This window comes from Chiloscyllium punctatum, chromosome 6 (genome assembly GCF_047496795.1).
Source record: "Chiloscyllium punctatum isolate Juve2018m chromosome 6, sChiPun1.3, whole genome shotgun sequence".
Classification (NCBI taxonomy): Eukaryota; Metazoa; Chordata; class Chondrichthyes; order Orectolobiformes; family Hemiscylliidae; genus Chiloscyllium; species Chiloscyllium punctatum.
In genome coordinates, this window is record NC_092744.1 from 69,797,724 (window position 1) to 69,869,812 (window position 72,089).

At 41.9% G+C, this 72,089-nt stretch overlaps 2 protein-coding genes across 2 annotated transcripts; one reads left to right on the plus strand and one right to left on the minus strand.

The window, feature by feature from the left end:
• Window positions 1-16,306: 16,306 nt before the first annotated feature.
• Window positions 16,307-20,776, plus strand: LOC140478518 (C-C motif chemokine 20-like). Its single transcript, XM_072571776.1, has 4 exons — window positions 16,307-16,420; window positions 18,280-18,397; window positions 18,499-18,576; window positions 18,896-20,776. Exons 1-4 carry the CDS (start codon window positions 16,339-16,341, stop codon window positions 18,960-18,962), a joined length of 345 nt encoding a protein of 114 aa, XP_072427877.1. The 5' UTR covers window positions 16,307-16,338; the 3' UTR covers window positions 18,963-20,776.
• Window positions 20,777-27,143: 6,367 nt separating this feature from the next.
• Window positions 27,144-38,793, minus strand: LOC140478520 (C-C motif chemokine 20-like). Its single transcript, XM_072571778.1, has 5 exons — window positions 38,685-38,793; window positions 28,562-28,757; window positions 28,327-28,444; window positions 27,874-27,954; window positions 27,144-27,425 (listed from the first exon to the last, which is right to left on the minus strand). Exons 2-5 carry the CDS (start codon window positions 28,653-28,655, stop codon window positions 27,392-27,394), a joined length of 327 nt encoding a protein of 108 aa, XP_072427879.1. The 5' UTR covers window positions 28,656-28,757; window positions 38,685-38,793; the 3' UTR covers window positions 27,144-27,391.
• Window positions 38,794-72,089: the final 33,296 nt, after the last annotated feature.

Genomic DNA, 72,089 nt, shown 5'->3' on the forward strand with positions numbered 1-72,089 from the left:
AGTTTGGGTGCAACCAAACACTCTCGTACAGGGCCCTCCTGCCCTGGAAGAGATCCCAATGATCTAGATATCTGAAACTCTCCCTCCTCCTCCTCCTCCTCCAGTTCTTTAACCACCCAGTTAACTGTATTGTCATCCTATTTCTGGTCTTACTCGCATGTGGCCCAGGGATTAATCCCAAGATTACAAGCCTAGATATCCTGCTTTTCAACTTTCTATCTAACTCCCTAAATTTCCTTTGCATGACCTCATATCCCTTTCTACCTCTGGCTGCTCTCACTTCCCTTTCAGAATATCCTGTGCCCATTCAGAGAATAACTGATCCTGTCATAAGGCAGGCAACACACCATTCTGGCGTCTCTTTGGCAGCCCCAGAAAATCCCTATATGTGCTCCTGGGTATTGAGTCCTTTAACACCATTACTCACCTACACGTCAAATCTCCTTGCTGTACAACCTCTGTGAGGTCGCTCCTCAGCCTATGACACACCAAGAAAAACAGCCCCAGCCTATTTAGCCTCTCCCAATAGATCAAACCCTCCAACCCTGGCAACATCCTTGTAATTCATTTCTGAACCCTTTCAAGTTTCACAACATCTTTCCTATAGCAGGGAGACCAGAATTGAGCACAATATTCCAAAAGTGGCCTAACCGATGTCCTGTACAGCTGCAACATGACCTCCTAACTCCTATACTCAGTGCTCTAACCAATAAAGAAAAGCACACCAAAGCCTTCTTCACTCTCCTATCTACCTGCAACGCCACTTGTGAGGATCTGTGAACCTGTACTCCAAGGTACCTTTGTTTGGAAGACAGCCTCTGTTTCCTTTCGCCTAAACAACTCGATTTTTGGATTAAATTATTTGAATATAAGCTGTAGGCCATTTGTGAGGACTGCTTCACATCTCAAACTGAAATAATTATGCAGTAAAGACTAGAAACACTGCCAATCATGATTTAGACAAACCTAACATACTGTTTTAGTATTATATGATTCCGTTTGCTCAGACATGTTTCTCTTAAACTTGGTTTCATATTCACCTACTTGCATTTTCATCTCTACTTATTAACCACACTCTTTAAAACACCTTTTGTTTTCTCTGTGCCTAAGAATAGTCAGGGGTTTTTTTTCTGTGATGACGCATAAAATTAAGTGCATGGCTGTTCCTGGTATTTCTGCGGTTTGCTCTCTATTCCTACCCCATTATAAAAATGCCACTTCTCATTTCATATAATAAATCTTCAAACAGTGTTGAAATCATTAAAAGGTGATTAGAAATACATCCTCCATTAATTCAATGTGACCTTATCTTGTGACAAGTACAAAGTTGACATAAACATTCTTCTATTTATGTTTGCATCAAGAGGAAAGTAAAACAAAATAGGTCACATTGGAGTGGGGGAAGAGAAATTTCATTGGTATTTTGAAAAAGATACATACAGCCTACAGAAAGAGGGTGTAGGTTTCAAACCAATTCTGAAACAACCTATAAAAAAGATATGTTTTGACGATGTCTCCAATGTGGCATTAGGATTGACCAAAACAGCTGCGTTCACCATCTTCTTAAAACAAGTCCCAATGATGGGCACAGACTACAGGAAGCTAGTTGTTCTGATGCCAAATTGATGTTCTGGATATTATATTTGGCCTTCTTTCTCTGTGTAGAAAGCACACTCAATTCTATTTCACCTTTGACTACCATGAGGTAAACTGTGCCTGGGCCTTGAAGGGACTTCAGAAAGAAATCCTCACCTATCCATGACATAGCATTTTAATGCTCTTCTTTGGTGGTCTACCACTACGATTCCATATCCCTGTCTAATCCCTTTCTCATGACATATCTCTACAAATTTTGACAGACTTCACACTGGAACATCATCAGTAAAGAAAGGGCCCAGTTGTTCAGTGGATTCAGGTTATCTGTGATGTGACATTCAGCGATAAAATAAAACATGCCATTGTGCTGTCATTGATGAAACCAGATGCGAGTGCTATATAGATGTCATCAGTGTCTCTGGACTAACAAGGGTAGAACCAGTTGAGATTTGTACTGTAGCCCCTAACTACTTTTGAAAACAGAAGCTAACTAAAGAATAAATACTTGTAGAACACAAGGTCGTGGTATTCCTGGAACCAGTGATCTCTGCGTGCACATGCGCAGAACACAACCAGCAATCTCTGCACACATGCACAGAACACAAGAAACCATCTTTTACGGGCTATTGTTGTACACGTCATCCAGATGATAAAAATTGCTGTTCCTGTTGTTTGGAGTGAGTCAGTATAGTCAAGTCCCGCAGTTAGGGTTTGCCCCTCCCAAAATCTTTTCATTTAATATATTTGATTGACACTCTGAAATTTGTGTATTATTAACTTTACTGCAACACTTTACATTTGCTGCAGGATGAGCAATTGGTAAGGAAGTCTGCTGTCATCCATAGAGTAATATTCAACCATTTTGTCATCAAGCTCAAGAAAAGGGGGAGCATGGCAGGATAAGACTGCAAAACTATGCATAATACATGACAAAATTGACTGGTGCTTGGGTTCAACATTGTGTGCCTAAGATTAAAAAATGTCCTTGGTTATATTTCATGATTTATGTGTTGTCAATTGAGCCATTAAGAATATATGCAACATGTAAGCTAATAATACAGCACTGACCTTGGAGTCAACAGCTACTGTAATAAAATTTTTATCTGTAATGAAACATGTTAAACTTTATAGGACCTGAGGAACAAGAGTGTGTAAGTTTGCCCCTTGCGTCTATTCTGACATTCAGTGGGGTCTTGGCTGATCTCCAATCTAATTCCATGTAGATAGCCATCTTTGTCTCGTGTCCCATGTTAACAGTCAAAGAGGAAACTTTATCAAACAGATATTTTGAACTATTTCATGCGAAACAGCAAATAAATTCAGTACAGAAAGGCTTCAAGAGCAGTTATGTAATTGGTCCACACTGTGGCAGCTAGTGCATGTGCAGCTGAATCATCTGCGATCAGCATTAATTTCCTTGCACAAAATAGCAGGGGAAAGAGAAACATAATCTTCCAGCAACATTTCATTCCAGTGTCTAATCTCTGATGAGATTTTACATAATTGCTGCTTCCTTACACTAGGCCCAGAGGGTTAAGTCTTTGTGCTCAAATTGCTATTTCATACTTGGGTTGTGAAGCAATTCAACTTATGGCTGTTAATTAATAATTGTTCACTCCACTGTGAAATAACTTCACAGGGGCTGGTATCCATCACCAAGTCACCCTTTATTTACACGTGAACAGTCCTTGACTTTAGTACTGCCTCATTCAGAGTCAGCTACCAGAGTGTCAGCTTTTCTGATACTGTCCTTTTTACATGTTAGCGAGGGCTTCCTGATTGGACCAGATTAACAGCCCCAATCAGGGAACTCATATTCTATGAGGCTCACCTCACTGACCTTGTAACAATCCCCATAGACTAATTCTTAGGATGAAAAGGTTATACGATGAGGGAAGGTTGAACAGTTGGCACCTGTATCCGATTGGAATTTAGCATAACGAGGTGTGATTTTATTGAAACGTATAGGATCCCAAGAGGATTTGAGAGATTGGATGCTGTAAGGACGTTTCTTCTGAGGGGAGAGACTAGAGGTAAGGGACATCATTTAAAAATAAAGATTTTCCATTTAAGATAGAGGTGAGGAAAGATATTTTTTCATTAGAGGATTTTAGTTTGTGGAAATCAGATTGTTGAATATTTTTAAGGCCAAGTTGGATACATTCTTGATTCCATGGGAATCGAAGGGTACAGTGAGTAGACAACTTGAGTTGAGGCATAATCAGAAAAGTCTTGAACTGACCATCTGCAAACTTACTGTTATTCCTCTATTCACATCTAAATCATTTACATATGACCTAAAGTAGTGAATTCTGCACCAATCCATGTGGCACACTGCTGGTCACGGGCTTCCAGTGTGAAAAGCAACACTCTACGACCACTCCCTGTCTCCTACCTTGTAGCCAATCTTTTATCCAAATGGCCAGTTTTCTGTGTATTCCATGTGATCTAACCTTGTTAACCAGTCTATCATGAGGAACTTTGTCAAACCCCATATTGAAGCCCATATAGACAACATCCATCACTCTGCCTTCATCAATCCTCTTCATTAATTCTTCAAAAAACTCAATCAAGTTAGTGAGACTGATTTCCCATGCACAAAACCATATTGACTATCCCTACTTGGTCCTTGCCTTTCCAGTCCCTCACAATCCCTTCAATAACGTACACACCACTGATGGTAGCCTCACCAATCTATAGTTCTCTGGCTCTTCCATACCACCTGTCTTGAATAATGGCATCACATTAGCCAATCTGCATTCTTCCAGCACTTCACCTGTCGTGTAGTGGACAATGAAGAAGGTTACTAGGAGAAAGTGAGGACTGCAGATGGTGGAGATCAGAATCGAGGGTATGGTGCTGGAAAAGCACAGCAGGTCAGGCAGGACTCCTGATGAGGGGCTTACACTCGAAATGTTCATTCTCCTGCTCCTGGGATGCTACCTGACTGCTGTGCTTTTCCAGCATCATAACTCTCGACAATGAGAAAAGTTCCCTCAGAATACAACAGGACCTTAATCAGATGGGCCGATGGGCCAAGGAGTGACTAATGGAGTTTAATCTAAATAAATGGTAGGGTCCTGCAGAATGTTGCTGAACAAATGGACCTTGGAGTGCAGTACATAGGTCCCTGAAAGCGTAATCACAGGTCGATAGGATAGTGAAGAAGGTGTTTGGTATGCTTGACTTTACTGTTTAGTGAGAGAAAGTGAGGACTGCAGATGCTAGAGACCAGAGTTGAAAAATGTGGTGCTGGAAAAACACAGCAGGCCTGGCAGCGTCCGAGGAGCAGGAGAATCAACGTTTCGGGCATAAGCTTGTGTGCCAAGCGCGCTGAGATAAAAGGGAGGGGGGAGGGAATTTGGGGGAGGGGCACTGGGAATACGATAGGTGAAAGGAGGTGAGGGTGAGGATGATAGACCGGAGAGGGGGTGGGGGCGAAGTGGTTGGGAAGAAGATTACAGGTCAAGAGGGCGGTGCTGAATCTGGGGGTTGGGACTGAGATAAGGTGGGGGGAGGGGAAATGAGGAAGCTGGAGAAATCTACATTCATCCCGTGTGGTTGGAGGGTTCCTAGGCGGAAGATGAGGCACTCTTCCTCCAGGCGTTGTGGGTCCAAACAGACCCCACCACCAGGAATATATTTCCCTTCCCACCCCTATCAGCGTTCCGGAGAGGCCACTCCCTCCGCAACTCCCTTGTCAGGTCCACATCCCCCACTAACCCAACCTCCACTCCCGGCACCATCCCCTGCAACCGCAAGAAGTGGAAAACTTGCGCCCACACCTCCCCCCTCACCTCCCTCCAAGGCCCCAGAGGATCCTTCCATATCATCACAAATTCACCTGCACCTCTACCCACATCATTTACTGCATCCGCTGCGCCCGATGTGGTCTCCTCTACATTGGGGAGACAGGCCGCCTACTTGCGGAACATTTCAGGGAACACCTCTGGGACACCCGCACCAACCAACCCAACCACCCCTTGGCTGAACACTTTAACCCCCCCTCCCACTCCACCAAGGACATGCAGGTCCTTGGCCTCCTCCATTGCCAGACCATGGCAACACGACGCCTGGAGGAAGAGCGCCTCATCTTCTGCCTAGGAACCCTCCAACCTCAAGGGATAAATGTAGATTTCTCCAGCTTCCTCATTTCCCCTCCCCCCACTTTATTTCAGTCCCAACCCCCGGATTCAGCACCGCCCTCTTGACCTGCAATCTTCTTCCTGACCTCTCCGCCCCACCCCATCTTTGGCCTATCACCCTCATCCTCACCTCCTTCCACCTATCATATTCCCAGCGACCCTCCCCCAAATACCCTCCCCCCTACCTTTTATCTCAGCATGCTTGGCACACCAGCCTCATTCCTGAAGAAGGGCTTATGCCTGAAACGTTGATTCTCCTGCTCCTCGGATGCTGCCTGGCCTGCTGTCTCTTTACTGTTTAGGGCATTGAGCATTGGAGTTGGGAGGTCGTGTTGTGACTCTATAGAACATTGGTGAGGGCACTTTGGACTACTCTGTTCAGTTCTGGTCTCCTTGCTTTAGGAAAGATGTTCTGAAACTTGAAAGGGTTCAGAAATGATTTACAATGATGTTGCCAAGTTGGAGGGTTTGAGCTAGAGGGCAAGATTGTATAGGCTGGGGCTGTTTTTACTGGAGTGTCAGAGGCTGAGGAGTGACCTTGTAGAGGTTTATAAAATCATAAAGGACATTGTCAGAGTGAATAGCCAAAGTCTTTTCCCCAGGGAAGGGGAGTCCAGGACTAGAGGGCATAGGTTTAAGGGCAAGAGGGGAAAGATTTAAAAGGACCTAAGGAGCAACTTTTTCACACAGAGGGTGGTGCTTATATGGAATGAGCTGCCAGACCAAGTGGTGGAGGCTGATACAATTACAACATTTAAAAGACCTCTGGATAGGTATATGAATAGGAAGAGTTTAGAGGGATATGGGCCAAGTACTGGCAAATGGGACTGGATTAGTTTAGCATATCTGGTCAGCATAGATGACTTGGACTTAAGGGTCTGTTTCCATGCTGTACGTCTGTATGACTCTCTGATCAAATGGTAGAGAAGGCTGGAAGGGCTCCTAACTGGAATGTTTCATTGTATACTTCAAACTGGTGCACCAATTTTCAATGTTTTATCCTAATATACAATGTGTTCAAAATTGCAATGCTGTTCAAATTACAATTTCTTTCACTGCAAATTTTCCCAGTCAACAATGCATTCTTATTTTTTCCAGGAGCTGATACAATGTCTCGATATGAAATACATTCAGAGTTAGCATTGCAATATAGAAGAGGAAAACTTACCAATAATGTTTAACGTGGAAGAATGACATCTGCATGGAAGAAATAAGATGGAAACTGAAGCTAAATTATCTCATATATCAAGGAGATTTTCCTGAACAAAGTCACAGGTTACATTTGGGGAAACTTCCGGCATGGTTAACCAATCACCCTGACAAAATTGTCATTGGATGGAAAGGATAAAAGATGTTAGAGTTAAATGTATCTAAACGTTCAGAAAATTGTTCAACTAGGACACTAGGCTTACGTCTAATGTTACTGAAGTCAGTGACCTAGAAATTAGATTGCATTTTGACAGTGCAGATGAACAAATGTGGGCTTCCTGAGCAGATTTGCCTTTGGTACTCATATTATACATGTGTTGTGTTATACACAGGCTGTAAACAGCCTAATGCAGTACTTTGCTGGCATAACAGTCAGAGTCATACTGCCATGTATAGGCTTTAGAAGCAGTATCAAAATGGCATAACTCATGAAAAGATCATTATGGGAAGTGCCAAAAACATATAGATTGGAAAAACAAAATGCATCGCAACTAATAGTCACATTGTCCCAGGCTATGAGTGATCTTCCTTGATTCTCCAATGATCTTTTTATAGGTAGCTCCGGAACCTGTTTTAATTGGTTGAGGCAACTTCCAATCCCTTGGCAGATCTTTCCACTGATGAAATGACTCACAACTTAAAAAGCCATTACACTTTAAATCTGAAAATAGAAATAAGGAATAGAATTTACAAAAAAAGTGGTTAAATTACCATCAGCCACGTGTGATAATATAGCTGATTTTATTTGCTATTGACCTTTCCATGTCACCCTAAATTATTGCTGAAAATTATTGAGCTGGTGTGGATATCATGCAAATACATTTTGTATTAAACATTTTTCTTTATTTTCATTGCCTCAAGTTGTAATAAATGCCATTAGGTTTTTATAATAGCTTACATTTATGCTTGCAATGTTAAAATAATTTTGTTCAATAATTTGTCTTACTAATTATTATTAATAGTTTAATAATAAATATATGGTAAGGATAAATAGCAAAGAAATTCTTTGAAAACGTATGTTGTGAGTTAAGGTTTCGATCATTTGTAGCATTTATCTGTGCATTTATTTTCTGTTATGTATCTAGTGTTCTTCTCCATCAGTCTTTCTAAGGATTTCAAATCTAGAGGTCGGAACTCTCCTGTCTTGATTTCTGTGGGAAAAGCTGAGAAGGGTAGGAAAATAAAGCAAAACTAAAAAGGGCAGAATCTCGATATCAAGTGAAACATTTGTGACTTTTCCCTTAATGTATAAGTAATGAGTTCAAAATCTCATGAACTATGCTGGACTAGGTACCGTGAATTTCACTCAAAAAAACACTGCCAGAAGATGGGAAACTTCAGCCCAGAATGCTGCTTTCAGCATGTGGACTGGGTGCAGTTTCTGGAAAATGCAACCTTGTGAACCTTGACATCACAGGGTACACACATATCGTGGTCAGAAAGTGTGGTGCTGGAATAATGCAGCCGGTCAGACAGCATCCAAAGAGCAGAAGGGTCGATGTTTCGAGCACAGACTATCCCTGTTTCTGAGATGTGGAAGTGAGTGTTACTTTCTCTCTCTTAATGTCGCACTATATCCAATTCCAATACATCCTTCAGAATATAATGCAATGTAGAAAATATACTGCACATGTGGCAGTCTGTAGGTGAATATAATCAATAATAATGCATGATTTATCCACAAGTATTAGCCTTGGACACACACCTTGGCATAATCAGATATATTAAAGCAATATTTAACTTGTCCTAATAGACTTAAATGGTATCTATTTGTTAAACCCGGCATATCAATAGTAACACTTAAATAAGTAATTCAATGTATGAAGTGATGTGCAATCTTTCAAAATGATAAAACATAATGGATGCATTATTTATTTATAATTTTAGTTTGATTGGATGTATAACAACCTTATTCAATTCAAGCAGAATGCATTAATTTTAAATGCCTAGTCAGAAAATTGCCCTGCTATTCAGCACAAATCATTTAACGGTATGTTGCATCAAGAAAGGATTGTCTATCACAAACCTTAACATATTTACATCAAAGAACAATTAGAACTTAAAATGTTTTCACATGACACATTGAAGAATTATTAGAACAAGTAAGGGTGAAAAAGATTAAAATAATAAAATATCAAAAATGCTGCAATTCAGTACTAATACTGATGATTGGTAACACGGAATGAATAAGGCTGTAGGTCTCAGTATTGAGCCTTGTGACATCGCCACACCATGTGCAATAAGTAAAAGGCTCCTGATGTTTGATTTTGCAACAATTGAGAGTGGTCAAAGTGACTAGTTGCTGCTGCAAAGTGGCTTTGAATAATTTCACTTGCATCTAATTGCAACATGGGCCTGACTGAAAAGAATTTAATATTAAGTTATCCTTAGTTAAAATATAAACAGCACTTCACCAGAGGAAAGTCCAGTATATACTTGACACTATAATAAACTGGAAGGTGATTGAACCTTATGACCTTTTAACTTTCAAATTAGCCTTATCAAAGTTCATTTCAAATATGAATACTTGGTGCAAAGATTGCAGATTTGTTGCAAGCACTCAAAGGGAATATGGGCATGTTCTTCACTGCTGTCACCATTTCACGCTGAAGACACGTGGATGGGATATCTGTCCCCAGTCACCTTTCGGGGCTGGAAAGGCATCTTCAAAGGTCGTTCCTTCCCTAAACAGTATTTTGTGCAATTGTATGATGGGGAAGTAGAAGGTTGCAAGTCACAATTTGTAGTCATTATATGATGAGATTACAGAACACGCTTCATAGACCATCTAGTCCCTCCTGTCCCCTTCATATGCCATTGTTTGATCTGCCTCTTCTTTAATCAACCATTCCTTTTTATCAAGCCACTTTGTTTCAAACCACAAAATTATTGTACTGTCATCCAACCATGTTTCTGGAAAGCGGTTTCATGACTGTTTTTCTCCAACAGGTAATCACAAAATTGTTGTTTATTGAAGGAGCGCCTTATATTTCATTGACTCATTTGAAAAGTGTTTAACAACTTTACGAAGGAGGTTGGAAGGTTAACACATCCTCCTTACCAAGTTTTAGAGGTTAACCAGCTCCAACATTTGAAACTGACAGCTGAAAATTATAACAATAGCTGCATTATGAGACATTGAATTGTAATTACAAATACAGTGAACTTTTATTTTGCCAACTAGCAGATCCAAGCATCAATTAGGTACAGGTCCAAAGAAACCTGTCTTTAATGCAACAAACTAGTATTCTGTCACTAAGTTTTATCTCGGCTGTCTTTACCTGTAGTTATTGACTATCTTCTGGAGTACACTTCCATGCTATCACCCAGTGCCAGTCCAACTGAGATCAACTGTCGATGCAGGCCTGTAACCAAACCGAACTAATGGCTAGTGTGTTTCTCAGGTACTCATCTGATTTTCTTACTTGACTATCAGGGTAGCATTCCAAGCATGCTAAACACCATGAACTGGGAAAGGTGTAAGGTGGTCTGTTTGAAATATTCTCTAAATCTTTAGAAGTAATGGAGATAGACTCTCCATTGGCTCAAGCGAAAGTGAGGACTGCAGATGCTGGAGATTAGAGTCGAGAGTGTAGTGCTGGAAAAGCACAGCAGGTCAGGCAGCATCCGAGGAGCAGGAAAATTGAAGTTTTGGGCAAAAGCCCTTCATCAGGAATGAAGGGCTTTGTCTGAAACATCAACTTTCCTGCTCCTCAAATGCTGCCTGACCTGCTGTGCTTTTCCAGCACCACACACTTGTCTCCATTAGCTCAGTCAACTAATCCAATCAGGAGTTGAGTCACACCAATCAAGACAACTCTAACTAAGTTAATTCCTATTTCATGATTTGTTAGTGCCCAGAGTCAGGGTGATACTAATTCAATTTAAAACAAAATTGTCTATGAGATCTTGGTGTCACTGACTGAGCCAGCATTTATTGCCTATCTCTAATTTCCCTTGAGAAGGTAGGGTTGAGCAGCTTTCTTGAATGACTGCAATCCAATTACTACTCAAAATATCAATTCACTTACACTTAGGTTTTATTTATGTTATGGTCCAGTGGATTGATGGCAGAGTAAGCTATCTTCAAAACTAGTTTAATGGCAGGCAGAGAGAGTATATTCAATCTGAACTTTGTATTCATTGGGTGCTAATAACATTCTACAGCAATCATCCTCAAAAGTTTGTTGTTTAAAGTCATGGATAACTTTGAAAATTAAATTTGATCAACGCAAGTGTTTGTGAAAATCCAATGGGCAGGGATTAAGTATTGCTGTATCAAATGAATACTTGTGGATTTAAGAGCTGTTACAGCTTTTATTCTGTTTGTCAATCTTACACTTCATGCTCTCAATCCCTTCTTGCTATCAGAGTCTCTCAGTTTGTCTCTACTTTTAGGAGTATGACGATGGTGCTTGGAGCTTTCATCACTTGTTTGTCCACAATTCAACCTCAACATTGTCCACTGTGCTTCCTCACTTTAATGGCATTATGCCTGAGGAATTATTCTTTTCCAGAACCTCCAAATCATGGATTCTTCCCTCCATTGGACCCTCCCTTGCAAGCTTTTAAAAACTGATCAGTTGTCCTCATTATTACTTCTTAATTTCTTTCATCTTCTCTATGATTCTCTTCTGCTTTGGAAGGATCCTTACTACATCCATTTCCCTTCATTTAGACTTCTCATCCAAAGTTAGGAACTTGGAATTTCTTCCACTTTTCTCATAATCCAGACAAAATGTGCAAATTGAATCAATTTGGGAGACCCATGTGTAAATGTCCTGTTCAAAATTGGATCTTCTAATTTCAAGTCTAATTCACTCATTACATTGTCCCCATTATATTGTCATCCATTAACTAATGTTGATAGGACCTGAAATTATTCTAATCCAGAGAATGAAAGAAGAATTTATAGACTGGGGGAGTCTCATTACTGTTTCCAATGTGTAATGGAAATTTTTATGAGAAAAGAAGATTAAATCGGACGACTAGGTTTGAAGATGGCCTTGCTCATTTCTTAAGTACTGTTTCAGTCACATTCAACATTCTGTATTTTTCAAACCTATAGTAATTGTAATGTGAAACATTTAAACTGATAGGTGAAGCCTGATGACTCAATGTTGGATGTATTCAGTGACCCAAATAAAACATGTTTGCACTGCAAGTGAATGAATGTGTATAATAAACTGCTAATTTATCATGTTATACTTTTGCTTTAGACTTTTCTCCGTGTTTGAAAATACGCAAACGTAGATGCATAAATTCACATCCTATTAATGTACATTAATTACAAACAGCTGCAGACTAGAAAGTGCGTCACACTTATTGCAGCACAATGCACTTTGAGTCTACATCCTGTAAAAATATGCACCAGTCTTCTACTAGCAGAGCTGATGAGTTGAAATGTAAGAGTTTAACAATATGTCTCTCACCATGCTGGCTGCAATGTAGCATGTAAGTGTTGAGCTACCTAGAACACTGATGTCCAAAATGTGAGCTATCACCTTTTAATGTACCCATGCATTCCCGTCCATCGTAAATGAAGACAAGTGTTCTTATGAAATTAACATTTGTTTCATTCTTAATCTTAGCTGGAGTTCTTGATTATTAATGTTTCTGACTGAAACGAACTTCAAGGATGAGAAATTTGACCTGAGGCTAAAACTGATGTGACGTTAGTGGAGCAACTGTCTCCACACTCTGTTCTCATTTCTATAGCAGGGCATGCTGCAGGTGTCAGGTTGATGAATACTTTGAATTCACTGGCCAGTACTTATCTGGGTCACATTACGAACTAAGTAGTTATTAGAGTTGCTGGTGTTGGTTTGAGGGTGGGTGGTGTTGTGGTTATGAGTAATGCTACCTCAATGCTGCACAGAGCATCAGGCAGATGCAGAATCATGTGCCCAAGACCCTGAAGTGGGGCTTAAACCCACAACTTTCTGACTGAGAGGTGATTGTAAGCTGCCATGGAGTCGTACATCATGGAAATGGACCCTTTGGTCCAACCAGTCCGCACCAACCATAATTTCAGACTAAACTAGTCCACCTGCCTGTGCTTGGCCCATGTCTCTGCAAACATGTCTTATTCATGTACTCATCTAAATGTCTTTTAAACATCGTAAGTGTACCCGCATCCACCACTTCCTCTGGAAGTTCATTCCACATACAAATCACTGACTGTGTAAAAACAAATTGCCCCTCATGACTTTTTAAATTTTCTTCCTCTTACCTTAAAAATATGCCCCCTAGTCTTGATATTCCCCACCCAAGGGAAAGGACACCTGGCATTCTATACCGCTCATCATTTTATAAACCTCTGTGACGTCATCCCTTAACCTCCTACCCTCCAATGAAAAAAGTCCCAGCCTATCTAGCCTCTTCCCATGACTCAAACCCTTCATGCCCTGCAACATCCTGGTAAATGTCTTCTGAACCCTCTCCAGCTGAATAACTTAATAACCTGAATAACTCCAGCTTCAGAAATACCTCTCAAAAGAGGGCAACCTAAAGTGGATGCAGTATTCCAGAAGAGGCCTCACCAATGTCCTCTACAACCTCAATATAAGATCTCAATTCCTATACTCAAAGGTGTGAGCAATGAAGGCAAGCGTGCTAAATGCCTTCTTAGCTATCCTGTCTACATGTGATGCAAACTTCAAAGAATTATATTATGATACCAATGAACCACAGTTGACATCTACTGGCTGCAGACAGGCATCTACAGTATTACAGTATACAGAAGTTGGCGGTGAACTGCAGTTTGTGCGACAAGACAGTGTAATATTTGTTCAATTGTTGCAGTGAATGGCAATATCAGATAAATAGTGGCTATTATGTTTTTGAACTGAAGGCCTCACTATACAACCACAAGTCAATCTCTAGTAAATAATTCCACTCCAGAAACCAAAGTAACAATCAAACAAACACAAAGACACAAAATAATACAGCACATTCTCGATTGCTGAACCATAAAGAGTAAACATGAAGAAATATGAGCAGAATCCTTGAATAAAATTTGGATCATATTAACTTACCTCTGTGAGCATATAATTCTCTAACCTCAGCTGAGAGGATGAAAAACAAGCAAAAAAGCAACAAAATAAATACCATGCAACATCAAAAGTGGCATTATTCAACTTGTGAAAATTAAGGGAATTAAAACCTATTTATACTGATGACTATGAAGGATATAAAATGGAGCTGGTATAGAGAAAACCAAATTATATTTTGCTCAAAAAAGTTCAAAGTACTTTTGTCTGAAATTACTCCATCTCCAGCAATCATGGATAGCAAACTGTAATCAAATAAGCCCCTCTAGAATTTTCATGAATTGCTTATTAATCTTATTAAACCTAAATAGCTGAAGACAGTAATTCGTTAGGCAGTGTAATCGCATTGTTAGCATTCTTGCTGTTGTATTTAAGCCGAGCTCTAGGATTTGTGTATATTATCTGGGCTGACAATTCAGTGCAATGTTTAGGGAATGCTGCATTGTCTAAATTGATGTTTGTGTAATAGAGGTATAAGCAGTTCTTGAATATTTAAGATCCAGTGGGACCATGGGAATAGAAGCAGATATGCTCTAGAGTTCTGGTTACCATTATATCTCAACAAAAGCTACCAGAAACACGTTTCTTGGCCATTCATCCCATTGCTCTTATTGGCAGAGACTGGCTACACAACACAGATCTGGGCCCAATTTTAACACTGAACAAGTGGATGGCTTTTGAATGGGTTTAAATTGGATCCTATACTTCATAAACACCTTGAGGTGGCAAGAAGATTTATAAAGATTGGATGCAGATCTTAAGAAATACTATTGATTTACACTTTCTTCAAGTGTACTGAGGGTGAGGATTTGCTGAGGTTATCTTATGGTATATCTCTGACTGGTTTGGGATGTTCAATCACATTGCTGATTCTTATGCCCCTTGCTAAACCTTACATACACTGGTTGAAAGAATCTTGATTTCCTGCAGCGACAGGAGAAAGTTTAATTTATTATGCATTGGATTAGTACCTATTTGCAGTGCGAAGATTCAGAATAACAAACTGATGTAAGGCAAAGCAAATCTTTTACATTTAGCCTTAGCAGACAAAACTGTCAGTGGTTCTGCACAATGCCTGTATCGGCTGCTCACTCATTTCATCCAAATCATCAGAGCACATTCAAATAGTGCCCAATGGATAAAGGCAGGTGCCAAATGTATCTAAGCCATGTTAGCATTTTAACCTTTGACTTATACTGAATTGCCTTATCTTGGAAATAAAGTTTTGGGGAACTGCAATATTCCTCAATGCATCTGGCCAATGAAAAGTACAGAGGAAGTATGAAAGAACCATTTTTAAAAAATATATACTGTTTAGACTGCAGTTTAATTTTACAAGGCTAGTGCTACTTAGTAAATTTAAGACAATTTCAACACTTTAATGATGTGGGTCTTGCATGCAAGTTGGTTCAATCCTCATCCAGCATTGCCAACTCTATCTCCTTGACAATGTGAATTTCATGTATTGATCACACAAGTTTAAAAATAAATGTGGAGTACAGGATTAATAAGAAAATTGTCATTGTTGCCATATTACTCATTCAACATACAGGTGCATATATTTCCCAATGGAGATCATTACATGGCACTCAGGGATAGACACTCTTCACAGTCAACTAGACCATGGTCTATTGTCTCAGGAAAGTACAATTCTGTTGCCAAATCATACTGGACCACCTATATACAGAGGAATGATTTAAGTTAGAGCACATGCATACAAAATAATGCATTCCATCTTACAATGTACCTAAGTGATCCACTGCACCCAGGGAAGTCTCCAGAATGACTGTGCTTTGATATCCTTTAGTCTACTTTCCCAGTAAAATTGCATTAGCCAAGAGGAAAATCCAGCTCTTGTGCTTCTGATTTTGCTGGAGGTACGGATATACAATCAGCACATCAGTGTAGAGACTTAGAATGCAATCTTTACATTTTTATTTTGACACAGACTGCTAGTGTTGCTTTCAGCTTGGCCTGCTTTGGGACTGGTAAATTGCAGAAACTTTCTATTTGCTGCAAATAGCATAAAACTCAAAGGAAGTTTGATTAGATGCAAAGTAATAACTGTAATTTTCTTGCAACATGTTAACTTTGTGGCCTATATTTGTGTATAAAAATGATGAAAATTGAACAGGAAATCAGTGTGTATTTTTTGTTATTAATGAAAGAACATTTCGTCATAGGCGGAGTTGACTATGTTGTGGTAAATGCAATAATGAACAAACATCTATAAAAGTCCCATCAGCAAACAAACAGCATGCAGAAACTAGCAATAGATCTCAGCTTCAGTCTCTTGAGCTGATCAATTAGTAAAAACTAAAAAGTAACAGAGGATAATGGGTCATAAGGTGACTGGTTTGGCTAATTTGAAATTCCTGGTGATCCTGATTATGATCTGGTTTTCTGGATCACATGCAGGTAAGTCCCATTATATTTCTTTTTTGATTCTATACAGGTTGTTATGGATCATCTAGTTGCATAATATTGAGGTAGGAAGTTATAATAATTGCATCAGTGAGTTAAAATATAGCAATTGAAAACAAAACTGTTTTAAACTTAAAATACAATTGCTCAAAAAATATTTGAAATATTTCAAGTGAATGCAGCCTTGATGATTTAAATGCGAAATTATGATAATTTATGACACATTTAGTGTCAGCCACAGTTCAAGTAGTAGTGGTACAGGTTGTTGGTTTAAATCCCACTCTAGAGCACAGAAAACCAGGCAAATACTCCAGTGAAGTGCTGAAAGAAGACAGTGGTATTGGAGATGAGATGCTAAAATGAGACCCTAGTTATATTTTAGGGAACCATTAAAGATCTTATGGTGCTAATACAAAGAACAGTATGATGTTTGTCCCCAGCAGTTTGGCCAATATTTATCCTCCATTCAAGATCATAAACATATAACAAATCTTTAAAGCATTACTGATTGTGTGAATTTGCTGCACAAAAATTGTCCATGTGTTTCCAAAATTACAACTTGGGCAATAGTTCATTGGGTGTAATATGTTTTGGGGCATCTACAGTTTACAAAAACAATATGCCACCCATGTCCAAATCCTTCTTTTTCTCTTTCCTTTTCCTGCTCCAATTTTGTTGCTCCGTCCTTTCCTATCCTGATCATAGCTTTTCACACTTGAGTGTAACTAATTACTCAGGCAGATGAAATCTAGGGATGGAGGGAACCAAATACCCACAGAGAGTCCATATGAATTTTCTTTGCAGTTATGTTAATATATGGCTATTTGCACAGCCTCTAATATAGATGGTCCATCCACTTCAGTGAAGTTTCCTCCACCTTGTCCATCTGGTCAACTCATCTTTCAACTCCCTCAGTCAATAATCAGCATGAATCTGCACATTTATATTTCTAAGCTGATTGCTTTCATTTTGTTGGGCTGAGGGACATTGGACATCTTATCTCCTCCATCCACTACACCAACTGGGATCAATTGGTTTAGCACAGATCACTGAAAAAAACTAAGCCCTTCTTGATTGATATGAATGAATATTATATCACATAATCATTTATCTTTCGTGTTATTGGAGCAGTAACCTTCATCTCATTTCTGAAAGAATAATTTCAACAGGTATTTGTTTATGTGACCTGTTTTCATCATTGGAACAATATTGTGAGCTACAAAGAAATGGCCATTGTTTAAGAATTTTAACTTCTGGAGCTTGTTTAATTTCTGTTAGCCAACTTTCTGCCCTTTAAGTTCCAGATGCTCCCTGCTTTTGACAGATTAGTAATTAATTTGGCTGCCAGTTTCTTTCAGGGTCTCACAATGGGGGAGGGGATTATGGGTCTATGGCAGTGGAGGCCTGAGTACCTATTCATACTTGCTGTTATTGGCATCACAAGGAAATTAAGAAACAAATGTTTAAAGGAATATGCATTTTTGAGGTTCTTCCCTGATTTCTTTTCCCAATAGGTTGATCTGGCAGAAAACTTGTGCCATTTTGCCAATCAGGCCTTCATTTTGCAATTGCATTTGGGACCACCACTGGGACTTGACACACATGTACTTTAAGAAGAACCTACTGACTTTGGGTCTGTGTTTTTGCTGCCTGATCAGTTGATCACACAAAAAAGATGCAATAAAAATGATAGTCCAGAAAATTAAGAAATGTGCTACCATGCAAAGTTGCTGGAGATTGTAGAGTAGTATGGGACTTAACCATAGCAATCCAGTATGTAAACTCGCAGTAATAATGAGGTACTTCTTTTTTACATATCAGTTTGTAACACTTCTGGGAACTCTTTGTTCCAGTACGTATACAAGTGCAAGACTGTTGCCTGAAATATTCAAAGGGATCTCTCCCATTTATGCGCATTGCTGGCTATGTGGAGCAGAAGTCCAATGAAGCTTGCAGAATAGATGCAATTGTGTGAGTAGGACTCGAGATCTAAAAGTCAAATCATTTCTAAATGTCACACTTTTATTTAAAGCCAATCAAAAGTTAATCTTTTCCATCATTTATTTTAACAGACTGTATACCGTGAAAGGTCGGTGGGTTTGTGCAGATCCAAAACATATATGGGTGAAACGTGCACTTCGCTATTTAAGGTAAAAGTGCAATCTTTGCTTTCATCCTCCCAAAGACTCTGTATGTGTTATGGATTAATAAGAATCTTTGCTTGTCTTGGAATTTCATTGGCATACCTCACCTGCCAGGAACTATTCAGACTGGTACACAGTTAGGTATAAAATTACCTTAAGTCCGATTGTTAGAAACATTAGCTTTCAATGAAACTTTTGTTGCTCAGTTTGAAGGTGTTGCCAAAAATGCCAACAAGAAATAAACTTATTACCTGTTCTCTATACAGGGATCAAAGTGGCAATAATATTTCGAAGGATCTATAATTAATTTTTTTTTGGTTTTTAGTGCAAAGCTGGAGAAAATGTCCCAGAAAAACAAAGTTCTTCAACCTACAACAGCAAGTGTTAACTGATATCCTTATTACCATCTTACAAGGTTATTGTATAGGTTTTTGCAACAGCTAAATCTTAAGTGCTTCAAATTTATTAAAGCCATACTGTAGTATTAGCTGCTGAAATGACATGTTCAAATTGTGTATATACTGGTTTAGTTATGAGCATGGTTTCTGAAAAGTTGAGGCTGCATTTAAGATTAATTTTGAATATATTAGCTTCAAATAATGTATTTCCACATTCACTGACAAAATATTGATGTGGGGCTTCAGTGATGCCTTTGAATGTCGGAGGTGATGGGTATTTTGTCTTGCTGGTGATAGACATTACTAAGCATTTGTGTGGTCTGAATGTTGCATGCCACTTATGAGAATGTCATCTAGCTCTTACTGAATGTAAATATAAACTGGTTCATTATCTGAGGAGCTGAGAATAATATGGAATATTCTGTGCAGCTATCAGAGAGCATCCCAATCAACAAGTGGCTATGTTTGATCTGATTGGACTTGATGGAGTCTGAAATTATTTGGCAGCACCTAATAAAGTCAACATGGGTTTCAACCAACAGGCTTATTTCATTGTTTTAGGGACACCCTTCTGAAGTAAGTATCACTTAGGAGTTAGCTGGACAGCAGTGAACCTTCTCTGCAAGGACCATAGGGCTGAAGCCCTACTCACTGATAGTTGGCAGCCTAACATACGCCAGTAGTTCTATTGAATGACAGCACCAGTGGAGAAGTGGTGGCTGCTGCTACTACAACACTCATGTGGTGGCGAGATGGGCATCATGGAGGTGGATGCTGGGGTACACTAAGGGCAAAGGGTAGCTCTAAGTGACCACCATTCCCCGCAACATTCCTGAGGCCAGTTTCCTCAATCTGACACTAATGTCTTTCTACAGGTTACACCTCGCCAGGTTCCCAAAAGTAACATTGCACAACGTTGCCTGTTATTTTTCCCGGAAGGTCAGCCCCTGCACATTGCTGGATTAATACCACCAACAGGGAGGTGATCCCCTTCATTGGATAATAATTGCCCACTTAAGGACTTCAACTGACATAAGGACATGACGCTTCCATGACATTTCCATTACACTTTTCCTTAGAGACTTTAGTGGAGGGGAGGCTGGAAGGTTATGGATGTCAATAGCTGGGAGAAAGTAAGGACTGCAGATACTGGGAATCAGAGCCGAAGAGTGTGGTGCTGGAAAAACAGAGCCAGTCAGGCAGCATCCAAGCAGCAGGAGCATAAATGTTTCAGGCATAAGCCCTTCATCAGGAATGAAACCCTGAAGCGTTTGATTCTCCTGCTCCTCAGATGCTGTCTGACCGGATGTCAATAGCTGCCTCTCTCCTGCCTGATAAAGTGCCTCTGGGAGGAAATTAAATTAAATGAACACACCCAGGGACACACCCACTGGACTACATACCACTTAGTTGTGATGGGGGTAGCTTGCTGGTGGTACTGATGTAACCAAGGATAGTGATGATAGACAGACGAGTCTGGGGCATCGGCTGTATGATATGATTCAGTGAGAATGACTATGCGAGGCTGTTGTTTGACTAGTCTGTGAGGCAGCTTTCCCAATTTTGGCACATGCTCCAAAACATTTGTGAGGATGGTTTTGTTGGATTGACCAGGTCAGATATGCTTTTGTCATTTCCAGTGTCCAGTTTAATGTTGGGTAGGCTATCCTGTTTTAAGCTTTTCCTGCAGAAGTTTGATACAACTGAACAGCTTGCTCAATCGTTTCAGTTTGACGCTTCCTTGTATTTCCAAAAAGTTATTTGTAACTCTTCGTTTCTGTGTATTGCCACAACATTTTACATTAATGCGCGCGTATGTATATTATTTGGTCAATGAATTACAATGTTGTTATTTCTATCATAATAAAATAATGTAAACCTGTGTGTGACTTTGGTTATTTCTGGCTGTTTCCAAAGAAGAATGAATCTATTTTGTCTACTTTGTAATGTTAACCATTACCCTCTGCTCTGTTTGCTTTCAGTGCCTGTTTAAAATTTAAGCACAGGAGTGCCCATCAGAAATTGCTTAGAATGGAGAAGGAATTTGCAATTGTATCTTTAAAGCCAACAGTACAACTTGAAGAATGGTAATGCAAAGAAATATAGCCAGATATGGTTGAATATGGCAAGCATTCTCAAGGTCTATGTTGTAGTTTAATTGCAGGATAGATACTGGCCAGGTCTCAACTTCTCTTCTTGAAGACGGATCTTGGGATCTTTTATGTCGGATTGAGGAAGCTGATACCACCTTGGTTTCATGAGTCACCAGAGAAGTGTCACTTTTGGCAGTGCAGCTCTTCCTCACTACATCACAGAAATGGAAGAGGCCGAGAGCTAAAGGGTAGGAATTCAAAGCTTGGAAGGTGTAGTTGCCAGTGGCCAAATTAGGAATGTGCAAAAGGTCGGAAGTGAAAGAGAACAGACATGCTGAAGTGTTGCGAGGCTGGAGGAGGTTACAGAGATAGAAGCGGACAAAGCAATAGAGAGTTTTGAAAATGGTGGTAAAATGTTAAAATTGCAGCTAGACTTGGAGCCCATCTCGATTGGCGCAATTAAACATGAGACTGTTCGATTATCTATGGGATTGTATCAAACATAATGCATGAAGGGGATTTGGTATAAGTTAGTACTGAGGTGGTCGTGTTTTGTTAGAGATCAAGTTTCTGTAAGGTGAAAGATGACAGGCCAGTCAGCCATGGTTTGGAATCGTCAAAACTGAAGGGAATGAAGGCATGGAGGATCTCAGCTGAAGAACCAAAGCAGAACTGGGGCTGGTTGATGCAATAAATGTGGAAGGAAGCTGTCTTAATGATGGAGTGGATGTGTGCTTTGAAGCCCATTGTAGAGCTCTTCCAGCAGTAGGTGTGCACTGGTGGACCTGCATAATTCCCTGGATGGCTTTAGGATACCCTCCAATCCATCCTTGATCACGATTTTTTATGGAGTAAATGAGGCCAAATGTGCCTTGCTCTAAATTGAGACTTTTGACTTAAAGGCAGTGTTCCACTCAACCTCAAGTTTACACTAGAGATTCTGAGAAGCGTGGTAAGGCCTTCCCCCCTTAGGACTTGGGTGGGAAGGGAGTTGCCTCATTCAGTGGTCCCCTTTCCTAATTGAGCATTCCCCACAATGGCTGTTCTCACCCTAACCTCTCCCAGGCCTTGCTTCACTTCACCATTCCTTCCTGCTGTGAGATCATCTTGCCCCTGAATTTACTCGGTCCAGGACTCTGGGAATTTGAATCTGCGGACTGCTCGTAGTCCTAGTTCTAGCTTCTGCTAGAGGCAACTCTGAGGCAGGATCTCCTCCTGAGTGAGGGTTGGAAGTTTTGCCTCCAGCCAATTAGCATTCCTTGGAACATTAAAAGCCCAACAGGCAGTTAAGATTGGCAGAAATACATTCCCTACCGTCATATCTCATAAGGAAGCAGTAAAGTCTGCCATCAGAAACGTTCTGCCCCAAGTTTGCAAATGGTCTAGTTTATCTTCAGAGATCTTCCAGGGAGCCACTGGTGAGGGTATGATGTTTGTGACAGGGGCCAAAGATCAAGTCTTTTGATCTTATTTAATGGGAAGAAATTTCTGTTCATCTTGTATGAGATGTGAGACAACAGTGAGACAACTCAAAGAGGGGTTGAGAGAGCTAGAGCTGGGTATCATAAATATGATAACAGAATGACAAAGTGATTATGACACTCACCTAGTAATAATTGAATCTGTGCTAATAATGCAAAGATTTAAATTCAATCCCAACATGGTACTTTGTTCAATCAAATTCCACTACTTAAATGAATCTGAAATAAAAAGCTCGTCTCAGTTTATGTGATTTGTCATGAGAACCCCTCTTGTTCATGACTATCCCTTAGCAGCAGAAGCCCAGTTATCTCTGCCTGCCCTGAAGACCTTAGTTCCACAGAAATGCACTTGTATCCTCCTCAAATAGCTAGAGGACCACTCATTTGTATCAGTTTTTTGACATTGTATTAAGGACAAAAGCCATGAAGAGCAATAAGGGGTTGTTGAAAACTGACAATGGTTTTGTAGGGGTATGTATCAAATTGATAGAAGGCTCCAGGAGATATGGGCCAAAGGCAGGCAAATAAGACTAGTTTATTTTAGGAAATCTGGTTAGCATGTACAGATTGATCCTGTTTCAGTGCTGTGTTACTCTATGTTTATTTTGTTATTTCACAGGCACATATGGAGAGGAGCTTTAACAGAGGACTTCAAACCTTAACTCAGCTGAATTACAAAATCCCTTCAAGCTTCATACAGATTACAGCATGCACATTACAATTTTCACATTCAATTTCATGTGTCCATTATCATCTATGTTTCCCACTGTCTCTGTAGGCATTGTCTATTTCTTACCCAAGGTCTTTGACACCTATTAATCTTTTTCAGCCTGGATGCTTTGTTTGTTAGCTCCAGCTTCACTTGTTGCTAACTATTTGGCGAAAACTTTGACCATTATTAATTTAACCCTTTCAATGCTAACATTGTCAATGAAAATAAGGAAATGGCTGAAGTGATGATAATTGGTGAATAATTGCTTTGTGTCAACATTTACAGTAGAGGAAGAGGTCAGTGTACCACACGCACCAGGAAAGCCAGTAATACATTGAATCGGGGACAGGAACACAACAAAATTAACATAAACAAAATAACAGGAAGGAAGAAAATTATGGCAGTGCGATTGACAAATCTCCAGAGCTAAACAGTTTCTATCCCAATATTTTAAAAAATGTGCGTGAAAACATTGGGAATATCTCAACTGTAATAGTCCGAACTTTCCTTGTTTCAGAAGTCTGTTTCTTTAGATTGGAAAATGATGGATGTAGGTCTGTGATTTAGAAAGAGTGAAAGCTGGGAGCCACGGGAATTATAGATCAGTTAGTTCAACAGCTGTTGTTGGAAAACTACTGATCAGGAAATAATCGGGCAAGTTTTCCATGTTGAGATGCTCTCCCACTTCTTGCCAGCTAATCAGTTCAGTTCTGGGTGAGAAATTGGGAAATGACTTGGAATATATTGCCATTCCTTCAGTGTCGCTGGGTTATAACTCTGCAACTCAGCCCCTAATGGCTTTGTGTGTCTACCCACACCAAATGGACTGCAGTAGTTCAAGAAGGCAGCTCACCTCTACCTTCTCAAGGACAACTAGGGATAAGCAATAAATTCTGGCCTAGCCAGCGACCCCTACATCCCATGGATGAACAACAAAAATGAGTGGTTGAATTATGAATTGTGGCCTGAGGTAACACCTTTAATATCACCTGTGATTACCTCTGCTTCAGAGATGGCTATGATAAATTTTTAATGACTGTTGATATGATGGAGATGGCATGTGGTCAGGATTTGTATTTCACATAGTTGGTCACTGCACACATTTCGCATCCAGAATTCTGCAATTACAGATGTTTCAGCTTCACTGTGCAAGCCCTGATTAGTGAAATGACCTCTTAAGGCACCTCAGATCACTCACACGTACAGCCCATGTCCTCGCACAGAACAAAACACCTACTCCATCTACTCCAGGTGAGGTTAAACCATGTTTTCGCTTGCAATATGAATTTGTGATTCTGGTGCAGATGGAAGGCAACACAGGACAAACTTCACAGTGTGAGTTTCAGGCTCAGCCTGTTCATGTAGGTGACACCCCCAACCTTCATGTTCATTTCTTCCTTAAGACCATAAGACAATAAGACATAGGAGTGGAAGTAAGGCCAATTGACCCATCGAGTCCACTCCACCATTCAATCCTGGCTGATGGGCATTTCAATGCCACTTATCTGCACTCTCTCTGTGTCCCTTAATTCCTTGCAAAGTTAAGTATTTATCAATCTCTGCCTTGAAGACATTTAACGTCCCGACCTCCACATTGTGCTCTGAATTCCACAGGCCGACCACTCTCTGGCTGAAGAAATGTCTCCTCATTTCCATTTTAAATTGACCCCCTCTAATTCTAAGATCCTAGTATCCCTGCCTTACAGAAACAAATTCCCAGCGTCCACCCTTTCTAAGCCATGCATTATCTTGTAAGTTTCTATTTGATCTCCCCTCAACCTTCTAAACTCTAATGAACACAATCCCAGGATCCTCAGCCATTCCTTGCACTCTCTGCTGACCCCATCTGTTCTGAACCTCCACTCATTCCCACTCAAACCTTTCATTTAAGACTTCATCTCCCCATTTTAACTTCTGGACCCAGCTTAGCTATAGCTTAGTCATGTCAAGCAGCATGATGTGCTGTTCCCCCTGTTGAAACCAGGGTGGTAGTGATTATCAAAGACCCTCTCATCCTGCCATAATCTCTCCAATGTACTATTTTCCTACATATTTCCGCTGAGTTACACTCCATCACATGCTGCTCCAATATCCACTTGACTTCCCCAACTTGCCCACTGCAGCAGTGGCCCTTGATCACTTGCCTTGACTGTTAGTGAACAGATCTCCAGGACTGACTGTTGTCCACCTCCCTGACTGACTGGAAGTGAAGCCACCACTGATGAGCGACCAGGCCCCTAACTGATTTTGTGCAGCTCCGAGACTGACTTACCAGCAAGTCCCAGACGGATTGCACTGGACCTGCAACATGTCCACCCACTTGGCTGATCACTGCTGACAAATATGAAAAGCTGGCAGAAGGCTGGACCTTCCAAATGTGTAAAAATATGCAAGGTAGCGATGCTGCAAGCAGATATCCAGATGCAAAGTGTGTAAGCTAAAAGCGTTCTTCTCTGATGCCTGTGATAGGTGCTGCCCTGACTGCAAAGTGGCCTTACAGTGGCAATGCAATCCACTGTCCCATTGTGCTGCAAAGTGAATTGGTGAACTGAACAGCTAAAGATAGTTAAGCTGTCCTGAGGAACTCCTGCAAAGATGACTGACTTCCCGTAGCCAGTGGTGAGGGTATGATATTACTGGGAGACAAGGGCTACCCTCTGCAAACACGCCTGATGACTCCTGACTGATGTGAAGTGTAGATACAATGCTGCCCATTCTTCAACCAGAGCCATGGTGGAGGAGATGTTAGGTCTGTTGAAGGTGACGTATTGATGTTCGGATCGGCCTGGGAGTTGGCCAAACAGTACGCTCCAAACACAGTGTGCCACATAAACCTGGCACTCTGTGCTCTACACAACTGTACAGGCAAAGAGGGAGTGTGATAGATGCTGAAGAGGGGGGAAAGTGGTAGCAGTTTTCCGAGGTGGAATATGGGAACACTGAACAGGAGGAACTTCACCTTTACTACGATGGATTGGTTCACCGTCAGTTGCTACAACTCAGTCTGGAGTTAATTGTTGTCCTCTTCCAATTTATGCCAGTTGGGCAGAATCAGGATTTATTGGCTGTAAATGTGTTTTTTGAAAGGCAAGCAGTCCTTTGTTTATTCCTAGAAGAAAATGCAACTTGTTTTGTTTGGGTTTATTTTTCCTTTGCTTTTCCTCTGGTTAAATGAACATTAAGGTTATCAGCTGTTTGAAGACTTTCCAACATACTCCCGCACAGAAAAACAAAAATTGCTGAAAAAGCTCAGCAGGTCTGACAGCATCTGTGCAAAGAAATCAGAGTTAACATTTCAGGGCTGGTGACCCTTCCTCAGAACAATTTCTGCTTTTGCTCCTGACTTACAGAATCCACAGTTCTTCCTCCATTTTTATGTGATACTCACAGACTGGCCTCCTGAGGTAAAGTTCCTGTATCCACAAGCAAGCAAATGGGAATTATTAAAAAAACATTCTTGCATGAATTTGGAAATGAGAAAAGCAATCCACCCTTTTTGTTAGAATGGTCATTGTTTCATTGATGAATCCTGACAAACATCATGGTGTTCTCAGAATGTTCATTCCATAGAGAGCTACGGGGGCAGAAACCTTGTGTATATTTAAGGCTGAGATAGACTCTTGTTCAAAAGGGAAATCAAGGGTTACGGGGAAGGGGCAAGAAAGTGGATGTGAGGAACATCAGATCAGCCAGGTTCCTATTGACTGGCAAAGCGGGCTCCTGTTCCTATTTCTTATGGTCTCACAATATATATGTACATGTGCAAAACTGATCCATTGCAATGATGCAATGATTATGACAGATGAATTCACTTCAGCAGTTTTAACCTGCATTTGAGCCATTAAAAAATGAGTTGAGATCAAATTATTTTTTAAGAAGCATTGTTTATTGATCTGTGAGGGACATTTGTTTTCTGCACGTGCATAATTTACAAGCATTCACAGTAAGTAATAATTTGCCAGTCAATACAGTTAGAAATATAAACTTAATTTTAGAGAACTTAGTAGCTGAATGACTTTTTTTTGAGAAACTGCTGAGATGTGCATAGGATCATTATGTTGAAATAAGCAACATGTTTTTCAAGCTTATGTCCTGTGATTATTAAAAGGTGACATCGTTACGCCCATGGAATTAAGGTCACTGAACCATTTGTTTCTGTTTCAGTTCTTTCCTAGAAAATAAGCATAAAAGGAAATGAGTTATAATACCCTTAAACATCAAAGTACAGACAGTTTCAATATTCAGGCTCGTTAAATATATTATTTTAACTACTCTCTTCAGTTGTTATTGCTTGTTAAAGTGATCATGCTTTAAAATCTTGATTGTCCAAAGGCAAAATATGTTGATCTCATGATTTACAGGACAAATGTATGATAAAATATTCCGTACGGATTCTTTGAAAAAGACAATGACCTCATTTGTATTCTTGACTTGATAAGCAAATTTGATAAACATAAATAATTGGTAAGGTTGTGAATTCTATATGTTTAAAATGGCAAAGACGTTCTTAGTTTAACAAACAAAGTCAATGTGTTACTGCTTATTATTCATAAAAAAAGTTCTGCACATAATAGTTCAGTAAAAATTTGTATATTAACAGAAGTGATTTATTTCATTACCTCAGGAAACCAGTGATAATCCTGGTAACCCATACCTCTTCTGGATTTGCACAAACTCTTCTTCCTTTTCTTGTGTAAAATCTGTAAAGAAATATTTTTGAAAGAACCTTGATTAAATTGGTATATTTCTTACATGTGGTGTATTTTAACACAGGGGTTCTGCTAACCAGACTCAGGACTGTCCATGGCCCACCCTCAGCTAACCTCCATCTCTGGTGTCTCAGTACAAATCCCTTATGTACTTATGGAGAATATAAACAATGCTGCAGATACCAAAATGTTTTCACAGACTAAGTGGTGGACTAATCACTTTAAGCTCAGCAAATGAAGCTGTCTCTTGGCTCTGCGCATTTACATTTATTAAATAAATATTTGACTGTATTTACAGAGCATAAAGGTAACTTTAAAACATGATATCATTTTTCAACAAATTAAGCAACAATTTACACTTACATGACTGCATTAATAGTGCAAAGTTCATTCCCAAACTGCCTCACATAGCCTACAATTAGTCTTGGTGGTAAAGGTTTTTTTGAATATGAAAGACAGCAGTCTACTGGAGACTGGGCATCTGTGTAAAAAAAACACCAAAATAATGAACATTGATTAGAAAGGAAATAACTCATGAACGGTGAAAAAGATAATGCATGTTCAGGTGAAAGATTTTTAAAAAGTAGCACATAGTTACCTGCAAATGGAGATATGTCCATCAAATTGAACAGGATCAGTCCCATCAACATAGACATGGTCAGCTTCATGCAGAAATGCATCATCTGAGTCATTTTCTTAATTTATCGCAACAAGTGTTAGCACTCAACAGATCGTAGAATGGATCTGATTTGACGAGCTCTCTATCTGCTTTTATACCTTTTTCTCTCAACATCCTGGGGAAATTTATGAAAAGGAATTTTCAGAAAGAGAACTGAGTGACGTAAAGCTCCAATCAGAAAGGATATCCGATTATTTTTCATCCTCCCACAACACATGATCACCTTTTATCAGCCCTACCCACCATCAAAGGAAGATTTGCTGAGCATGAGTGCTCAAATTTCAATAACTTTAATTTACATCTGAAAAAAAGTTTTTTTTTGTTAGTTTTTATCCAATTAGGTCAAAGCCAGAAGAAAAACCCCTAACCTCAATACCAAGATGTATCGGTAGCAAGATCTCAACTTCAATTTACTAGAAAGACCACACTCAATTTTACCTGTTAAAAGGTTCCTTTGTTTCAATATATTTTAATGCAAAAAAAGATACTTTTCTTCGTTAACATTTCTGAATAATTATTATATTCTTTATGTAAAGGAATGTTGATGAATACTCAAAAATGTAATAGCTGGCCCTTTCTACAGAAACTAATAAATAATGTGCAACATAATATAAAAGGTTATTAATCTTAGAACGGGTAATTGCACTTAAATATTACAATGCATTAATGATGAATCAGTCATTTATTAGGCAACTGAGAGTCGGGAGGCCAATCAAGCGAATGCACTATTTGAATCTCTCAATCAGTATAGGTGGATTACATGAAAACTTTTACCTTTTTATTTGAAGAAGAAATTAATAAAATTGCTTACATATTTTGAGAACTTTAGCAAATCCTTGGTGTTAGTGGCTGAGCTAAGTGCCAAAAGAAATTATGTTTTCTTCCAGGAAATTATATGCTGTTAAGGTTCAGTGATGTTATCGTTTGGTTGTGGAGGATTTGACCACTGAAGAAGTTTCAAATACAATTTTTTTATGAGTATGTTTGTGTGAAGTTTATTGAGTAGATAACAGGAGAAAGTGAGGACTGCAGATGCTGGGGATCATAGCTGAAAATGTGTTGCTGGAAAAGCGCAGCAGGTCAGGCAGTAACCAAGGAGCAGGAGAATCGATGTTTCGGGCGTGAGCACTTCTTCAGGAATGACATTCTTGTTTCAGGCATGAGCCCTTCTTCAGGAATGCGATCCTGAAGAAGGGCTCATGCCCGAAACGTCGATTCTTCTGCTCCTTGGATGCTGCCTGACCTGCTGCACTTTTCCAGCAACACATTTTCAGCTCTGAGTACATAACAGAACAGCTTTTACAAGAATATTTATAGTCTTTTTTAAATAGAATCCCTACTGTATGGAAACAGGCCCTTCAGCCCAATGAGTCCACACCGACTTTCTGAAGAGTAACCTACCCAGATGCACTCCCTACCCTATTATCTTATATTTACCCATGACTAAAGCACCTTACACATTCCTGGACACTATGGGTAATTTAGGATGGCCAATTTACCTAACCTGCACATCTTTGGATTGTGGGAGGAAACCAGAGCACCCAGAGGAAACCCACGCAGACACGGAGAGGACATGCAAACTCCACACTGACAATCACCTAAGGTTGGAATCAAACCAAGGTCCCTGGCATTGTGAGGTTGCAGCGCTAACGACTGAGCCACCGTCCCACTCATCTTTTCATGGGCATGAAAAGATACAATACTATATTCAAATTACATTTGATACCAGTAAAAATCAGTACAAATCAATTTGATTGACTAACTTTTGGACTCTGATGCTCCAGCATCCGCAGTCCTCACTTTCTCCTAAGTCTTCATCAGTCCTCCCAAGAATTGGGATGCAAAAGTCCCAGCTTACTTGTAGACTGTGGAACTGGACAAGCAAGTAAATAATTAAATAGATATCGACAGCTCTATAAAATTGATTTGTCTTGCTGATATGTAATATTTATAAACATCTTTGATTTGCAGTTAGTTCTGTTATATATTCTTAATCATTCTGGCATTGGTTTTACCAGAAATGGGCAAAGTGTCAGTTTCATTGAGTTTCGTGGAGTTTTTCTCTTTGAGACTGAGCAGGTTTTCTCACAGTAGTCTCCCAAACGCACTCATTAATAAGGTACCACACCCCCAGGATGACTCCCTCATCCCACGTCAGCTTGATTCTCTCACTCACCAAATATGGAAGTGATTGCCATTGCCAGGATACCCTGGCATCCCTGGTGTTGGTACCATAGTTGAAAGATCGTTGTGCACCCAGTCAAGTGGTGGCCGTGCTGTAGTGTTCAAAACATTTGTCCCAGATATAGCAGAAAAGAGGATCTTAGTGTAAGGTGAGTAGGGAGCTAATGACGTAGGTAAACAGGTTCGGTGGTGACCTGGGGAAGTTCGAAGCCTTTGGGGTTGACAGGGAGAGCTACCAAGAAGTGGATGAATTCATTTGAAGATATACCAACAGTAGAGTCATAGACTCATAGAGATGTACAGAGCATGGAAACAGTCCAACCTATCCATGCCGACCAGATATCCCAACTCAATTTAGTCCCACCTGCCAGCACCCGGCCCATAACCCTCCAAACCCTTCCTATTCATATACCCATCCAAATGCCTTTTAAATATTACAATTGGACCAGCTCCACCACTTCCTCTGCCAGCTCATTCCATACATGTGCCATGAAAATGTTGCCCCTTAGGTCTCTTTTATATCTTTCCCCTCTCACCCTAAACCTATGCCCTCTAGTTCTGGACTCCTGACCCCAGGGAAAAGACTTTGTCTATTTATCCTATCCAAGCCCCTCATGATTTTGTAAACCTCTACAAGGTCATCCCTCAGCCTCTGACGCTCCAGGGAAAACAGCCCCAGCCTGTTCAGCATCTCCCTATACCTCAAGTCCTCCAACCCTGGCAACATTCTTGTAAATCTTTTCTGAACCCTTTCAAGTTTCACAACATCCTTCCAATAGGAAGGAGACCAGAATTGCATGCAATATTCCAACAATGGCCTAACCAATGTCCTGTACAGCTGCAACATGACCTCCCAACTCCTGTACTCAATACTCTGACCAATAAAGGAAAGCATACCAAATGTCTTCTTCACTATCCTATCTACCTGCGACTCCACTTTCAAGGAGCTATGAACCTGCACTCCAAGGTCTCTTCGTTCAGCAACACTCCCTAGGACCTTACCATTAAGTGTATAAGTCCTGCTAAAATTTGCTTTCCCAAAGTGCAGCACCTCGCATTTATCTGAATTAAACTCCATCTGCCACTTCTCAGCCCATTGGCCCATCTGGTCCAGATCCCATTGTAATCTGAGGTAACCTTCTTTGCTGTCCATGATACCTCCAATTTTGGTGTCATCTGCAAACTAACTAACTGTACCTCTTACGCTCGCATCCAAATCATTTTTGTAAATGGCAAAAAGTAGAGGACCCAGCACCGATCCTTGTGGCACTCCATTGGTCACAGGCCTTCAGTCTGAAAAACAACCCTCCACCACCACCCTCTGTCTTCTACTTTTGAGCCAGTTCTGTATCCAAATGGCTAGTTCCCCCTGTATTCCATGAGATCTAATCTTGCTAATCAGTCTCCCATGGGAAACCTTGTCAATCGCCTTACTGAAGTCCATATAGATCACATCTATGAACCTGCACTCCAAGGTCTCTTCGTTCAGCAACACTCCCTAGGACCTTACCATTAAGTGTATAAGTCCTGCTAAAATTTGCTTTCCCAAAGTGCAGCACCTCGCATTTATCTGAATTAAACTCCATCTGCCACTTCTCAGCCCATTGGCCCATCTGGTCCAGATCCCATTGTAATCTGAGGTAACCTTCTTTGCTGTCCATGATACCTCCAATTTTGGTGTCATCTGCAAACTAACTAACTGTACCTCTTACGCTCGCATCCAAATCATTTTTGTAAATGGCAAAAAGTAGAGGACCCAGCACCGATCCTTGTGGCACTCCACTGGTCACAGGCCTTCAGTCTGAAAAACAACCCTCCACCACCACCCTCTGTCTTCTACCTTTGAGCCAGTTCTGTATCCAAATGGCTCGTTCACCCCTGTAATCCGTGAGATCTAACCTTGCCAACAGGCTGATCGTGGTCCTGTCTCAGAACTGTAGGTGTCCCTGGCCATGACCACCTCATCTGTCTGACTGTATTCAAGCACTTGGATTGATATTGGAGGCTGTCTTTGACTTACTGTGCCAAAGACCACTTAACTAAAGGCTGTCTCCCTTGACTTGACTGAAGACTAGGCTTTGAGATATGGCCTTATGGTTGATGCACATGTAGTGAGTTTGCTATTTATGTGGCTGGCATATGCTGCAGACATGAGATTCAAAGTTTGTGTGAAGATTTGTAGCTCGGGTGCTTGTTGTTGTGGTTCTGTTCGCCGAGCTGGGAATTTGTGTTGCAGACGTTTCGTCCCCTGTCTATGTAACGGCACTGTTCACCTCTATCTCTCTAGCCAGAGAAACAATAGCCAACCTGCTGGACATACAGAACAGACAACAAGACCAGGAACTTATCAACAAAGACTACATACTCAAACTACTGGACCTGTACCTCACAACACACTTCACATTCAACAACCAAATATATGAACAAATCAATGGAACACCCATGGGCTCATCCATCTCTGGACTCATAGCAGAAGTGGTAATGCAAAGGTTAGAACAAACAGTTTTACCGCCAATTCAACCCAAACTCTGGGTCAGATATGTGGATGACACCTTTGTAATCATTAAAAACACAGAAATAGAGAACACACACTGGATCATCAACGCCACACTCACAGGAATCCGATTCACTAGAGAGGAAGAAAAGGACAACCAACTCCCATTCCTAGGCGTGATGGTACAGAGAACACCGAATGGAGAATTCACCACAAAGGTATACAGGAAGGCCACACACACAGACCAAGTCCTAAACTACGAAAGCAACCACCCCAACACACACAAAAGAAGTTGCATCAAGACACTGTTCAAAAGGGCCACAACACACTGCAGTACACCAGAACTGCAAAAAGAGGAAGAAGAACACCTATACGCTTTATTCGCCAAAAACGGATACCCCTGCAATTTCATTAACAGATGCCTAAGGGAAAGACAACTGAATGAGGACATACCACAACCCAAAGGACTAGCCACACTACCATACATCAAAAACATTTCTGAACTAACAGCCAGACTACTGAGACCACTAGGACTCATAACAGCACACAAACCAACAGCCACTCTCAGACAACAACTCACCAGGATGAAGGACCCAATACCCAGTATGAGCAAAACCAATGTAGTGTACAAAATCCCATGCAAGGACTGCACAAAACACTACATAGGACAAACAGGAAGACAGCTAACGATCCGCATCCATGAACACCAACTAGCCACGAAACGACACGACCAGCTATCCTTAGTAGCCACACATGCAAATGACAAGCAACATGTGTTCGACTGGGACAACGCTACTATTATAGGACAAGCCAAACAGAGAACAGCCAGGGAATTCCTAGAGACATGGCACTCATCCACAGATTCAATCAATGAGCACATCGACCTGGACCCAATATACCGACCACTGCAGTGGACAGCTGGAACTGACAACCGGAAGCAGTAGATTCAAACCACTACAAATGCCGGAGGAAACATCACAGAAGCGCTTCACAGGAGGCTCCCAAGCACTGAGGATGTCACCTAGACAGGAGACGAAACGTCTGCAACACAAATTCCCAGCTCAGCGAACAGAACGACAACAGACATGAGATTCACATAACAGCCATGACAAGCTGTCTGGCTTTGTGTCTGCAGTAAATAGCAAAATGAAACAGAAGAACTGTGAGCGTCTAAGCTCTAGTTGAAGGATGCAAAGCACAAAAAGGTAAGTTAATGCAAGCCAGGTGCTGGAAGTGTTGAGGTAGGTGAGTGAGTGCTAAGTTAGTGAGCGAGCAGCCCTGAGATGCATCCTGGTCCCTGATCTAGGCGCCTGGTGCTGCACATAGCGTATCCTTGCTGGAGCATTCAGGTAGACTTGAAATGGATCAGATTGTCCCATGAAGATGTGTCAGTGCCAATGTCTGTGCATGTGGGGTGCATGCAGCTGCTGCCCACAGAGAATGCCCTGAGATTTTAGTGCTAAGCGTCCAAGTTGGAAATCCAGAAGTGCAAGTGGTGAGCTGGAGTCGCTAGGTAACTGCTCTGACTTTCACGTTGGGGAATTCCCATCATCCGACTTTTATCCAGCAGCCGGGAGAATGGTAAAACTGCATATTAGTGAGATGAGATTAGATAGTCATCAGTCTGATAATGAGTGATAATATATACAAATAGGCTGTAATCACTCTAATTCTTTTTCCTTTTGAATCAGATTGGTGTGGCAGCAACTTCCAAAACAGGAAGTCAATGCTAGAAACAAGGTCAGCTTGTTGATCAGTTGAGTGACCCCCTTGGCCGTGTGGCAGTGCACCTTAGGGTGGACATTGCAAATTGGCCTCTCACTGTTTGCAAGCAAGGATAACGTCCCATTGTCCAATACTTGGTTAGAAAATGTGACCTTTTGATCTTGACACTAACAAGTCCTCACTGGGCATCTCGTCCATTCTTCCCAACTTTCTCACCAAGGCCCACATTGTTCCAAGACTGATGAGATTCCACCCTCTTTCAGGAAATTCTTCGGGTGTATTTTTTTAATAGTAAGTGTGAGCCCTTAATCTTGTTTCAGCATTTAGATAAGTCTTGGTTGATGTTATCTTAATTCTGTCTACCATGCTTGGTTTCATATCTCTTAACATTCTTATCTAATAAAACCTATGAATCTTAATTCTTAAATTTCCATTAACTGCCGCAGCTGATAAAGATCATAAGATTTCCACTAGTTTGTTTAGAAAAAAAAGTGCTTTGGGATATCAGATGTGATGGTGATGTGTGATGCTCTGTTGCTTAATGTCAGTCATTTAGAAATATAGTAAACAGTTGACACCCCAGGTTGGAGGCTACCACTAGTCATTATCCTTTCACATTAAGTATATGTGATAATCAGTGTCCCTAGGCTGTTTCCTAACTCCTAACCAATACCTTGAACATGTCAAAAGAACGTCACCAATTGCACACATCTCACTTTTATTAACAGTTTCTAATATAGAAAGGCATCTGCATATCCAGAAAATAATATAAATAGATATTCCCTTGGGATGCTCAGTTGGCTGGATGATACAAAATGATGAGCTCAATTCCAGCTGAGACAGATTTGGGAGCTGCTCCTAGTCCTGGCCCTGAAAGAGGAAGGTGATGCTAAACCACCACTAATGAAAACTGTCCAGACAGCTCCTCAGGAAGAGGGGCTCGCTGGCAATGAGCCAATGTCCTGCCTTTGGGCACAGCACCCTCCCTTATTCACCACACGAAAAAATTCAATTTTGTTTAACAATAGAAAGAATAGTTGGTACTTAAACATTTCAAAGAGCTTCATGATATCCAGTCAGGTGACAGTCATTGGTATTGGGAAAGATGTCTATACAGGACGTTGTTTTCAGATTTTCAAAGTTTGAACTCTGTCACTCATATATAAATTCTTGTTTCTCGTTAGTTCTTCTGTTCTCAATGTGCTATCTATCATGAAGAAATTAGGTAAAAACAAGGACTGCAGATGCTGGAAACCAGAGTCTAGATTCGAGTGGTGCTGGAAAAGCACAGCAGGTCAGGCAGCATCTAGGAGCAGGAAAATTGACGTTTTGGGCAAAAGCCCTTCATCAGGAATAGAAGGGCTTTTCCTGATGAAGGGCTTTTGCCTGAAACGTTGATTTTCCTGCTCCTCGGATGCTGCCTGACCTGCTGCATTTTTCCAGCACCAATCTGATCTAGATCATCATGAAGAAATTGTCTGCTCCTCAGCTGTGTGCAGTTACAGAGACTGAGAGAAAGTGAGGACTATAGATGCTGAAGATCAGAATCGAAAAGTGTGGCACTGAAAAAGCACAGCAGATCAGGCAGCATCCAAAGAGCAGGAGAGTTGACGTTTCGAGTATAAGCCTTCATCAGGATTCGACTGTCCTGCTCTTCAGATGCTGCCTGACCTGCTGTGCTTTTCCAGTGCCACACTTTTCAACTGTATACAGTTACAGTAAAATGCCATGCACTTTGGCATGATGTACACAGCCTCTACTCTGTGCCTCACATGTTGGTCTAGTTGAGATAATTTAAGGTTTGACAGATACTGTTGCCAAGTTTGCTCCTCATATGGAGTGAAAAACAGAGATATTTCACAGCCCCAGCATTATCAGCTCAATAATAACACTCATGATCAGATTGGAGAGAGCTATAACAGTGGCCACTCTGATATTGGATTTCATTGACCTGTCAGTGGAGGGCCAGCAATTCTAGACCATTAATGGATGCAGAAAATATGCAGAACCAATTCCAGCTTTAGAACTCCTTTAATGTATTTCAGAGGCAAAACATTTAGTACTTCTGATAAAATAAGCATAATCACACATGCTAGAAGTAATATATATTCACTGTGTTAACTCCATCAAGAATTTTGACAGCCGCAGTTCCAGGTGAGTACAAAGTATAGCAAACAACTGCACCCACTTCCTTGGGAACCCACAAACAGACATCAGTCTTACAGACACGACCACACTTATCGCTTCCTACCTCCTTAATCAGCATAAATAAAATCTGTGGTCCAAATATGAGAGAGATTGATGCTCCAAAGCATTTAGATTGATGTTCATGCCTTTGCCAATTTTGTGAGCCCTATTTCCTACAGCCCCAGAGATTTGGGGTTGCAAAGATGGTCATAGCCATTACTATCAAACATACAAATGCAACAGAGTTGTTGCTAAGGAACATTTTCTGTTAAGATTGTTGCTTCTGATTTTCCTGATGTTTGCACTGATATGATTAATTCCCAAGAGAATCTAACAGCAATTGTGACATAACTGCTGTAGTGGATACAAGCTTCTGATAAGCATCCAACTTTTGTAGCAATAAAATAAGACTATTAGGCACTGGATGTGAAATACGTCCAGTTTGAGATCGTAAGTGTGACAAGTGGAATTACGATATTGAGTGCTTGTTTTTTGGTCTTGAGATTGATTTGTAACAATGTTCCCTTTTAGCTACAACCTTAAAGATCCCAACCAGACTGTGTATTAATCCAATCCTTTAGCATGGTTGTGAGAGCTGCTCAAAGATATTAAAGGAGTTGTTAACAGAAACAAATCTTGCACTCTTAAAAAAAAACATTTGGACATTGCATTAAATCTCTATAATAGCTATCAAGTCCCTTCCTGTCACCCTTTGCCTATTTTTTCACCTTTTTATGACGCTGTACTTCTGCTCTCTAATTTCTTTTTCGTTTTGAAAAATTGCCTTCATTTGAATCCTCCACTCATTAATTAACTTAAAGCCTTGCCTACAATCCTGGTTAGACAATTGAATCAAGGACAGCACATTCAGAAAAGAGCTGAGTGTTGGTGTCTCCTCTCCTCCTTCACACCACTAGCCACCCCCGCCTCCCCTTTCCCCTGTGCCTCAACTTTCTATGCTGCTGGTGTGGTGGTGCAACGTGCTGCAGTTCATCATCGAACCTGGATATACACCCAGCACATTGCAGGGCTTCTCCTGACTGGTCCAAACAGGAGAATTTTAATTTCAACATGGCAATTGTCTGTTCATTCAGATTTTGTGTTGCATCTCCTTGTGCAATATTAAAAGGCAAACTGGGAGATGTTAATATTCCCTGCTCCAGCCTGGAAGGAACCCAATGCATGAAAGTTAATGGCTATTTATGCCTTAATGGCATCTGGCACTAAGTGCCCACATTGCTCTGAGTCTGAATGGGGTAGCAGATTTCAATGATAATATCCTGATTGAAGTCAGATGTCCTACATGTTGTGAGTTATGGAGATTCAGGCTGGAGAGCACTCTGGATAGATATACCTTCCTATTGTGAGTTCCTGCTCTCTTCTGCCTCTTTCCTCTTCCAACACTTCATTCTCTGAGACATGTGTATTCAAGAGCAATGCCAACTTGCGTACCTCAATCTTGAAGCAGGCGATTTGTGGAGATCAGTATGAAATTCTTCAGCATCTGCTATAGCACTCCCTGCAGACTTCAGAAACTTGCTAAAACTCTAGGCACCACCAAACACTTCTCTGATCACAGCAGTAGCCAGTGGAACTCAATCAGCAAGGAAGCTGTAGGTGTCGTTGGTCCCGAAAATATGTTGAGCTGTGTTAGGTCAAGACAGGATTTGAGCTGGAATGTTGAGCCCAAAGTAGCAACACTATGGCAACAAATCAACAGCAAAACCTGTACACTTCTGGCAGAGGATCCCTTTGCATGTGCTCACCCTCATTAAACAGGAGGATGGAAAACAGCAAAGTGGGTAATGATTCTTCCCAATTCATTCACTTGGAACTACTTACATCGAAGGAAATAGCCAGAGGTTATTTTGAAGGGGTATTAGATAAGAATAAAAAAGATCTGAAATTTATGTTGCTCTGTCACTCACATTTCAGAACAATCCCAAGGTGCTTTATGCCTGATAAATCCTTTGGGGTGTGGAGTGCTCAAGAGACGTGGCTATTATTAGCCTGACAGCAACATTCAACAAAGCATTGAGGTTAATAATCTGATTGTTTTCAGTTGCAGTTGAAGGAGCAACGTTGACCAGGACACTGGGTTAACTTTTAGCTGTTTATATAGCATCAGCAGATCCTTCTTTTCCATATGAATGGCCAAGGCGATCATGGCTTTAAAAGTCACTTGTGAATATTGCACTTCCTCAATGAAGTGTTGGATTCTCAGTCTAGGTTCTGTGTGAATGGAATGTGTCGACCTCAAGAACTGTTTGAATTACAGGCTAATTCCACAATTTTTAAGCCTTATTTTCATTACTCAGAGGCTGAGGGGTGATCTTATAGCAGTTTATAAAATCACGAGAGGCATGGATAGGGTAAACAGACAAGGTCCTTTCCCCGGGTGGGGGAGTCCAGAATTAAAGGGCATAGGTTTAGGTAAATGTTTAAAAGGAACCTAAGGGGCAAGCTTTTCACACAGAGGGTGATGCATGTATGGAATGAGCTGCCAGAGGAAGTGGTGAAGGCTAGTACAATTACAACATTTAAAAGGCATCTGGATGGGTATATGAATAGAAACGTTTAGTGGGATTTGGTCCAAGTGCTGAAAAATGGGACTAGGTTAGTTTAGGATATGGGCATATGAATAGAAGTGTTGGGAGGGATATGGGCCGGGTGCTGGCAGGTGGACTAGATTGATTTGGAGATGCCGGTGTTGGACTGGGGTGTACAAAGTTAAAAATCACACAAGTGACTATCACCCGATGAAGGAGCGTCGCTCCGAAAGCTAGTGTGCTTCCAATTAAACCTGTTGGACTATAACCTGGTGTTGTGTGACTTTTAACTTGGGACTAGATTGGGTTGGGATATCTGGTCGGCATGGACAAGTTGTACCGAAGGGTCTGTTTCTGTGCTGTACATCACTCTGACTCTATGACTGAAGGGTCTGTTTCCCTGCTGTATATTTCGATGACTCTATGAGTTTAATTTTCCCCTAAAATAACCAAATGGGTCTTGAAATACCTGACAAGCAAGTCAGTTGAAAGTGTAATTCCATGATAACATCTGTTGCAATATTAGGAGGCAACCTGTTAAGTAAAATTGCGTTTTTAGGTAAATCGATAAACAAAATTAAAAGGAACAGGTTGCTAATGAAGAAAGTGAACATGAAATCATAGATGTTGAACAACCTTTCCTGGAATATTTAATTGAAATGTGAAAAGGCGAAAGGATTTAACTTGTGCTAGTAAAGAATAAGAACAAAGAAATCGTTCAGGAAGCATCCTGATCTGCAAACGTGCATTGGTTAATAAAATATATTTAAACCATGTTTTTCTTATTCCACATATTTTAATTTTGTAGCAATAAATGATTAAAAGAATTTTAATAATTAGAGTTAATATGTTCTTTTCCCTAAACTGAATACGCTCCATTGCCATGGTCATAAATACCTCAAATTTAAAATGTATTTGTTGGTATTGATTACAGCTTTTCAAAGTTTTAGTATTCTATGCAAACTCAGCACTTTGGAGGAATAAATACAATAACATTAAAGTTTACTTAGGTCTCTGTGCAGCTTGCATCGATCATGCTGTGCAGAAGACCACAAAATTGACCACAAGGTGCAGGATACAAAGTCAAGATTAAAAAAAACCCACGTGAGGTAATTGAATGGTTTCTGCTTATTGTTCCACAGAATTTTGTTTTGTTTCTCTGTTGTAACAATTTCATAAGTCAGTGTATCCATCCAATACTGTCCCACATTGAATTGTACTAACTTTCTACGATTGCATTACTTAGTTTTCTTTCTAGGTTTGTTTGCTAAATTCAATTTAATGTTCTCCAATTAATAAAATGCTAACATTGGTATTTATTTATATTTTCTGGCCAGATGAAGTCACTGAGGACATTGACAGACAGTTACTATTTATAAACTTAGTTTATCCTCACCTCTGTTATATTACCTTGCCCTGCCTTATAGTATGGAATATGTGACAGGGTGTGGGAGGGTGGATGGAGGGGAGAAGGAGGAACGGATTCACATTGATTACTACAACTGGGTTGATGTTTAATTAACAATGCACGGCTTCTGCCCTACTGACCTTGCCTTTGGCCTGTCAGAGGTGCCAAATGCAAATGCCTTCCTGAATTGAAAGTATGGCAGGCTAGAGCCTACTTAATGAAGATGGGTCTGTGGAGTCAGGCGCATTCCCCACTGTCAATCCCCATCCCCTCGTGGAAAATCAGGACAGGAGGCTTTTCTTCGAAGTCTAAAATCAAGTACATCCACCTGTGCCTTGCTAACCATCAGCAGTTGTGATTGCAAAGAAAATAATAGCAGATAATGCAAGGAAACTATGGGTCATGTGACATTTACAGTAGTGCAGCAACAGGCTTGAACATAACAGAGGACTGTAAGAGAGAACATCTTATCTAGAGCCAGCTAGAACCAGGCTCCAGTTCAACAGGATCTGGTTTCACAATTTCAAAAATCACTAATGAACATAATGAAATCTCTTTGCTCATATGCTTAGTAGCTATCTTTACACTAAAATGCAATTCTCTTTATTCAACAAAACAATAAACTCAACTTTTGAAGTTGAGTTTTGAAGGACTTGGTCCTCTAACCTGTTTATTTTCTGCTCTTTTGGTGTTGTTCTGTCAGGCCAGTCATTGATACGAAAGAAACAAAATCTTTTTCAGCACCCTGCAGTGTGCTGGCCAATGTCTGAAAGCACCTGTTGTGCCAACTCTTTTAATTTTGCATATTCTTTAAACGTAATGTAGCATAAGTGTGTACAATTTTCTGATTCAGTATGTGGATGTGCCTACTAGAGAAGTTGCAAAACTTGACCTACTCTTGGGAAATAAGGCAGGGCAGTTGACTGAGGTGTCAGTGGGGGAGCACTTTGGGGCCAGTGACCATAATTCTATTCGTTTTAAAATAATGATGGAAAAGGATAGGCCAGATCTAAAAGTTGAAGTTCTAAATTAGAGAAGGACCAATTTTGAAGGTATTAGGCAAGAACTTTTGAAAGCTGATTGGAGGCAGATATTCGCAGGTAAAGGGATGGCTAGAAAATGGGAAGCCTTCAGAAATGAGATAACAAGAATTCAGAGAAAGTATATTCCTGTCAGGGTGAAAGGGAAGGCTGGTAGGTATATGGAATACTGGATGACTAAAGAAATTGAGGGTTTGGTTAAGAAAAAGAAGGAAGCATATGCCCGGTATAGACAGGATAGATCATGTGAATCCTTAGAAGAGTATAAAGGGAGTAGGAATATACTTAAGAGGGAAATCAGGAGGGCAAAACGGGGACATGAGATAACTTTGGCAAATAGAATTAAGGAGAATCCAAAGGGTTTTTACAAATATATTAAGGACAAAAGGGTAACTAGGGAGAGAATAGGGCCCCTCAAAGATCAGCAAGGCGGCCTTTGTACAGAGCCACAGAAAATGGGGGAGATACTAAATGAATATTTTGCATCAGTGTTTACTGTGGAAAAGGATATGGAAGATATAGACTGTAGGGAAATAGATGGTCACATCTTACAAAATGTCCAGATTACAGAGGAGGAAGTGCTGGATGTCTTGAAACGGTTAAAGGTGGATAACCCCCAGGACCTGATCAGGTGTACCCGAGAACTCTGTCGGAAGCTAGAGAAATGATTGCTGGGCCTCTTACTGAGATATTTGCATCATCGATAGTCACAGGTGAGGTGCCGGAAGACTGGAGTTTGGCAAATGTGGTGCCACTGTTGAAGAAGGGCAGTAAAGACAAACCAGGGAGCAATAGACCGGTGAGCCTGACCTCAGTGGTGGGCAAGTTGTTGGAGGGAATCCTGAAGGACAGGATGTACATGTATTTGGAAAGGCAAGGACTGATTAGGGATAGTCAACATAGCTTTGTGCGTGGGAAATCATGTCTCACAAACTTGATTGAGTTTTTTGAAGAAATAACAAAGAGGATTGATGAGGGCAGAGCAGTAGATGTGATCTATATGGACTTCAGTAAGGCGATTGACAAGGTTTCCCATGGGAGACTGATTAGCAAGATTAGATCTCATGGAATACAGGGGGAACTAGCCATTTGGATACAGAACTGGCTCAAAAGTAGAAGACAGAGGGTGGTGGTGGAGGGTTGTTTTTCAGACTGAAGGCCTGTGACCAATGGAGTGCCACAAGGATCGGTGCTGGGTCCTCTACTTTTTGTCATTTACATAAATGATTTGGATGCGAGCGTAAGAGATACAGTTAGTACGTTTGCAGATGACACCAAAATTGGAGGTGTAGTGGACAGCCAAGAGGGTTACCTCAGATTACAACAGGATCTGGACCAGATGGGCCAATGGGCTGAGAAGTGGCAGATGGAGTTTAATTCAGATAAATGCGAGGTGCTGCATTTTTGGGAAAGCAAATCTTAGCAGGACTTATACACTTAATGGTAAGGTCCTAGGGAGTGCTGCTGAACAAAGAGACCTTGGAGTGCAGGTTCATAACTCCTTGAAAGTGGAGTCGCAGGTAGATAGGATAGTGAAGAAGGCGTTTGGTATGCTTTCCTTTATTGGTCAGAGTATTGAGTACAGGAGTTGGGAGGTTGTGTTGTGGCTGTACAGGACATTGGTTAGGCCACTTTTGGAATATTGCCTACAATTCTGGTCTCCTTCCTATTGGATGGATGTGAAACTTGAAAGGATTCAGAAAAGATTTACAAGGATGTTGCCAGAGTTGGAAGATTTGTGGTATAGGGAGAGGCTGAACAGGCTGGGGCTGTTTTCCATGGAGCGTTGGTGGCTGAGGGGTGACCTTTAGAGGTTTACAAAATTATGAGGGGCATGGTTAGCGTAAATAGGCAAAGTCTTTTCCCTGGGGTGGGGGAGTCCAGAACTAGAGGGCATAGGTTTAGGGTGAGAAGGGAAAAGATATAAAAGAGACCTAAGCGGCAACATTTTCATGCAGAGAGTGGTACATATATGGAATGAGCTCTCAGAGGATGTGGTGGAGGCTGGTACAATTGCAACATTAAAGAGGCATTTGGATGGGTATATGAATAGGAAAGGTTTGGAGGGAAATGGGCCAGGTGCTGGCAAGTGGGACTAGATTGGGTTGGGATATCTGGTTAGCATGGACGGGTTGAACCGAAAGGTCTGTTTTCATGCGGTACATCTCTATGATTCTATATCTTTTTTTAACAAAGAAAACCTGTTCTGATCAAATGAGGAGAAGGAAAAGTATGGGCTCATTCTCTCCCCCTTTGCCTGATTGTAGCACCACTTACATACAACCCAATTTTGAAGAAGCCTCACTGGATCTGAAATGCTAACTGTGCTTTTTCTCCTCAGCTGCTGCCAGACCTAATGAGGTTTTCCCAGCAACTTCTGTTTTTGTTTCTGATTTCCAGCGTCCTCAGTTCTTTCGGTTTCCAATTATGCAAAACCTTTTGGGGCAGAGTTTGAGCAGCAAATGCTAATTAACAGTCAATAACCTGTGGAATTCTCTACCTGAGAGAGCAGTGGAGATTGAAACGTTGAATGCATTGAAGGATGAATTGGAAAGGTTTTAGATGTACAAGTGAGTCAATGCTAGTGACCAGGAAAATGGTGTTGAGGTTATGATATTTCTGAATGGTATAGTAGGTTTGAGAGGCCAAATAGACTTCTGCTCCCATTTCTTATGTCGTTACACTCCTCGATGCTGTCTCTCCACCATTTGGATGGGAGACAGTGGTTAACAAGTGCTTTTCGAAACAGATGAACTAATTGTTCACATCAGCCTAGGAGAATTTGAGCACCTAAGCTCATTCATAGAGAAGTGAAAAAAATTCATTACATAATGAGGATAGGAGTGAGAGTGTTAGCCATGATTTGGGCTCAAACTTGAAAACTGAGAGGTGTGAAGCCAATGCCTAACCACATAACCACTCCAGGCAGCGGTGTTCAGGCATATGTCTGTACATTCTCATCACCACAATAAGGTAAGTGTTAGCATAATGACAAAGATATGATACTTTCACAACTTACAAAAAGTGCATTGGAAAGTGCTTTGCTTTCAATGGAAATTATTTGCATATCCCACGAATATGTCATGTTTGAGTAATCAGCTTCAGATCAGACTCCCAATGTTTGGAATTCTCTTTAAGAACATAATCTGTGAAAAGTACTGAGACAATTTGATTCAATAATACTTTCTTGCCATTTATTTCCACTAGTTGCTGCCTCAACAACTAATCTCTGAAATGCATTGGAATCTAATTGTTGGTTGGATCAAGGGACCAAACAGTGGGGAATATGTCAATGCAGACTGGAATTTAGAGAGGAAACAGAACTTAGGGATAAATAGTAAAATGAGTCATTTAATCATGACTTGGTACAGAAAGTCCTTGTTTAACACTGCCTGTTTAACTTTAACTTACTTCAGTAGTTAATGGGCCTGCAATCTCATTTAATGCCATGAGATTCAATTTAATGTGTTTCCTACCTGACCCAGCTGCTTTGCATCAATCACATAGAGGTTCCTCGTACCTACCACAAAGTGATTACCTTGCATCAAGCTCCGAATGGTTCCCTGCTTCAATTGCAATATGGCTAACCCCTGTACCAGGCACCAAGTGGATCCAGCCACATCTGACTCAGTCCTAAATAATTGTACATCTCCTTGTGACTTGAAATGGCTTCCACAGTCCGATATGATACTGGAGTGCCAATGTGAGCAAAAGCTATGAAGGAAGCAATGCTGGTAAGAGGCAAGAGCAGCTTCCGTGATGTTAAAAATAATGTAGCCAGTGTCTTTCTATTTGTCACGACTTCCTGAGGAGGAATAGCAGATAGCAGTCTACTCGTATCAAATCTCCTCAAAGGAAAATTGGTAAAAATGAACCTAATGCTTGGATAATCAGCCAAGCAGTCTGTGCTGCTCTGGAATTTATAAAGGAGCACCTCAATATTTGGTTTATACAGCAATTGGGATCACTGCAAATTGTGATGCTGTTGCAGTTCTCAGTGTCAACCATTGTGTCTCAGCGTTGGTTGTTATTGGTTTTGCAAAATCCAGGCTGGAGGTAATAACAGCCCCAGCACTTCAGCAACTTGGTTTCTCACCCGTAGCCAGAACAGGAAATAAATACACTCGCGTGGAGAAGATAGAAGAAAGGAGCAGAGAGTTTGGTAAGAACAAGGTGAAGAGGATGTGGGCCACAGCATTTAGTGAGCTTTGCATCAAAAGCAATTTGGGTTCAATTTTTCCTTGGGCCTCCGGTTTGTGAAGGCTTGAGCAGGAGGAAGTTACATTTTTCTTCTGTTAACTTTTAAAACATACTTTTTTTAAGCATTAGGACTTGCAGACTACGGCGTTTCAATGTTATTCTTTTGCTGAAACTGAGGCTGTTTCAGAACATCTGGGTTATTTTCAATTCCGACATCATGGATTCCTTGAAGACTGTAGCTGAGGTGTTGCACTTTAAAACTGACAACAATGAGGCTGAACATGAATGTGCTAAGACCTGTGATAAGACTTGGCCTGCACACATCATTCCACACTTACACCTCCCTTGTGAGTGAGGGTATTAGATCAGTGATGATTCCATATATCTCTACAGGCAGTTGGACTTGAAGTGGGATCACCCAAAGATACCATGCGTATGATCAGATGGAAAACAAAATATTTGTTTAGCAACACAAAAGATCAAGGACTGCAAAAAATATGAAGGGCCATATGTTCTTTACAGTAAACAGGAAAGAACGTGTACTTGCCACTTAACAAACAGAGTATTAAGCAATGAAACAAAGGCAGCTTATTCATCTGAGAAGCTGGTTTCAGTTTGGTTACTTCTAGCCTCTCAGCTCGATGATACATTGCTCTGTCATGGTCTGATGGACATCACGCCTGGTAAATGTTCTGGTTATAAGATGGCCATTTTCCATTTTGTCCATATCTAGGATATCCCTCTTGGTTATCACAATAATGCAATAAAGCGGGCTGTAGTGCGAGGCTCTGCTGGAGTAGTCCAGACATTGAATCATCATCTTAAGGAGGCCTCTGGTCAGGTGAAAGTGTGAACAGTGTCCTGTCTTTATTCTATGGCAGTCTGAGTGCTTCATAAAGGTGTTAGGAGCCATGTTGTCTCCCAGCTGCCATTCCTGTTTGGACAAAGGATCTTTGGAGGAGGCAGGAGCTGAAGAGTTCTCCAGTAAGTCAGAGTCATTGCCGATTCTGGGATATCTGGCACTGACTTCTAGAATTTGGAATCAATGGTCACCTGTAATTTGAACTTTGATGAAGTGCACACTTTTTCTATTGATGAACTCTGCAGATTGGTGATAGGCTGTTCTCAAAGCAATGTGGTACAGTGGATATCTCCCTGGCAGAGATGATGGAGGATACCACTGGCTAAGCGTTTTGACTCTCCTTGTCATGGAGGAAGTATATGGAGACCTGTGCTCTGGGGAAAATGGCATTAGTTACATCACGGAAGTGTGTTTCTATGTTGACGAATGGGAGATACCACACACCCTCCCCAATTGTTCCTTGAAATGAACCACAGCATAAAGTTTAAGGGCAGCCGTGACCTTGACAGCCACCAGGGTGGGACTTCCGCTTAGTCTTTCTGAGCACAAGTGATGTTGCAGTTAATGGTACAGTTCAGTGATCATGGGCCGGGACATCCTTACTGGTGTCTACATTATATTTCAGAGAATTGCTAAAATTGACAGAGAAGCCTGTAACTGAAGGGTCTCAACATTCTCCTTCATCTTCTCTGTGAGTCGTCATCTGCTGCTTTGCCCCTTGGAGGTGTGCCCCTTGCCACTGAGGGTGAAGTGCTCTTTTGAACAGACTGTTGAAATAGTCATTGCTGTTTTGTTCTACATTGTCCTCATAGTTACACCAAAGCACAGAGACTTCTCTTGACACCGTGGTCTCTCCATGTGAGGTATCTGAGCAGATAATCTGTGGGAAATGTTAGTAAAATATCTCAATGTTTTGAAGGAACTCCTGGAACATATTATGAAACGTCATGTTCTGCCGTCATGCTGCTGTTAAGTGTTGCTTTCCAGGGCTTGTTGTGGATGCTGAAATGGAACACTCGACTGTCACTTTTAAGTGTTTTTTTCTCATTACTGTTGCTGAGCTGACATGACGTAGAGCCAATAGTGGGCACCATCTAATGGTTATGATTGATTAAGGTATAATTTTTAATGCGTGTTCTTGGTCAGTGGCTGACTTGCTGATGAAGTTCAAATTGAAGTCAGAGTGGGTGATATCAGTCAATCAGTGAAAGCATGATTACTGCAATTACCCCCAGGAGAGCCTTCAATTTCAAAAGGATTACTCTATGCCCTGCATCTAAAAAAATGTAACATACTCTGTGCATCCTGTCGTATCAACCTATTTGTGCAAATTTGCACAGTAAACTATTCATCTCACGTGCCATGTCTATGTGTTTCAGAGGTGTTTGTGGCCAGTGCTACCAGGACCTGTTTGAAGCTCCCTAATCCACTTCTGGAGCTTCCATTAGCCTCTTACACAGTACTAGGTCCCACCTTATAATTATTAATTGTCCCTATTACTGTTACCATTCCGTCAGTGATCAGTACAATGAAGTCCACCCAATTGCTCACTTTCCTCAAGATAGCATTGACTGCCACCAGTAAACCCCCAGATCATTCCAAACTTCCAGGACCAACTTGGCTGTAAAGCCCCGGACTAGCTTCTCAAAACTGACCAGCTTTATTTGCCAGATTAAATTTGTTTGCCTAGCAGGACTGACTGTGGTTCAATCACTGGACTGCAATGGCATAGATCGCTAAACTCTAATTGGACCAAGTTCCTGAATGATTGTGGCCAGTCCACTGGACTAGAATCAGATGAGTCGCTAAATAGACTGGGATTGTATCCCACTTAGAATCCTTTCACATCCCGAGGGACTGCTAACCTTTGACTTCCACCTTTGACAAACACAGTGTGTTTGCTGTGTGAGCTGCTGGCATATGCTGACGGTCTTACATCATTGTAATATGGTTCTGCAGAACAACATTCTCATCCATGATGTGAGCAATTCTTTAGCAAAATGGTACTCCCCATCATCACAAGCTGCAAGCATCTTCCCCTGTGTTTTAAGCAGTGCAGGCCATATAGCCTGGCCGCCTGGAACTCAGCACTAAAGACCATGTGTGATACAAGCCACTCATAGGCTGACAGCCCATAACTCAATGGTCAAGTCAGCAAGTGTGCACTGAGAAAGAAACGTGAAGTAGACAGAGGTTGGTAGCCTCCAACCAAGCAAGAAAATGAGTGAGTGCTAAGAGACATAAGATTGAGATGCATGAGTGGGCCCTGTGTAAAAGTGATCTGACAGAGGAATACAAGTCATGGGTGCTGCTGAGCACCAATGGAAAGTGTTGAAGGATTGAAGTGATCAATGAGATGCATTGAAAGTAGATATGATTATGCGGTGAGGATGGTGACTTGTTGATGTCGACCTGTGTGGATAAAACATTGATTGGGTTGATGGCCAAGGGGCATTCAGGGACTTTGTTGTGAAGAAGTATTTGCCGATGAGCTGGGATAAGCATGAAGAAAGCTGCAGTAACTAGGTACTTGCTCTGATTTATGTTGGAAATTTATACAGACTATTGTTTATCAGTGAAGAGGAGAACTGGAAAGTGGCATTCAAATAAAGTGCAATGCAAATACCTAAAACCAAAAGTTATCATTGAGATTCTTCTCAACATCAAAATTCTGGCTTTTATATTCTTCCATTTCTCACAATACCTCCTGCTGTATCAGAGTGGGGATGGGGAGGAGTGGGGATGGGGGGGAGTGGGGATGGCAAGGAGTGGGGATGGGGAAGAGTGGGTATGGCGAGGAGTGGGTAAGGGGATGAGTGGGGATGGGGAGGAGTGGGGATGGGGAAGAGTGGGGATGGGGAAGAGTGGGGATGGGGAAGAGTGGGGATGGGGAAGAGTGGGGACGGGGAGGCGTGGGGACGGGGAGGCGTGGGGACGGGGAGGAGTTGGGACGGGGTGGAGTGGGAACGGGGAGGAGTGGGGACGGGGAGGCGTGGGGACGGGGAGGAGTTGGGACGGGGTGGAGTGGGGACGGGGAGGAGTGGGGATGGGGATGGGGAGGAGTGGGGACGGGGAGGAGTGGGGACGGGGAGGAGTGGGGACGGGGAGACGTGGGGACGGGGAGGAGTGGGGACGGGGAGGCGTGGGGACGGGGAGGCGTGGGGACGGGGAAGAGTGGGGACGGGGAAGAGTGGGGACGGGGAAGAGTGGGGACGGGGAGGCGTGGGGACGGGGAGACGTGGGGACGGGGAGGCGTGGGGACGGGGAGGAGTGGGGACGGGGAGGCGTGGGGACGGGGAGGCGTGGGGACGGGGAGGAGTGGGGACGGGGAGGCGTGGGGACGGGGAGGAGTGGGGACGGGGAGGCGTGGGGACGCGAAGGAGTGGGGAGGGTGGGGAGTGGGGATAGGGAGGAGTGGGGATGGCGAGGACTGGGGATGGCGAGGACTGGGGATGGGGAGGAGTGGGGATGGGGAGGAGTGGGGAGGGGGAGTAGTGGGGAAGGGGAGGAGTGGGGAAGGGGAGGAGTGGGGATGGGGAAGAGTGGGGATGGGGAAGAGTGGGGATGGGGAAGAGTGGGGATGGGGAGGCGTGGGGATGGCGAGGACTGGGGATGGCGAGGAGTGGGGATGGGGAGGAGTGGGGATGGGGAGGAGTGGGGAGGGGGAGGAGTGGGGAGGGGGAGACTGGGGATGGCGAGGAGTGGGGATGGGGAGGAGTGGGGATGGGGAGGAGTGGGGAGGGGGAGTAGTGGGGAAGGGGAGGAGTGGGGAAGGGGAGGAGTGGGGATGGGGAAGAGTGGGGATGGGGAAGAGTGGGGATGGGGAGGCATGGGGATGGGGAAGAGTGGGGATGGGGAGGAGTGGGGATGGGGAAGAGTGGGGATGGGGAGGCGTGGGGACGGGGAGGGGTGGGGACGGGGAGGGGTGGGGACGGGGAGGAGTGGGGACGGGGAGGCGTGGGGACGGGGAGGCGTGGGGACGGGGAGGAGTGGGGACGGGGAGGCGAGGGGACGGGGAGGCGTGGGGACGGGGAGGCGTGGGGACGGGGAGGAGTGGGGACGGGGAGGCGTGGGGACGGGGAGGAGTGGGGACGGGGAGGCATGCGGACGCGAAGGAGTGCGGAGGGTGGGGAGGGGGAGGAGAGGGGATGGGAAGGAGTGGGGATGGGGAGGAGTGGGGATGGGGAGGAGTGGGGACGGGGAGGCGTGGGGACGGGGAGGCGAAGGGACGGGGAGGCGTGGGGAGGGGGAAGAGTGGGGACGGGGAGGCGTGGGGACGGGGAGGCGTGGGGACGGGGAGGAGTGGGGACGGGAAGGAGTGGGGACGGGGAGGCGTGGGGATGGGGATGGGGAGGAGTGGGGACGGGGAGGAGTGGGGATGGGGAGGAGTGGGGTGGGGGAGTAGTGGGGAAGGGGAGGAGTGGGGAAGGGGAAGAGTGGGGATGGGGAGGCGTGGGGATGGGGAGGAGTGGGGATGGGGAAGAGTGGGGATGGGGAAGAGTGGGGATGGGGAGGAGTGGGGATGGGGAGGCGTGGGGATGGGGAGGGGTGGGGACGGGGAGGCGTGGGGACGGGGAGGGGTGGGGATGGGGAGGCGTGGGGATGGGGAGGCGTGGGGATGGGGAAGAGTGGGGATGGGGAAGAGTGGGGATGGGGAGGAGTGTGGATGGGGAGGCGAGGGGACGGGGAGGGGTGGGGACGGGGAGGCGTGGGGACGGGGAGGGGTGGGGACGGGGAGGCGAGGGGACGGGGAGGGGTGGGGACGGGGAGGCGTGGGGACGGGGAGGAGTTGGGACGGGAAGGAGTGGGGACGGGGAGGCGTGGGGACGGGGAGGAGTGGGGACGGGGAGGAGTGGGGACGGGGAGGCGTGGGGACGGGGATGCGTGGGGACACGAAGGAGTGGGGAGGGTGGGGAGTGGGAGGAGTGGGGATGGGAAGGAGTGGGGATGGGAAGGAGTGGGGATGGGGAGGAGTGGGGATAGGGAGGAGTGGGGACGGGGAGGAGTGGGGTGGGAGAGTAGTGGGGAAGGGGAGGAGTGGGGAAGGGGAGGAGTGGGGATGGGGAAGAGTGGGGATGGGGAGGCGTGGGGATGGGGAGGCGTGGGGATGGGGAAGAGTGGGGATGGGGAAGAGTGGGGATGGGGAGGCGTGGGGACGGGGAGGGGTGGGGACGGGGAGGAGTGGGGACGGGGAGGAGTGGGGACGGGGAGGCGTGGGGACGGGGAGGCGTGGGGACGGGGAGGCGTGGGGACGGGGAGGAGTGGGGAGGGTGGGGAGGGGGAGGAGAGGGGATGGGGAGGAGTGGGGATGGGGAGGAGTGGGGATGGGGCGGAGAGGGGATGGGAAGGAGTGGGGATGGGGAGGAGTGTGGATAGGGAGGAGTGGGGATGGCGAGGACTGGGGAGGGGGAGGAGTGGGGAGGGGGAGGAGTGGGGAGGGGGAGACTGGGGATGGCGAGGAGTGGGGATGGGGAGGAGTGGGGATGGGGAGGAGTGGGGATGGGGAAGAGTGGGGATGGGGAAGAGTGGGGATGGGGAAGAGTGGGGATGGCGAGGAGTGGGGATGGCGAGGAGTGGGGATAGGGAGGAGTGCGGATGGTGAGGGGTGGGGATGGGGAGGAGTGGGGATAGCGAGGAGTGGGGATGGGGTGGAGTGGGGATGGGGAAGAGTGGGGATGGCGAGGAGTGGGGATGGCGAGGAGTGGGGATGGTGAGGGGTGGGGATGGGGAGGAGTGGGGATAGGGAGGAGTGCGGATGGTGAGGGGTGGGGATGGGGAGGAGTGGGGATGGGGTGGAGTGGGGATGGGGAGGAGTGGGGATGGGGAGGAGTGGGGATGGGGTGGAGTGGGGATGGGGATGGGGAGGAGTGGGGATGGGGAGGAGTGGGGATGGGGATGGGGAGGAGTGGGGATGGGGAGGAGTGGGGATGGGGTGGAGTAGGGATGGGGAGGAGTGGGGATGGGGTGGAATGGGGATGGGGAGGAGTGGGGATGGGGAGGAGTGGGGATGGGGTGGAGTGGGGATGGGGAGGAGTGGGTATGGGGAGAAGTGGGGAAGGGGAGTAGGGGTGGGGAGGGGATTTCCAATTAATGTTCCATTTAATGTAGTTTCACTTGAAGTTGCAGCTTTCAGGAACAGAACTACAACTTCAAGTTGGGATTTGTTGGATTTGTTTATTAATTATTAGGAATAAAATTGGACAAGGCTGACAATTGGGCAAAGGGATTGCAAACTAAATTGGCTCCTGCCTGTCTGTCACACTGTAGGTGTTAAGCAAACTTTTTATCAACTCTATAATTTGTGCAACTTCACAAACTTCAACTATATCTGTTCTTATCTAATCTGGCTTGTTAAATGGCCCTGATTTTAATAGCTCAGCCGTTGGTGGTAATGCCTTCAGCTGTGAAAGCTCTAAGCTCTGGATTCTCTTTCTCTGAACCCTGCTGGCTTCCTACCTCTTTGCTCCTTTCAAATGCTCCATAAAACCTATCTCTACAATCAAACGTTTACTTATCTGCTCCAGTTGTGGTTTGGTATCAAATTTTGTTTTGTAATGCCCCGAAGAAACTTAGAACTCTTTCTTTTGAATTACAGATGCTATATAAATATATGTTACTGTTGTTTAACATAAGTGTAGAATGCAAGATTTAGGGTAAAGGCAAAACTGAGGCTAAGGCTATCAATTCACCTGCAAGTCCTTGATGATCCCTTTGAACAGAACAGGCTGGCTACAATCTGGGGTGCGGTCATTACTGCTGATGAATGTATATGTTTAAGAGAAGTGTTAACCAGAACAATGAGATTGGAAGTGGCAGCACAGGAACCAACTCACAAGTTGCTCGGCATTACAACATGCCTGCCTTCTATACTTCTAGTACATTCTTCCAATACCTACATTAAAATCCTCAGCAGCACGATATTTGGTGCTGGCTGTGTATACATGGTTTGACATCATTTTGGTACCAGAACAACAGCAGTAGCACAGAAACTACAGAAGGCTATTTAGTGTCATTTATTTGGGTTTAATATTAAGGTATTATAAAAGGTCTAGTTTTAAGTTTGAACGGATATTGTGCACGCAGGTCCAAAGCAGCAGCTAACTACTGGTTGTCTGGATAATGAAAGGTGGGTTTACTTTCTGGGGCTCTTGCACTCCCCATAAAAGCAGCAGGAGTCACATCACTGCCAATTATGAGGAGTCAGTACTTTGGCTGCCGAGTTGGCTGTCAGAGGTCAAGGATGTAGGCCCCTGCAATGTAAATAATGATCAGGCAGAAGTACTGCTGTTAGCAATGTGGTTCAGCCATGATGTATCCATGAGGCCATGACTGTTGATCCTTCTGGCCTACAAGTTATCTAAAAAACAATTTTATAAACCCTTATCTAGGCATCCAGGTTGGGATCTTGGCTGTTGTCAGCTTTTGCTGACAGTTCAGAGTCTATGTGGCTCTGTTGATAGCTTGTGGTTTATCATCTCAATGAGGACATCAAGCATAGGATTTTTTTAAACTTAATCCCTCATTCCTCCCTTTTTTGGCAGGAGACACAACATTTGATATTATTGGGTCTGAACCTGAAACGACTGACCTAACTCATCCTACCCCAGCCAATTCTTCCCTGGTTCATAGTATTCCGACCAACACTGGTTGGTGGGGTGGCGGCGGCATAACAACGGCTGATAAAATAGGCCCTTCAGAATTTGAAACCTTTAGTGTAGGTGGGAGATTGCATCTGCTTTCACTTAGCCCACTTTATAAATTGCGAGGCATGAAACTGAACTTCCCCTCATTAGCCAACATGGGCTGTGGTTTCTACAGGTAGTATCTACAACAGAATCTGGGGGAGTTTGTAGAAAACCCCGAAGTCAAGAAGGTATCTAGGTTAAGAACAATCTTTATGGCCCAAATTTATTTCACATACTGCTTCTTTCACTAATTGCTTATTTAAATTAAGTCCTCAATGATAAAAGTTTTCAGCTAACCCCTACTTGTCTAATTTTTTTTGTTCATTCACAAGATGTGGACACACTAGCTAAGCCAGCATTTATTGCACATCAGTATTTGCCCTGGAGAATGTGATGGTGAGCTTCCTTTTGTAGTCCTTGGGGTGGAGGTATATCATGGGCTGTTAGGAGGGGAGTTTTGAGGGTTTTGACCCAGTGACACTGAAGGAACAGCAATATATTTCCCAGTCAGGAAGGTCGTAACTTGGAGGAGAAAGTGCGACTGGGATGTTTGTGTGTACCAGCTGCCTTATATTGGAAGGTGCTATTGGAGGAGGCTTGGTAAACTGTTGAATTGTGTCATAAAGATGGTACTCAGTGCTGGCCTTGTTATGGAGTCGATGAATGCTGAAGGTGGTAGATGGGGTATCAATCAAATGGGCTACTTTGTCCTGGATGGTGTCAAGCTTCTTGACTGTTGTTTGAAACTGGACCCAGGTGCACCTAAGTGAAGAATATTTCACTATATTCCTGACTTGTGCTTTTTGGGTGGTGAATGTGCTGTAAGGAGAAAGGATGCGAGTTACCCACCAGAGATTTTCCAACTTCTAACAGCTCTTGAAGCAACAGTATTTACATGGTTGGTCTCACTCAGTTCCTGGTCAGAGGTAACCCCCAGGATGTTGTTCAGGTGGATTTAAGTGACATAATTAAAATAAATTACATTAAAACCCATACTGCCCTGGAGTTGCCCTTGAGGCAGACCTGCTCTGCAATTGTAACTTGGAGAGCAATAGTGACAAAAAAGAGCATTAATAACACCTTTCCTCCCTCTGTTATGTCCTTCCCTTTTAATCTGCAGATTTTAAAATTCAGGCTTATTGTCACTTTAATTCTATGTCCTAATGACCTCTAGTTCATCCTTACAATTTTCACTATTGATGGCATTGTGTATGTTTCCATGAAATGGCCAATGCTGGGATGGATGCATTTATTATCAAACTTCAGCTGCCCCATGAAGGATGCATTGGGCACTCTATGTGTGAGTGTGTACATATGATGCACAACAAGGTGGTCTAGGATATTCACCCAATTAAACAAACCATAGAGTAGAACTTAGCCCTTCACGCAAACTTCACAATAATAAAAAAAAGTAACAAGCAGCTATTCTGTTCCCTCCAGCTTGCAGAAAATACTGTTTCCCCCAAAACAAGACTTCTTCATAAATTACAATAGGTATTTTACATAGCTGATCCAAACAGACTTCCAGAACAATCTTTTTAACAACACAAAACACAATTCTAAGAATGTATGATGGATGAGGAAGAAATGAATACATTGTAAACAAGTAAATGACATACAAAGTTAAAAAAAACGTAAGATGGTTCAAATTCTTAATTAAGTGATAATAATACAATATTTTCTATTGGAATCATTGCAGAATTTATTTCTGTATAGAAGTCTTGGACTGCATTTTATATATTTTTAAAGGAGCTTTGGTTTTATGGGTCAGAGGATCTTGTATTTAACTTTTATAATTATAGTGGGTTATAACAAATTCAAAGGTTATACTTCTGGTTTTCATTGTGTGAAGATTTTGGCTTTTATTAAATGAAAAAACCTATTTAAGGTTTAAATTAATGGGCTTTAAAGTTATGGTAACTTTTGAGGGTATGTTCATCCCAGATACTGTTCAGTAAGAACTTGGTCTCCTTCTGGATGGCTAAAAAACCATTCTTGCTTGAAACTTTAAATCAGTGATGATGACTGTGAGCTACAAGGAGGAGATGGGCTCGCAAAGAGGGTAAGCTAACAATGTCGATAGTATGTGTCTATCCACATTAACATCTATGTATATTTTCCTCTAGGTGCCACGTACAGATAGCTCAAGTTGACATGGATAAGCAACATAAAGAATGTTAGTGAATAATAGGACTATTTTTGTATAAAATTGGAAGGAAATATTGCTATCTTAGTTGTTAACATGGCCAAATGGCAGATAACAGTATGTTGGTATAAAATAATTCCTAATATCAATTATTTTTCAATAAATCAGACTTTAAGAAAAAAATCATTGGAATAAAAATTTTATTGGGTATTAGATTGCAGGTTGGAGGGATACAGGAAACTTAAGTAGATAACTAAATAGTTCACTGACAGTGTTGAATGAGAAACTGTGGTTGAGTTTGATAGAAGGGAAAATTTTGTAAAAATGGATTTATAATGAGAATACATGCTGGGGTAGAGCTAACATCCGGGTAGACTTGCTGCAAATGAAAAACAATGGCCTGATGTCCTGATTAACTTTGTGTCGCAATGTTATATTATTTTAGTTTCAAGGACCGTCAATTATTAATTTGGAATCTCTGGCTACGTTATGACACGTACAAGGGCACATCATATTTACATATTTTAGATATGTGCAAGGATTATGTGGAGTCACATGGCATTCTCATTTAGATCTTTCTTTGCAGAATTGAGATCACTTCATGTTTGTGACTACAAGCCACATGGGGGACAGAATTGGGTCACAGTGACCACTGGGTATGAGTTTTACCTTAAACTACAGCATTCTTATGTTTTAATCTGCAGTGTGAAACTCTGAGACATGTTATTTGACGCTAAACTATTGCTCAATGTATTGTTCTGAGCTGTGGTGTTACCCAACAGTTTCTAAATTGAAAACTCTTATAATCTTACAATTAAAAAAAAACTTTTAAAAATAGCACTCAAAATATAATGTATGGGATAAAGGATAAGGGGAACACAAACGTTTTGCTTACTAACGTCTGTGGACAATATGGGGCAACCGGCTTTTAAGATAACATCTTCTGTCAAACTCCCATGCTTTAGTTCTAAGTAAGATTAGAGATACATCTCGCAACCTGAACTACTTTAGGTGGTAAGCTGTCAGCCTCAATTTCCTGTTTCCTTTCATCAAACCTGATATACATTAAACTTGATGAAGAAAATATCACAATTTAATAATAACATGGCTTTAAAGGAATGGAAACACAGATGTTTTCCTCATCTGGAAAATTAAATCACATCTTAATGAATATTCTAATCTTCTCTTTGCACGATAATTAACTCTTTATTTAAAAAGAAACAAGTAGTATTGACGGATCATCAAATTTTTATTTGGTTAATATTCTTCAATCTTATTGAGGTTTATAAAATCATAAGCAGCATTGATAGGGTGAATACCTAGAGTCTTTTCCCAGGGGTGGGGCAGTCCAAAACTAGAGGGCATAGGGTTAAACGGAGAAGGAAAAGATTTGAAAGCATTCTAAGGGGCAATTTTTTCATGCAGAGGATGTGCGTGTATAGAATGAGCTGCCAGGGGAAGTCATTGAGTCATAGGGATGTACAGCACGGAAACAGACCCTTCAGTCCAACTCGTCCATGCTGATTAGATATACTCAACTAATCTAGTCCCATTTTCCAGCACTTGGCCCACATCCCTCTAAACTCTTCCTATTCATACATCTGTCCAGATGCCTTTTAAATGTTGTAATGGTACGAGCTTCCATAACTTCCTGTGGCAGCTCATTCCATACATGTGAAACATTTGCCCCTTAAGTCCCTTTTAAATTTTTCCTCTCTCACCCTAAACCCATATCCTCCAGTTCTGAATTTCCCCACCCCAGGGAAAAGACCTTGTCTATTTACCCTATCCATGCCCCTCATGATTTTATAAATCTCCATAAGGTTATCCCTCAGCCTCCGATACTCCATGGAAAACAGCTCCAGCTTATTCTGCCTATCCCTATAGCTCAAATCCTCCAACCCTGACAACACCCTTGTAAATCTTTTCTGAACCCTTTCAACTTTCACAACATCCTTCTGATAGGAGGGAGACCAGAAATTGCACGTAATATTCCAAAAGTGGCCTAACTAATGTGCTGTAGAGCTGCAACATGACCTCCCAACTCCTTTACTCAATGGTCTGACCAATAAAGGAAAGAATACCAAATGCATTCTTCACTACCCGATCTACCTTCCTTTTTAAGGAGCGATGAACCTGCACTCCAAGGTCTATTTGCTCAGCGACATTGCCCATGGCCATTTCATATATATGTCTTGCTCTGATTTGGTTTTCCAAAATGCTGCACCTCACGTTTATCTAAAGTAAACTCCATCTGCCATTCCTTAGGCCATTGGCCCATCTGATCCAGATCCCGTTGTACTCTGAGGTAACCTTCTTCGCTGTCCACTACACCTCCAATTTTGGTGTCATCTGGAAACGTACTAACTATACTTCCAATCTTTATATCCAACTCATGTATATAAATGATAAAAAGTACAGGACCAAGCACCGAGATCTGTGGCACACCACCGGTCACAGGCCTTCAGTCTAAAAAGCAACCCTCCACCACCACCCTCTGTCTTCTACCTTTGAGCCAGTTCTGTATTCAAATGACTAGCTCTCCCTGTATTCCATGAGACCTAACTTTGCTAACCAGTCTCCCATGAGAAATATTGTCAGACTCCTTACTGAAGTCTATATAGATCAGGACCACTGCTTTGTCCTCATCAATCCCCTTTGATACTTCTTCAAAAAACTCAATCAGATTAGTGAGACATGCTTTCCCATGCACAAAGCCATGTTGACTATCCCTAATCAGTCCTTGCCTTTTCAAATACATGTAAATCCTATCCCTCAACATGCCCTCTAAACACTTGCCCACCACCGACGTCAGGCTCACCAGTCTATAGTTCTTTGGCTTTTCGTTACCATCTTTCTTAAATAGTAGCACCACGTTTACCAACCTCCAGTTTTCCGGCACCTCACCTGTGACTATCGATGACACAAATATCTCAGCAAGAGGCTGAGCAATCACTTCTCTAGCTTCCCACAGAGTTCTAGGGTACACCTGATCAGGTCCTGGGGATTAATCCATCTTTATGTATTTTAAAACATCCAGCAACTCCTCCTATGTAATATGGACATTTTTCAAGATCTATTTCCTCACACTCTATATCTTCCATGTCCTTCCCCACAATAAACACTGATGCAACATACTAATTTAGTGTCTCCCCCATCACCTGCAGTTCCACACAAAGGCCCCCTTGCTGATCTTTGAGGGGCCCTATTGCTGGAAGAGGATACAATTACAACATGTAAAAGACATCTGGATGCGTATATGCATAGGAAGGTTTTAGAGGGACGTGGGCCAAATGATGGCAAATGGGACTAGATTAATTTAGGATATCTGGTCTTCATGGACGAGTTGGACTGAAGGGTTTGTTTTTGTGCTGTACATCTCTATGACTGTGACTTTACATCCCTGCAACCAATTATTCCAGCTGTTCTAATTAAAAGGTTTTAAACCCCACTTTTACAAAGATTCCTTTCTCCTATGGTTTACCTGATCAAGGAGTTCAATGCAAGGTCAAAAGGAAATGACCTTGAGTTCGTGAAGCCAGACTTTTAAAACCTATGAGAATTTAATACATGTACAGCCCGAAGATCATGAGCAAATATTCTTTATTCCACTGGCATCAGGCCATTGCAAATCCACGGGAAAGTAAGGATAAACAATGATCCAATTACATTATGTACACAAAAAAGTGTGGGCTACTTTGCTCTGAGCAAGCCTCCCTGCCTTCCCATCAGTCCTACCCATGAATGACATGCTTTCTTTATGGTGAGAGGCTATTTGACTGCTCCAAACTGGCATCCCTCAGCATTGCCACTTGCTGCTGGATGTCCCATTATGTGCGCAGAAAGGAATGTGATATAGCCAATCATTGAACAATGTAGATTGCTTTTCTCTGTGGATTGAGAATTTGGTGTAATTCCAGCTTTGAACTTCCTGTGGAGGAGGGGAAGATACCAAAAAGTGTGTCCTCACCTGCACTGTTTTCTTAGGGGATGTTGGTGTGTAAGAATAACATTACCACCTTTGTAAAAATGATAGTCTTTATTGTCCGTTGGTGGAATAGGGCAAATGTGGGGAATTTTGTATCAATTTTTTTTTGCCCCCATTGCAACATTTTCAGCAAAAAGTGACAATTTCAGTGGCTGCTGCTATGAGCAGCTTGTCCTGCCCATGTTACTTTAAGAGAATAGAGGTTGGGGTGGAGCAGGAGCTATGAAGGGAAGACAGTGAGGTTGCAGGATTTGTGAGCATGGGTACTTGGGAAGGGGAAATGCCTCTGAGGATGTATACTTGGTGTGGGGACAGTAATTGTGAGGGTAGGGAGTGTGGTAGCTAGGAGCTGTGAGGATGGACTGTAGTAACAATAGGGATTGTGAGGGTGGAGGGTCAAGGTGGGCAGGAACTGTCTTAAAATGAGAAAAAGATACGAATTAGATGATGACTGTAATGCATTTTGTATATGGGCACACACAATCACGCACAAAGACATCATGGGGTTTAGTACAGATTAGTCTGAATCTGTGCTGAAAACTCACAGAAATCTATTGGTTCCAATTCTTGGCCAACAGAATACCCAATACTGTGGTCAACTCCAGTATGAATTTGGACTTGACCGGACCAATATCATCATTCACCAATATACGACAATAGTTCTCAAGCTAGTTTCCTATGGATTTCACGTGGGTGCTTTCCTCTGGGCCACTATCTGCCTGTGCTAATAGGCAGAGATACTGTGAGCACCAAAGTAGGCACAAAGTGAATGAGTGCTAAGAATGGAAGCTTAGAGCTTAGACGGACCCTGTTCCGATGTATGAGATGGGCACCTGTCCTAGCGCACAAAATGACCTGGCAGAAGTATTGCAAAGTAAAGTGTCAGTGAGCTCTAAAATGGAGAATTGAAAAGCTAAGCTGTTTTAAAAGTGAGTCTCAAATGTGCTCTGATTGTGTGGTGAGGTTGGTACTTCACCAATGTCCCTTCATCAGAAATCTAGACAACTGGGATCAGATGAATCTCGTGAAGAGTACAAAGAGTGTCAAGCATTCTTAAGCGGGAAATCAGAAAGGCAAAGAGAGTATACGAGATGGCCTTGACAGAGAAGATTAAGGGTAATTCAAAGAGATTCTACAAGTACATTAAGAGCAAAATAGCATAAAAGGTAGAGAGAGAAATAGGCCCCCTTAAAGATGAACGAGGTCATCTATATGTTGAACCTCAGGAGATGGAAGAGATACTAAATGAATATTTTGAGTCAAGTTTTACTGTGGAGAAAAGCATAGAGGCTAGGGAATGTGAGGAGATAAATATTGATGTTTTGAAAAACATTTCACATTACAGAAGAGGAAGTGCTAGAGACCTTAGAAATATAAAGGTGGGTAAATCTCCAGGACTTGATCATGTGTATCCCAGGATGTTGTGGGAAGTTAGAGAAGAAATTGTGGACACCTTGCACAAATATTTGTCTCATCTATAACCACAGCTGAGGTGCTAGAGGACTGGAGATTGGCTAATATTGGGCCATTATTTAAGAAAGGCTATAATGAGAAGCCTGGGAATTATAGACCTGTGAACCTATCATTGGTGGTGGGTAAGTTGTTGGAGGTGATTCTGAAAAACAGGATTTATATGCATTTGGAGAGGCAAGGATTGATGAGGGATAGTCAGCCTGGCTTTGTGTGGAGGAAATCATACCTCACAAACATGAGTTTTTTGAGAAAGTAACCAAAAGGATTGAGGGCAGATTGGGAGATGTTGTTCATATGGACTTTAGTAAAGCCTTTGACAAGGTTCCACGTGGTAGACTAATTAGTAAAATTAGGCGTTATGGGATTCAGAATGAGCTTGCCAGTTGGATACAAAATTGGCTTAATAGTAGGAGACAGAGGGTGGTGGTGGAAGGTTATTTTTCAGACTGGAGGCCTGCACCCAGTGGGGTTACAAGGGATCGGTACTGGGTCCACTTTTGTTTGCTATTTATACAAACAATTTGGATGTGAATATAGGAGGCATTGTTAGTACGTTTGCAAATGATACCAAAACGGGTTGTATAGTGGACAGTGAAGAAGGTCATCTAAGATTGTAAAGAGATCTTGATCAATTGGGTCAATGGGCTGAGGTGTGACAGATGGAATTTAATTTGGATAAATGCAAGGCATTTCATTTTGTTAAAACAAGCAAGAGTAAGACTTACACAATTAATGGTCAGGCCCTGGGTAGAACTGTAGCACCTGTAGGTTCAGGTACATAATTCTTTGAAATTTTTGTCACAGGTAGACAGGGTTGTTAATAGTACACTTGCTCAGACCTTTGAGTACAGGAGTTGTGACATCATGTTGAGGTTTGCACAGGATATAGGTGAGGCCTCTTCTGGAGTATAGTATACAGGTCTGGTTGCCCTGTTACAGGAAGGATATTATTAAATTAGAGAGGGTTTAGAAAAGATTTACCAGGTTTTGGTGGGAATGTAGGGTTTGAGTTATAAAGATAAGTAGGATAGGCTGGGACTTTTATCACTGGATCATAGGGGATTGAGGGAGACCTTATAGAGGTTTACGAAATCATGAGAAGTATGGATAAGGTGAATAGCAACAGTCTTTTACCGAGCATGGGGGAGTTCAAAACTAGAAGGCACATTGTTAAGATGAGAAGAAGGTTTTCGAAAGGACATGAAGAGCAACTTTTTTACACAGAGAGTGGTCGTGTGTGGAATGAACTGCCAGAGCAAGTGATAGATGCAGGTACAGTTAGAATGTTTAAAAGACATTTGGATAAGTACATGAATAAGAAAGGTTTGGAGGGATAAGGACCAAACACAGGTGAGACCAGTTTAGTTTGGGAACATGGTCAGTGTGGACTAATTGGATGGAAGGGTCATTTCCATGCTGTAATACTCTATGACCCACATTATCCTTTTCCTCAAGGTCCTAATCCATTAAGTTCCTGAGTTGATGCATTCAAAGCATTAACCTTAAACCCTTTTAACACCTTCCCTCAAGCTTTTTATTAATGATTATTTAGATGTATATGTATAGAATTGTATTTACCACCACTTCATCTCTCCCTAAGACTCTGACATCAAAAGTTCAGGTGGTCTGGTTTTACTATTCTCCCAAAAGACACAACCTTTGCACTTGAACAATGATGTATTTTTGGATTGAGACCTGACAGTTGATTGGCTGGTTGATTCTGTTCTTGACTAGAGCAAGTTTTTATCTCTTGGATTTCTTTTACAAAGGAAATGCTCCTTGATGTAACCAGCAATTATTCCATTGCAATTTCTGGATAGCTTTAAAATTGTGAATTTCTTATGAAGACGATTGTGTGGATGAGTTGGACTGAAGAGTCTGTTTCTGCGTTGTATAATCGAATGGTGGAGAAGGTTTGATGGGATGAATTCCATCCTCCTGTTTCTCTGTTCCTAACAGCTAGATTCTTTATCCATAAAATTTTAAAATGTCACTGATGAATTGGCTTCCTTATGCCATCAAGGCATGGTATGAATGACCTTCAACAGCACTTTCAGTTTCTAACAATCCCCCGAGGTGACTACAATGGAACTCTTTTGTAGCAATGCTGGCTTCCCTCAGACATTAAGGCACCTTTTACCTTCACAGTACCAACACTTTCTCCATGGTAAATTGTTCCTTCAGAGAGCCAGTGCAGACCTGATGGGCTGCATGGCCTCCATCTGTACTGTAACCATTCTGTGATCCTGTGAAATTATGTACATACAAATGAAAATGCAAAGACACAAATTAACAACAGGCTGCTCTGCCATTCAATATGATCATGCCGATCTGCTTATCTCCAAAAACCTTTCACGCTCTGTTTATTGAAAATATATCCACCCCTGCCTTAAAAATATTTACAGACGCTGCTTCTACTCTTTTTATGGAAGTGACTTCCAAAGCCTCTCAACCCTCTGTTAGAAAAAAAGCTTCTCCCTTAAATGGGTGACCCTTTCCACTTCAGCAGATATAAGCCTAGACTGTCCAACCTCTCCTTATATGAGAATTGATTCATTTTAGGTATTAATTGAATAAACCTTCTCTGAATTGCTTCTAATGCATTTCCATACTTCCGTAAAGAGGGTGACCAATGCTGTACTCAGATTTAGTCTCACCAATACCAATGTAACTGAAGCATAACCTCTCAACTTATGCACGCAATTCCCCTCACACTAAATTGTAACATTCTACTAGCTTTCACAATTACTTGCTCTACCTGTATTCTAACCTTTGGTGATTAATGCACTAGGTCACCCAGATCCCTCTGCACCTCAGTAAAACAATTTTGAACATTTAGATACTATGCCTTTTTATTTTTCTGCTGAAATGGATTAATTCACATTGTCCCAAATTTCTCTCCCCTTCGAGATATTTACTGACTAAAATGGTTAGATTTCAGTGATGCACCCATGGCCCCATCTGTGAGCCTGTTTTACCAGTGAGTCTCACCCTCTGACACCTCTCCCTCTGCCTTGCACCATCTCGTCCACCTCTTATCTTACATTCCAATGCTTTGCCAAAACTGTACATTGAAATATTTAAGAGCCAGTGTCACCAATTTTCACTAAAATAAAACAAAGAGCAGCGGATACTGCAGATATGAAACAAAAACAGAAATTTCTGGAGAAGCTCTGCAAGTCTGGCAGCATCTGTGGGAAGAAAGCAGAGTTTTGGGTCAGGTGACTCTTCAATACTTCAGAGTTCTGATGAAGAGTCACTGGACTTGAAATGTGAATGTTGCTTTCTTCCCACAGATACTACCAGATCCAGCTGAGTTTCCCCAGCAATTTCTTCTTCTGTTTCAGTATTTTACAGCCTCATTAGAGGTTAATATCCACAGTACATTCTCTCCATTGATTGATCCTACAAAAATATATCCTGAAACCTCTTCAAAAAGATTTCAGCAGCAATATATTCTGTGGTACTCAAGTTGCGTTTAGTACAAGTCCTTCTTTACATCAAATTATAGATCAGGTTGCGTTCATTAGATTTAATCACATTTTGTAACTTTAACAGGTAATTTCCTCTTGCACTGAGTCACTTACACTTCCGTCATTCAGAGACTGAAACTACCTGGAACTGGAGATGTGTGTATATGATTACTGTAAGAGGTAACTGATAGTCAGAAATGATTGCAATAATAAATAATTTTATTCCTGATGCCAGATCATCAATTAAGCTGAGTGGAATTATAAGCGCTTTGTCTCTGAAATAATTAACGCCTGCCATTGAAAATTATTTAGGAACTTATTCATGTATTAATATGTGAAACAGAGAATATTAAATATCTCCTTTCAGTATTAATGTTTACTTTAAAAATCTGAGCTTCAAAATATCAAATAACTAAAAGTTAATAGCAAATCCACAAGTTAATTTATGATTCAATAGATCTTTCCCAGATGATGTCATAAAATAGCATTTGAATCTGTAATTGATAGTTTAGACATAAGCATTCACAGAAAATTTTGACACTTTATATTAACAGTGTCACAGCTATGTGCATTAACACTGGCAGAATTCAAATTTATTTTGAAAGCTAGAAATTGCTTAAGGCTTGAGCTCAATTCATGAAAAGAAATATACATTTTCAAAGCCCGACAAAGATGCTATGCCTTTTGCTGACCAAATTACACATTTCTTGCTCAGGGTATCATTTTTATCTCTGAGTCGGTGAGACATGGGTTAATGCCTCACTCCATAGAATGGAGAATATAACCCAGGGTTTCATTTCAGTCCAAAGCTGGTGAATTACAATGGCAGAGGTGCCAACTTTTGCAAAGGCCTCAGATGTTGTGTCAGTAAAACATGTTTTGCACTGTTTAAAGAGGACAGTGATTTCTCCTAATTTCCTAACCAACATTTATTGCTCAATTAACATCACTACAACAGATTATCCAAATATTTATTCATATTTATAAATGTAAATGTAATATAATACAAATATCCTTCTTGCTTATCAACAGGGCACATCAACAAAATTTGTGGCCTCTTTTCCCTTTAAAGCACAAACTAATCTTCAAATACCTGAACTTGTGAAGTCTGTTGGTCTCAATTTGCTCACTGAGGAAGGAATTGTATATGGCCTTGAATGATGTGGACTATAATGGGATCTGTGACAGTGCCTGGTGAGTCCTATCTCGACATTGGGTGCATCCTACACCATGTTTTTATGGAATGGCGAGATATATTCCTCACCAGTCTGTAGTGAGTTGTAATTAAGGGGGTTATGCATTTTACCATTACCACAACTGACCTAATTAATTTTCAATGTCCTGTCTTATGAAATATACTCAACAAGCTAGATGATAAGAATTCTCATCGTCGGAGTCAGAGCGGGTATCTGCAACTTCAGGTCATGAAAAGACTTCATTTAGGCACCAAATACTCAGGGCAGGCTTTAGGAGCATATACACATCATCATGTGACATGTCAGCCTCTAAGAAGCTTTTGACACATCTCCGGTCCACTTATAGCACACTTCTGAACTTCCAGGCAGTACCTCAGACTGTACTGGCAGCTGCCAATGTAATACTGCAGCAAGGATAGCTCAGGGACATGCACCCAGCTAGTTAAGTGGATCATGCTGCAACTCCAGGCTGTTTTATTGCAGTCATGGAGCTCACTTACATTGAGCCCCACCCGGAAGCTCACAACATCCATGCCTTGTGTTGCTTTGCCTTGGATATATTCTCTTTGACCCCTTAGCCAGAATTACCAGGCCCGTACTATCTCAGCCTTGCCTTGTCTTTTACCACAAACACAAAGGCAACAAGCTTTTCAGGGTTGTCAGTGGGCCTCATTCAAGTTAACAAAGAAGGTCTTCACCCAGGAATCCCACACAGTATGTCCATGGGCCTGATACCAGAGTATGGATATGGTCAGTCAGCCAATCAGGGGAAGCAACAGTCATGATCCTTTCCATTTAAGGAGCTGAATGTCACTCAGCCTATCATCTGTATTGGTTGTGACCCATTGTGGGCTGTGGCCCTTCTGGCATACAAGAGAGAGAGATGGGTATTACTAGAGATGGAAATGGATAGCAGATTGGTTGGTACAGGGATGGTGTCCCAAGCCACTGATAATACAACACAGAGGGCAATGCAGCATTAGTAATATTTGGGACGGTGTGGGTGGCAGTGAGGGAGGCAAGATGTTGCAGGCAATTCTGAGAGTGATTGAGCATGAGCCTTGATGGGAGCTGGGTATGATCAGAGTGGGGGAGTCACCGTAAGGTATCGGAAAGGAGATAGTGGCAATTATGCTGGCAGAGTGGCAAATGATATTAAACCACTTCCTACACTTCTGGGCATTCCTCCAGCCAGCTGAGACTGATCTGACCTTGGTACCGAACATGGATCAGGCTGGCATTGCCTGGTGTTGTGCCCTCCACTCCTGGTCCTGGGACAGAAGGACATCCTGTCTGTATGTCCGAAAGGACCTCAAAATCCCAGCATCAGTGAGGCATCAATTCTCCTTGTCAGCCTTGTCTGAGCCAAATTTCAGGAACTGTGTAGGGCAACTCCGGACATGATAGTTGCCTGGGTGCGTAATGGGTTGATAAAGATGACATCAGGGATGCTGGTCAATTACACAATATCCAGTAAGTGGTGAGTATTAAATTTCATTCACCATTCTCATCACTTGTCTGTCGTGTTGCAGGCAAATCATGTAATTCTCACCCTTTGCTACTCCTCCAAATTTGGTATCATAGTGAAAATTTGAAATTTTACTCTGCATTTCAAAATCAAAAACATTTATTATTAGTAAAAAAAGAAGCAGTGGCCCTAGCATTGACACTAAAAGAGCACTAGACTCTACCATTTTTTATTTGAACAATAACCATTGATCATCACTCCTTAAGCCAACTTGCCATCCAATTGATTACTGACCCTCCTACTCCATGACAGTAGATTTTGTTCACCTTGTGAAACACTTGCTAAAAATCTACATGGACAACATCCATTTCATTCCCTTCAGCTACTGGTTTGTTTCTTCATCCAAGTAAAATTAATCAGATTAGTCTACTGTCTTTTACAACTTGTGACACACCCTACTTTTGCTTCATCTGACTTCATCCCTTTCATCACCAGTGAATTCTGGCTTTGGTAGCCCTATTTCCCTCCTATTAAATAATCTAAGCTCTGCCTGAATTATCTACATAAAGGCTGTGATTGTTCAATTATAATTCGTCTGTGGATCTTTCATTCTAATTTACCTTAACCAAATCAAGCAATTCTCAGCCTGCTCATCTGACCCTTCTCTAATTAAGTATTATTACTCAATGTTATCCTATTTCATAGCTAATCTAAATCTAAGACACTATGATCATTATTCCTAAATGATCCCCATTGGCAGTTGTTCGGCTTGGGATTCTTGTGGTGCTGTGGTAGTGTCACTACCCCTGAGCCAGGAGGCTCACGTTCAAGTCTTACCTGCTCCAGAGATGCATAATAACATCTCTGAACAAGTTGGTTACAAGGTGGGGGGTGTGTGGGGGGGCAACGGTCAAATGTTACTATTACTCAACTATTAATCCAGAGACCCAGGTAATGTTCTGGGAGCCATGTTTGAATTCCACTGTCACAGATGGTGAAATTTTAATTCAATTAAAAATCTAGAATTAAGAGTCTAATGATGACCATGAAATGTTGTCAGTTATCAGGAAAAAAACATCTGGTTCACTAATGCCCTTTAGGGAAGTATTCAGCCTTCCTTACCTGGTCTGGCCTACATGTAACTTTAGACCCACAGCAATGTGTTGAACTCTTAACTGCCCTCTGGGCAACTAAGGTAGTTAGGAATGGGCAATAAAATTCCATGAATGAATTTTTAAAAAGCCAGATCCTGCAAAGCATCCTTCCACATAGGGCCCAAAACTGAAAAACAACATCTTCCTGTAGGTCACCAGTCTATAAACTGGTAAGTTTTATCAATTTTTAACTTTGAATGTAATTATAAAATAAATTCTGTACATCAGATTTAAGAACAATCCCTACTGAAGAATAAACAGTTATGAAACAACTCATAGAAATGTAGAAACATGAAACTTATGATCGCGAAAAGCAGATGCCAGCTTAATCAGTACTTGAAACTCTGAACTTGATAAATTGTTGCTGACCAAGGAGATTAAGGGAATTGATCTAGGATTCAGGTTAACCAGGATTAATGCATGGTGGGAGAGGTTCGAGGAGCTTCTACTCTGCTCCTATTTTCCTGTAACAATTTCAAGTTCCCCTCAGAATACTATTAGCTGAAACACATTGTTAGCTCATTTGCAAAGTTTTGGTCCTGGAAGAGAGTTGATCTGGATATGTCCACTTGAAAGATTGTTCACTATACCAAACTGACTTCATTTTGAAGAGGAGACTGGGATATTGCTCCTTCTGTTCATTACAAACCAAGCAAAAGTCTAGAAAGTCTATTTAACAATATATCATACAGTATACATTTTTGACACTATTTGTATTGGCACAATATTTTCATATTCGAAACAAGTCAGGAATTTGAATTGAGTACAGCAATCAATCTCCTTGTCTCTCTCAATCAGTGTAATACTCAATCCTGTCCCTAACCAAATTTTCTTAATTTACTCAATCCTATTAGACCCAATGGCAATAGCCAAGTTTGTCCCGTGAACTTTTTACACTATTTGCCTGAGGGAATCACTTTCAGATTACAGACTCTTTCTTCACAACCATTATGCAGTCAACTGCTATTTTGTTTGATATATAGGTTTGATAGAGAAGTAAGTGCAACTAGTTAGGTAGGGCATACTTAGATATTAAAAATGATTAAAGATAAAGATTTGTGTTAGTTAACTATGAATGACTTCATCACAGTTCGCAAGAAAATGATATATCTAGAAGGAAACATGGAAGTGACACACACACATGCTAAAAAGTAAGTTAGTACTCAGTGCAGCCACCAAATAAAAGGGCCTGGAAAGAGATACGGTAAAATGACACCTAGTGCATTTGATGAAGAGTCATCTTGATTCAAAATGTTAACTTGCTCTCCCTCCATGAATGCTGTCTGACCCACTGTGATCTCCAGTATTTTTGTTTTCAGTCGTGAAAATGTACCAACTACAGGAGTACATGAACCACCCAATAAATAAGGGATGGTGAAGATCCTTCTTATATAAATGCCTTTAGAAAACCAAAGTCAAACAACACCATAACAGCAGAGAAATAAATCATTCTTTTTCCTGACAAACCTTTGGTAAAAGATTATTTTAAGCTAAAAGAATAAAGGAGAGATGGAATCTTCATATAGAAGTATAAAACAGAGAACATGTTAACTTTATTGGCAGGCTCTGTGGTACCTATGTTAGCCATGCTGCTAATTGGCAGGGGGCACATGTTAGTGGGAAGCCTGATATACTGGGTAGTTGATGTTGCTGAAACCAACTTCCAAACCTTATCGGAAGATACTTTGTGCCCTGCAACAGAACGGAATCAGTACTGTCTTGTTTATTCCCACTGAGGTAAAGTTGACCATGCTCATCATCATGCATGTTTGATGGTGCTCTGCTGCTTTCACTTTCTACTCTTTCGCAGGATTTTGGAGGTCTTTTAAAACTAATATAGTGAGAATTCAGGGCAGCATATTCCCCTATGTTTGAAGGGCAAGGGCAGCATCTCCAGGGAAACCTGGATGTCAAGGGATATTGAGAGTTTGATCAAGAAATAGAAGGAAGCATATTGTTGGGCGTATAGTACAACCGCAACTATTTGAATGAGATGGATGGGGTGTATTTTGTTCGGATAATTGATCATTTGGATAACTGATTTGATTGTAAACAAGCGGCAATTTATGAGTGCCGGTTATCTGAGCACGCCTCGGTTATCTGGCAATGCATGCCATAATGCCGTTTAACTGATAGCTGTCTAATGCCGTTATTACAGGACCTAGAGATCTTGGTCAGATAATCCGAAATTCAGATAATTGATGTTCAGATAATT

Coding starts and splice junctions, on each gene's coding strand:
- LOC140478518 (XM_072571776.1), top strand. CDS start 16,339: ATGGGTCATAAGGTGACTGGTTTGGCTAATTTGAAATTCCTGGTGATC. Junction 18,398..18,498: donor TGCAGAATAGATGCAATTGT/GTGAGTAGGACT, acceptor TTATTTTAACAG/ACTGTATACCGTGAAAGGTC. Junction 18,577..18,895: donor CGTGCACTTCGCTATTTAAG/GTAAAAGTGCAA, acceptor TTTGGTTTTTAG/TGCAAAGCTGGAGAAAATGT.
- LOC140478520 (XM_072571778.1), bottom strand. CDS start 28,655: ATGACTCAGATGATGCATTTCTGCATGAAGCTGACCATGTCTATGTTG. Junction 27,955..28,326: donor TGCACTATTAATGCAGTCAT/GTAAGTGTAAAT, acceptor ATTTCTTTACAG/ATTTTACACAAGAAAAGGAA. Junction 27,426..27,873: donor ATTATCACTGGTTTCCTGAG/GTAATGAAATAA, acceptor CTTATTTTCTAG/GAAAGAACTGAAACAGAAAC.